We start from the raw sequence: 72,089 nt of genomic DNA on the forward strand, positions 1-72,089 counted from the left end.
TGATGAGAAATGAGGATTCCTCCATTTTGTGTATGCCTAGTAACATAAACAGCACCCAGTTACATTTAAATTTCTGGTAAACAGTGGTTTTTCAATATGAATGGGTTCCAATGCCTCATGGACTACACGTATAATAAAAATGGATCTTTAGTTTATCAGAAATTAAATTTTAACTGGCATCCTGTATGTTATTTAGCACTCCTAGGCTTCTGAGGTATAAACCTATTTTATAATATCTAATAAGTTGGTTAAAATATTGAATTCCATTGCTTAGAATTCACAATGGAGGCTCTGGAAGAATATGGGATATTTTAGAAAAACAGACTCTCCAAAAAACCATTAGGCTATTGGTATGTGTGGATGACTTATGTTCACTCTTCAGAAAGGTGCTAAAAGAGACAAATGTCAGTGCTACTAAAGAGAGAAGCTTCAATTTAAGCTGGCCTGTCTGAAAGAAGAACAGACATATACAGAGTTGTGGGCAAAGAGAAACTTGCTGCTTTTTTGCCAGAGATCTGACACTGCTAAGTGTCCATGATTTGAAACTGACAAAAGGGACTTCTCTGCCTTAGGGTGCAAGCCAAAAAAAATGAGAGTCAGAAATATTAGAATTTAGTTTGGCATCCAATGGGAAATAAAAAAAAGAAAACAGAAAATATCAGGGAGCCTAATACTTTATGCCCTCCCCAAAAAAACTTCAGTAGATGCTATGCTTGCCAAAGATAATAGCCTATAGCCACATTTTATAAGATGGCAGGCAGAGAACAGGAGTGACCAGTTTTATCTACTGTTTCTTATTGGTTAGAGTCAAATACCAGACTAACGCCACAGACTGAGGCCTATATATCTGTGGCTAAAAGACAGAGAGTCCAAAGGTGGGCTTCACATTAACGTTTCATAATTTAAAAGATTGCTGCTGCTGGACATTGATAAGATGGCTACCTGTCTCCGATTAAGTCTTTGGGCAGCAGTCTACGGTTTCAACAAAATTAGAGCAGTGGCATCAAGCTGGAAGGGGATGTACATCAACAATGAATGGGCAGGGTGCAGATCATCAGCCTTGGAAATGAAACAATAATGTGTCAATACTAAAGTATCCTGTCCAGTAGAATGCAGTATAGGACTTTAACCAGTGATCACTGTATAGTCCTTCAACTTGTAGCCCTTTCTAAACTAGAATGTTTATTGCGGCAGCTTTGTTTTTCTCTTCACTATTATATTTTCTATGAGGAGAAATGTTTAAATACTCAGGTATCTCAAAGGTTAAAGACTTCTAAACAGAAACATCTGGACATTTTTAACCTACAAATACTTCACATTTATATTCTGGAATCAGATATGACAGTGCATACAAATAAAGGCATGATAACTCCATCTTCAGTTACATATTGGTATTGGTACAGTTGCATGGGGTTAGAAATTCTTGGGTGTGTGTACATAAGTGAAGATAAATGTCTATGTATTAATACATCGGGCATGTATGTGAGCTGCTCTCAATGGATAAATGGTAGCATCCACTGTTTATGTATTTTCAGTATCTTCAGTTTATGTACACTGTTTATGTATTTTCAGTTTATGTATATTCAGTATAGTAATCAGAGAGAGGACATCGCATCCATCAGAGATTAGATCAGAAATAGCTTAGTTACTTGACTGACACCAAAACAGCAGTCTGTTTTCTTTGAAGCTGGTAGAGAAGTATTACTCTTATGTGACCTATGAAGCTGAAAGCCTGACTTCAGAGTTCTCAGCCAGCATACCTTCTGCCTTATGGGGATGTGAGAGAAAAAGAGAGAGATTAGGGAGAAGAGGGGAAAAATGAAAGAGAAAGCAACCAGAAAGCAGTTAATATATCTAAAGACCCTAAAGACTATCATTTTTATTATGGACTTTGCAACAACACAATTTTTGGTTGTAAAATTAATCTCATGGATGATATCCAATAATCTGTTTATGAATAAAGCAGAAAAAACTAAAATGTAATAGAATAATTATAAACATCAATGTGTGGTATATAGAAGAAAAATATTGTTTTATGACAATTTTATTTACGTGTATACATGATGGTTTTCCAATATTGTGATGCAAAATATATTTCTTACTTTGAGTAAGTTGTCAGAAAAAAAAAACATGTTGGAGTCCAGTGATGGAGACATCCTATCTCATGCTACCAATCCTTTTAATAGTGTAGGCTATCCCCAGATTCCCTCTACTATGTACCTTCCAGTTTTATGTTTCTGACTTTAATGTTATAGTACTTTATATACAATAATGCATTTAATCTTCACAACATCTCCATGAAGGAGGTACTGTTATTATCTCAACTGCAGCATTGAGAAAATTGAAGCATACACAGTTTAGGTAATTTGCCCGAGCTCACTCAGTTTGTAAATGCTAGAGTAAGTATTTACAATGTCTCTCCTATGTAAGTAAAACAATCTCTTGTTAGGTAGGGAAAAAAAAAAGGAATACATAACAAAAATCTATATTTTGTAGAAATATATAATGTAATGTTTTATAGAAAGAAAGCATTGCTGAAACTTGAAAAGACTAATATTAATTGTGGTGTCTTACAGTTGAGGTCATGTCTTATGGCTGAGATCTCCAGGCTGGTGCCCAGTGTTCATAGGAAAGTGCGATGCTATGATAATTGTTTATAAATTAGTGAGCATTCCTTGAATCCCTAAATTTCCCATTCAGATCTTTAGACTAAAGTGCTCATGGTTCACAGGGACATTGGTAACTCTTTCGTCTTGAAAGCAAATACATATGATTAGGTATTTAGTTCATTTTAGTTTCAAATTGTATCTATTGTATCTATCCAGAGATCCAAAGAACGTTTTTGGTAGTTAAGAAAAAATATTATTTATATTTTAAAAATGGAGTATTGAATTTAAGGTGGTATTACTGAGATAGAATACCTAATTAATCCATGAATACTTAAAGTTATTAATAATGGGATATGTGGATGAACCAGCCTTCTTCTAATTGATGATATAGGGAGCATATCTAATTTTGCCTAATTGCTTTGATCTATACATATAGTATAAGCAGTTCATGGATAATTTAGCTATTGTGCATAACTTTAGAGAAATGAAGAATAAAATTGCTCATACTAATTATTGTTTCTATAGATGACACCTTCTCTATGCTAGGCATCTTATATACCGCATTTCAGAACAATAATGAAACATAATAAACTGAGGCTTAGTGAGGTTAACAAAAGTGTCTGAGCTGCACAGTGTCATAGTTGAAAAATTAACATGTAGATCTACATATTCTTGAGTCCAAAACACATACTTTCTCAGCTACAGTCTTGGACATTTTGAGGTACAAGTTTGAGACATGAACAAAGGAGCACGATAAGAAGTGCAGACAGCATCCTTTGTTTTCAGAAGAAGTAAAAACAGACTTAAGTAGAAAAATATATTTCTGTGTCTATGTTAAGCTTGTGACAAAGAGATTAGTTATTAAAAGTAGTCAGTTTCACATATTAGTAAGACACCTTGGAGTACTGTGTGTATGTGTAACTGGGATAACTCTGTCAGACAAGGAGGGCTTATTAAGCATGATTGATTCTCTCTCTGTGGGAGACCAATGTGGGAGGTCATTAAAAAGCGACAAGCTCTACAGAATTTGGTGCTAAAATTTTGGAAGTCATTCATGTCTGGTTATCTTAATTAGCTATTACAGTCAGCAGTGCTTAAAATCTTTGTGAAACAGTTTTTGCCAAATTTAAAACACTTTTTATTAGCATGAAATTTTATTGGGAGAATTGAATAGACAAACACTGCAGGGAAGAAGTTAAAATTTTTCCTTAGGTTTACATTTATTTTAAAGATCATTATGTCAGAGTCAAGATCAGTATCATAAAATTAGGGTACAACACCCGTAAATAGATAAAGACTCAACTAACTAAAAGAAGAGCAAGCACGCCAAAATGTCTACATCCTTTTTTCGGAACAATTTTCTCTTTTTTACTGTGATCTTAATTTTTATTCACATTAAGTATACTACCCTTCATTCTCCTGTTTAAATGTCCTAGTAACTCTTAGCAACATCAAATTATGACAATGTCCAGAGTGCCTTCATAGCTTTAAGTATATTTTACTGCTCTTTGACTTGCAGGGCATAATAGAAAGCTAAAATTTAACTTTCTAGTCTTTTTTTGGTTCAGTAAATTCATTGCCTATGAGAAGTGAAAGAATAATAGGAGAAATAATTCTCCAATGACTTAGCATTATAGAGTCATCTTACCAGATCTTCTCATCTGTGGGGCTCAGCTAAGCAGGACAGGCCAAGGGAAATGTAAGGGGGGCATGGTTTCTTCAGTGACAGTGAAAAAACTTGTCATAACTGCTTGTGACAATGCTCATCGCCACCATAATAGAATTGCGAGATCAACCGGAAAATGTTTAAACATGATCATGCAGATAAGTTTCTAAAATAAAGGTTTGGAGTTTAAATAATCTATCCTGATAACTGTAGTAAAACTGTACCTCCCTGTACAAAAACCTAAACTTAATGACAAAGGTTATATGCCAATCAAAATCATTTGCTCCCCCCACATTGGAATAAAAGTCATTTCAAATCACTGTAACACATCTATCCTCTGAGAGAAAGAACAGTGCATTAGGCCAGGCATGTGGAAATACTGAATATAAAGTCTTGAGATCAGGGTTCTCTGGAAATAATTTATTTTTATTGTTCAAACCGATATGGGTAGTTGCATATCTCTTCACTTACTAGAGATATGCTAGATAAACTCCAACCATGTGTGTTTGAACTGACTGTTGTAAGATTCTATCTTCTAGCATTAAATCTGAAGAGAAACTAGGAGTAAACAAGTGGTTAATGGGAAAGTAATTGACTTTGTGTGAATGCACACTCCTTATTCCCAAAAAGTAAATAATAAACTGAAAGGGATATATTATAACATAAAAAAGGGGAAAATAGCCTTAAAAATTACATGACTAAAATATATACATCTGAAAACTTATTACAAGAAAGAATGCTGTGTTAGAAAATGTATGCTTTGCGATCAAATATGAGACAGAAACATGTATACGAGTGTATATATAAATCCATACCAGAGATGGCAAGAAAGTGAGGAAAATTTTCAGAAGATAAAAAGTGAAGAGAAAGCACAAATTCAAAGGGATGAATTAATTTAGTTGTACCTAAGCTTAGCTCCCAGAGTTTATACATTCCTTTATGACTTAGAACTTGACAGAGGATACAAACCTGAAGTCCTGTCTACTAGAAATAAAATTATCCATCCCATAGTGGTTGATACTGACAAAAAAGCCCATTTCAGTTTGACTTTGAATAGAAAAGGAAAAAAAGATCTCTCTCGACTATATTCAAACAGGTTAGGGACTAGAATTTACAACACACCTGCTTTAAGGAAAACTTAAGTGGATAATTTGGTATAAATAGACCTCAGTTATGTAATGTCTGTTTTCCTGTGAGAAACGAAAGCAAAATTTACCTTAAGTAGATCTCAACAAATTCCCTTAAAAGTGTTCATAAATTATGGACTCAAATTACAAATTGCAAAGCACATGAAGAAAGAAGCCACCATTAGAGAGACAGTAGAAACATTAAATAATCCCCCAAGATAGCAGGTATTGAATTTATCAGAAATACATGTTTGTTTTATGTAGTAAAAGAGGAATTCTTAATTTTATTTAAAAAATTTCTAAGATTTAAAAATCCCAGCTTGGAGTTAAGAGACATATTTAAAAATCATAAACCACATAAGGCAGGTATAGTTAAATTGATGAGACAAATTAAACATTAATGCAAAATGAATTACTACATAATGGTAAAATATTTCATTTAACAGGAATATATAGCCATCGTAAGTGAGAATGTGCCTGATAAAATACCTTGTAAGTAGATGGAATAAAAGTTAATAGAAATTCCAAGACATGAAAAAAAAAATTCAAAAGCATGTTGACAAATTTTAACACATATTTCCTTGGAATTGTCTGGTAAATCAGAATAAAAAGTCAGATCACTGAACATTTGAACAACACACAAAAATACTTAATCTAATGAGCGTATATAAACAATTCACTCAACAGCTGGAGGACACAGCTTGTTTTCTAGAATTCATGACATATTTAACATTAATCTTGTAATAAACAGTAAAGAAAATTTTAGTGATTAAAAAATGTGGTATTATACAGATTTCTCTCTAACCAAAGGTAATTTGGAAATAAATAAAAAAATAATTGAAACATTAATTTGGGAAATAAAATATGACATATTGAAGGAAAGCACAGGGAAAATAATAAATCATAATGGAAATGAGAATTTTTTTACATTTGACTGTTAGCAAAAATATCATATGTAAAAACTTGTGAAGCATATTTAATAGAAGAGTTTATTTTTAAATATTTATTTAGAAAAAAAGGAAGTCCGTGTTAAGTCTCCAACTTAAGCATTTAGAAAAGGATTGCAAGAATAAAGACATAACAGAGAATTTTTAAAAAATGCACAGGATCAACAAATGTAAATTCTTGTAATTCTAATAAAATCGACAAACCTCTGACAATATTGGTAAAGAAATACAATTAAGAACTGAAAAGAAATAAAACTGAGTGTATTAGAAGGAGTAAAAGTTAATGAGAAAATTACAAAATTTGTGTTAATAAGGAAAAGTTGCTTTAAATGGAAATTGTTCTAGGAAAATTGAAATTTCCATAATTAACTACGAAACAGATATCAGTAGTTTCACCTTATTAAATAATGAAGTCAATACTTAAACATTAACCAAAAAGTTATCATGCTCAAATAATTTTAATGATGAATTCTACCAAATATTCAAGAATCAAAAAATTCTAGTTCAAAAGCTTATTGGGAATACTAAACAAGAAGAATACCAAATCTCTTTAAATAATTTTGTTAATCTCTTGAAGATTTGAAACATACCTTAGGAATAAAATAAATTACAGGTTAATGCACTCAAATATAAATTTAAAAATGAATAATAATATTAGAAAATTAAATCTAACAGTGATTTAAATATATATTTCCTTCATAATTCAAAATTGGATAAATATTTTAAAATCCATTGATGTAATTCATTATATTCAAAGATTAAAGAAAAGCGATCATGTTTACTTCAATGGATTTAGAGACTCATTGAATTACATTAATGCCCCTTCATGATTAAATGTAAAAGAATCCTAAATAGAATGACACAAGTAGTTTTCTTAAACTGATAAAAACTTACAGGTAACATATTTAATAGTAAATTTCTAAAAACATTTTTTTTTTCAAAATCAGGAGCAGGTAAAGTAAGTCTACAATATTCCTTATATTTAACATTTAGCAAAAAAGCAAATTATAGCATATAAGCCCCAAATTAAAAGGCATAATTTTTGGCCAAAAGAAAAAAAAAAAGAAACAAAAGAGTTAGACTTGCAAAATGAGGACAAGTTTATTTACATAGAAAACCTAGGAGAATCAGTAGTCAAATAATGAGAATTGTATGATAGCAAGCTGTAATAGGATAGAAATAATATGATGTAATTAATAATTAAGCAAACAAAAAAATCTTCCCATTTAATTCTTGCACACAAAATGTATTCTCACCCACACCATGTTCAATCATGGCACAAGAAATTCTTTTGTCATGTGTGCTTTGATTCAGTGATCTAAGCTGACACAATATTGGGATATCCTGAATTTCCCCATCAGGTCACTAAATCCATTAACACAAGGTCGGCAGTTATGCCCACATATTAATATAAAACAAAGATCTTCATGAAATGTGACACGCTTATCTTGTATCCCATATTCCCAGAGTTTTGAGTTAAAATAATTGTGAAGTAATCTTTAAGCCTCTACTCATATGGCTGCAGTATTTTACATGCCTCCAAGTATCTCAAAGTTACATTTTGGTATTGATTGGATGAGAATAAAACGTGTCATGAGCTCACAATTGCCCTATCCTATAGCATTTTGTTCAATTTTTATCTCTCTTTCCTTCACAAAGCTTTTATAAGAAAAGAACAAAACAAAAAACTATAGTATATGTAAACATAATTTTGTATTATAGTGATCTAAACAGATGAAATAGAAGGATATATAAGATATATTCCTCAGATATTTCAGAAATACAAATATATCTATGATTGAATAAATGATTCCAGTACGAAGAAAATAGTAGTAGAGATAAAATATAATATTTAGAACAAGATAGATTGTGATATATGCCTCCTCACTACTGCTCTATCCCCCTAAAAAATTCTGTTACAAAGGCCAAATAAGCCAACATTTACTTCAGGCCAATATTCTAAAAAGCTTTAATGCAGACAAGGCATTAGAGCTGAGCCTAAGCCCGCAGGATGTCCAGCTTTCGACAGATAGGAATGAGAGGGGAAGTATTTCAGCAGTAAAGGAAGGATGGCAATGAAGATGGAAATTTCCTAAGGCTATATTAGTATTACTGACTAGTTCTGTGTGGCTCAGATATATGATTCATAAAAGGGAACAGTGAGATAAAGGACTAGTGTGGTGGTTTGAGGATAGGTTAGATCACAGAAGTCTTTAGTTATATTCATTAAAAAATGGGAAATCACTGTCATTTTGATTTTTCTGATGATTAGTGACCCTGCACATTATTTCATGTGCCAATTCGTCATGTATGTGTGTTTGAAGAATTGTCTATTCAAGTACTTAGCTCGTTTTTCAATTGGATTATTAGGTTGTCAGAGTTGCTTAAATATTTTGAAGGCTAACCCAGTGTCAGGTACATGGTTTGTAAATATTTTCTCCTACACAAAATATTTTCACTCTGTTCATTGTTTCCTGTTGTGCAGAAACTTTTTTTTAGTTTGATGTAGTCCTGCCTGTTTACTTTTGTTGTTGTTGCCTGTGCTCTTGCTCACATATCCATGATTCATGCAAAGAGCAATGCCAGGGAGCTTTTCCTCTGTTTTCTTCTAACAGTTTTGAGGCTTATGTTTAAGACTTCAACCCATTTTTTAGTTGAATCTTGTGTACGGTGTAAGATAAGGGGGCAATTTTATTCTGTAGATGGTGGATATCCAGTTTTCTTAGCACCATTTGGTGAAGAGACTACCCTTTCTCACTTGTGCAGTCCTTCCTTTGTCAAAGATCAGTTGACCTTAAATGAGTGGATTTGTTTTTAAACCCTCTGTTCTGTTCCCTTGGTCAATATTTCTGTTTTTATACCAGTAGCATACTGTTTTGATTATTGTAGCTTTATAATATATTTTGAAATCAGGAAGCATGATTCCTCCAGTTTTGTTCTTCTTCCTCAAGACTAATTTGGTTATTTGTGGTTCCTTATAAATTTCAGAATTATTTTTTCTCTTTCTATAAAATATGCCATTGTGATATTCATGGGGATTGCATTGACTCTCTACATTGCTTTGCATAGTGTGAACATTTTAGCAATATTAAGTCTTCTAATCTGTGAAAATAGATTCCTTTCCCTTTGTTTGTATTTTCTTTAATACATTCATCAAGGTTTTGCAATTTTCAGTATACGAGTTTTTCATCTGTTTAGTTAAGTTTGTTTGTTTATTTATCGGTACTATTATTTTTCCTAATTTGCTTTTCAGATTGGTCATTGTTAGTGTACAGTGATTTTTGTATGTTGAGTTAGTAACATGCAACTTTACTGAATTTTCAAATAAGTTCTAACAGTTTTATTTACGAGGTTAAGGTTTTCTATATATAGGATTATGTCATATGCAGACAGGGACTTTTTTTTCTTTCTTTCCAGTTTGGATACCCATTATTTATTTTTTCTTGCCTAATTGCTCTACTAGAACTCCAGTACTATGGTGACTAGAAATGGTGAGGGTGGGCATCCTTGTCTAGTTCCTGATCTTCGAAGAAAAGCTTTGTTTTTCACCATTTTGTATGATGTTAGCTATCAGTTTTTCATATGTGGACTTTATCACATTTGCTTCTTTCCTTATCCCTAATTGTTGAGAGCTTTATCATGAATTGGTATTGGATATTGTCAAAAGCTATTTTTTGCATTTATTGAGATGATCATGGGCTTTAAAAAAATTTTTTTATTGTGTTAATATGGCATATCACAATTGATTTTTGTATGTTGAACCATCTTTGCATCTCAGGGATAAATCCCACTTGGTTACAATATATAATCCTTTTAATGTGCTATTGGATTCAGCTAGCTAGTATTCTGTTAAAGATTTTTTTTTTCATGTGTATTCATGAGTGATATGGGCCGGTAGTTTTCTATTCTGTGGTGTGATGAGTAAGAGAGCCTCTCCCACACAAGTCAGAATGGCTATATTAAAAAAAAAAAAAAAAAAAAAAAAAGTCAAAGACAGCACGTGTTGATAAAGACGTAGAGAAAGCAGAACCATTGCATACTATTGGTGGGACTGCAAAAGGGTGCAGCTACTATGGAACACAGTATGTGGTTCCTCAAAAAAAAAATTAAATACGGAACTACCATATGATCCAGCAATTCAACTTCTGGGTATTTATCCAAAAGAATTAAAATCAGGATGAAAAAGAGATATTAGTACCCCTTTATTCATTGTGGCAGCACTATTCATAAGAGCCAAGATTAGAAACAACCTAACTGTCCACTGACATATGAACAAATAAAGAAAACATGGGATATATATGTAATACAATGCAACACTACTGAACCTTAAAAAAGGAAAAAAAATTTGCAATATGTGATAGCATGGAAGATATTTGAGGACATTATGCTAAGTGAACAAGCCAGTTATAAAAAGACAAATACTGCTGTGTTCCCCTGAAAATAAGACTTAGCTGGACAATCAGCTCTAATGTGTCTTTTGGAGCAAAAATTAATATAAGACCCAGTCTTATTTTACTGTAAGACCAGGTATAATATAATATAATATAATATAATATAATACCGGGTCTTATATTAATTTTTGCTCCAAAAGTCACATTAGAGCTGATTGTCTGGCTAGGTGTTATTTTCTGGGAAACACGGTATATAATTTCACTTATGTGAAGTATCTGAAATAGTCAAATTTATTGATTCAAACATTAGAATGGTGATTGCTGGGATCTGTGGGAAGGGGAAAATAGGAATTACTAATCAATGTGCATAAAATTTTAGTGTAGCAAAACGAGTAAGTCCTAGAGATCTGTACAACATAGGACCTGCATTCAACAATAATATATTATACACTTAAAAATTAACAGTGTAGATCGGATGTTAAGTGTTCTTACTATAATAAAAGAAAAAGAAAACAAAAAACAAACAACAAAAAAAAAAACAGGTGAAGTATATTACACGACCAACAAAAAATGGTAATCACTACTTTTCTACAACGTTCTGAGGCAAATAAAAACAAAAACGGGAGGTAGAATGTAAGCCAAGAAAAGAATAAAAGAAGTATGTGTTTATGAGAAACATGATTTGCAATTTAATTGTCTGAATTTAGTCACAGACTATGTATGTCTGGGGGAAAAAAATTCCATGAAAGCATGGAGGCACCATTTAAATAAATGGTGATTTAGTATCAATGAGCAGGAGTATTAATAGATATTAATAGGGGAGTATCAATAATATTGCTGATAATATCCATGTCACAGCTGGAACATTGAAAAAGAGCTTATCTTCAGTTTGAGATGCAAGGAGATAATCAGTGAAGAAAACATATAGGATTTGAACTCAAAACAGAGGTCAAAGCTAGGAACGCAGATCTAGAGACCATCTCAAAGAGGTGATTTCTGAACACATGTGAGTGGCTGACTATTCCAAGGTAAATATGCTGAAGAATCTTTGAAAAACAGAGCCCATAGTTTTTTTTAGAAGGTGTTTCACCAATACTAAAAGAAAATAAACCCATACATTAAACAACATTTACTGATTACTATATATAAGTCACTATGAGTGTGCTAATATATGGAGGTTAAAATAATTTACTCTCACATAATTTATAATCTAATAAATCATAGATTTGTAGGAGGAATTTAATCCATGCATTATTGAGTATTGACTTGTGTGGGGTATCTTTAGTGTTTTTCATAAATTATTTCCGGTCAAAATAATTAGTCTTGCAAACTATTTTATTGATATTTACGTATATAAGGGGGGAAAAGACATTGAAAATAACACAGGGACACTATTTATATTCAAATACCTGATTGAGTCACTCAAGAGCTTATGCTTTTTCCACTTCATTAAACTAGAGAAGTTGAGCAGGATAATGGTAAAGGAAATGTCTTTATGATTAAGAAGTCATTAGAAACCATAGCGAACTTGGTCATGTAAAATTTGGAGGACATAGACCTAACTATCAGTGCTTAATGAATTAGCCTGGAAAAGAGGAAGCCAGGAATGACATAATATTCTGAGAATTATGACTTAGGGAATATAGCCAAGAATACTATCTTCAGGGAAGAGGTAGTCTCATTGGAAGATTCTTAAAGAGTAAGTGTAACTAAAATAGTTTACCAGCAAAATGAAAGGAGAGAGAGAGAGAGAGAGAGAGAGAGAGAGAGAGAGAGAGAGAGAGAGAGAGAGAGAGAGAGAGAGAGAGAGAAAGGAAATGATTTGGAAAGAATGTTATCATTGATTCCTAAGATCCCTGAAAATAAATCAAAGGCATGAAATGAAGGATCTAGTTGAAGAGATATTACTTCTAATGACGCAAAAAAGAAAAAAAAATACATGCAAACCATTGTTTATGAACAGCATACAATGAAAGTAGCAAGCAGACACACTGATAAAATTATAGCAACAAAAAATAGCAATCCGTTAGAAAAAAGTCATTAAAATGCAGATTCTGGACTTGTGTTACCTCACCATTAAAAGTCAGAAAATCTTAGTAAGCATCGGATGTTTGAATATTATATTATTTTTTCTTAAAGCTGCATTGCATTTGTTACTGTGCGAAACCTACATTTCAGTCTCTGTCAATTATACCAGTATACAGGAGGTCTGATGGTTAAGTTTGCGAACTTGTTGCAACGATATTGCCATCCTTTTTTGATATCAGAGTGGTTATTCATTATGAATTTGTACCAACTGGACAAACAGTTAACCAAGTTTATTACTTGGAAGTGCTGAAAAGGCTGCATGAAAAAGTTAGACGACCTGAAATTTTCACCAACAATTCATGGCCCTTGCATCACAATGCACCAGCTCACACAGCACTGTCTGTGAGGGATTTTCAGGCCAGTAAATAAATAACTGCATTGGAACACTTTCCCTACTCTGATCTGTCCCCCAATGACTTCTTTCTTTACCCAAAGATAAGGGAAATATTGAAAGGAAGACACTTGGGTGGCATTCAGGACATCAAGGGTAATATGACAACAGCTCTGATGACCATTCCAGAAAAAGAGTTCCAAAATTGCTTAGAAGGGTGGACTAGGTGCTGACATTGGTGTGTAGCTTCCCAAGGGGAGTACTTCGAAGGTGCTTGTAATGATATTCAGCGATGAGCTATGCAGCACTTTTTCTAGGTTGCGATCGTGAACTTGTCATACCTCATATACATCCACGTTATGTGAGATATATTTACATAAATATAAATAATGCAGATAACTATATAATTATATGTATGTGATTGTGTAAGATATCTGTTACTTTTGGAAAAAGGACAATTACGTGTGTTTAATAAACATGAAATTGAAATCAGACTCGAGCGATATAGAAATCTTATCAGCATCAGTTTAATCAGTATTCCATAAACATAACATCAAACTTATATATACATATATACACTTTATATATGTATAATATGTAGAATATATATCTATCTATATCTATATCTATATCTATATCTATCTATCTATCTATCCATATATAATCTGTGTGTGTATAGTCCTTAGCTTATTCTGTACCAATTTTCTAGAATTCTTCAGGAATTCTACTCGGCTAAACTACCTATTCCATCTTTAAAAATATCTGCTTCATGAAACTTTATTTATACATCTATATTATATTGCTATAAATATACTCAGATATGTGTCATATATATACATACATATATATATATATATATATATATATATGTTTTCTGTATTTTATGTGTTATTTCCGTCCTGCATTTTTCTTCCAAATATGTTATAACATCCCAATCCACTGCAATAGTTTTCCTTTAAAAATGTAAACATCTTACATTAAACATGAGAACAATTTTAATTACCCAAAATATAATATTTCTTGAACTCTACATGTTTTTTCTAAATCAAGTTTCTATCTGGTACAATTTCTCTTTATGATGTAGATTTTAATTTAATATTAGTTGAAAGCCACTTTTTTGGCAACGTGTTCTCTCAGCTAAGTTGATGTGAAAACATTCTTAATTTGCCTTAATTTTTAAAAATGTAGTTGCTCAATAAATAATCTAGGTTGATAGTGTTAACTTTATCCCTTTAAAGAAACCATTCCCATAAACACTAAATATACTTTAACTCCCTTAATTTCTCCTAACTTTTTCTATGTGTGTTATCCAGTTTAATTGTATAAATATTCTACATTCTACTAGACATAGTCACAATGTTTTATAAAGTTAATAATAATGTATATTTACACCTTCCTTTGATTTTTTAATTATTTCTTTTATTTTTCTGCTTTCCCAGGATTACTTTCTTCTTAAAAAGTTCATCTAGGAGTGTAAGTTTACTGAGAATGAGTTCTCTCAGTTTTTATAATACAAAAGTACATTTACTTTGCCTTTATTTTTAAAGTAGAAGACATATAGAAGTATACCTTAGCAATTATTTTTCTTCACTTAAAATAACATGGTTATACATTATTTTACTATTTCAAATAACATATCTGAGTCAGTCTTAATGTTACTTCTTTGAAAATATATTTTCCTCTGGTTGATTTTCTGAAATTCTCATTTTCTTTGATTTTTAAGCATTTTTACTATGCTGTGCTTAGGTGACGTTTCTTTGTATTTATCCTCATGTAGGTTGTTCAGAGATTCTAAAATAAGTAGTATTATGTATGTAATCAGTTTAGAAGAAAATGACCAGTGCATTTTTTCAAATGTTGAACATTCTCACCGTTCCTCCTGGAATATCAAATACTTATGTTTGACCTTTTTATTATGCTCCATAATTCCCTTGAACTCTTTCTCGTAAGTTCTATCTTTATTTACTCTTTGTACTTACAGTTTAGTCTGGATATAGTCTATTGATCTATATTCCAATTTGCTGATATTTCTATAACTGGGATAGGTGAGCTGATAGTTCTACTGTTAATCAGGAGAAGGAAGATGAAACAAAGAACAGATTACATTGCAAGAGCTGAATTTAAAAAGAGAAAGAAGGAAAGAATGAGTTAGCTTTTGAGCATAGAGAGTTTAAAATCTCCACTCAATATTCACATGGAGGTGAATATTGAGAAACACTATAAATAAAGTTCAGCGTTAGAATTTGGTCCATATTTTCCAAATAGGTTTCTCCTACTCTGTGTAGCTCTAGCTTTGATCACTGGTCTTTTCACGCTCTGGTTTCCTCCAATTATTCTTGTTCTCGTCTCTCTAGACTATTAGTAAACCAGTATTGTCCCTCCATCTAAATTCTTGATTCCTGTTTCCACCTTGACCCTTAGCTCTCTCTGCTAGGAAAATGTTGTAACTTCAGTGGTTGTACTATGTGAACCATAGCTGTGGGTTAAATGCTGCAGCCTCCCAAAGTGCTTGGACAGCCCTTTCTCTGTCTTCCAGAAGAGAGAATGATAGAAACTTAAGGATAGAGTCCTGAGATAGAACCCTAAATGTTCATATTGTCAATATTGTGTTGTCAAGACATATAAAGACAAGTGATTAGGAGAAAGCCACAGTTCTCATTTGGCAAACTGATGAAGGAAAAACAGAGTGAGATGAGAGGAAGGAGATATAATCACAAGAGAAAACAAGAAAAGGCAAGGAAGGAAATAATGCTGAAGTTAAGGAAAAAACCTGAAGGGATTCCACATTTAAAGAGTCAGTAAATAACGAGAAGGCGTATATAAAGATGTAATGTCTCAGAATCGTAAGTGTACAAAGACTGCTTACAAAAAAAAAAATCCCTCACACACATGCATATACATATATTCTATCACTGTGATGACATACATTCATTAGAAGATAGACTCATTTTAAAAGTTAGTACCCTTCATTTCTATTAGATACCAGTATAATAGATATTATAAAATACAGTTGTTTGTTGATTTCTGGGAACCCCATTAAATTTAATAACTATAAGATCATAAGTTTGTTTATTATCTCTATTATTACATGTTAATGCCCCAAATATTGTCTGGCTATTAGAAGGCACTCAATACATGTTTGTAAATAAAGAAATGAATGTATGATACAAAATGGATCTCCAGTTCATGGCTACTGATTAAAACAAAGAAATGGGATGAAGAATACATATTGAATAGGAACAAAAAGAGTTCTCTGAAATCGGAGAGGATGAATGAAGCGTCTTCGCGTACCCTCTGCATTTGGGAAACATTAAAGTAGATGAAGGTCATAAGCGGTGGCAATTCCCATTAGGTAGCCTTGTCATAGTAGATAAAGTCAGATGTAAAGAAGAAAGGGTTTGGAAGTGGCCACAAGATGTGAGGCTACTTTCCTAATATTTTGAAACTGCTGTTCATCTAGTCAAGCATATTCACTCCATGCTTACTAAATGTCATACACTTTTTTAAGAGTTGTGACTGGAACAATATGAAAAGCAGATACGCCTCCTGGCCCAGGAAACCACAGTATAGGACGATGAAAGCTTGTAAACTTGATGCATTACGAAAGTCAAAATTTACAACCTGTTACTTAGATGGACTAAGTGCATAACTTCCTTTATTTTCTGTGTCTCCCTACATGTGGAGCAAAATTGCCCATCTTCGACTCTTCTAATTTAAAATCTTTTGCTTTCACTTTGTCTCTTTCAGATGATTATCATTTCAAGGTTTACATTCAGTCAAGTCTTGATTCCCCTCTACCCTTTCTCTTGAGGACGTTATGGATCATGCCGGTGGCACAGAGAAAGAGAGTGGTCTTCTCGTTATGCGGTTCTTGTTCTTGTACTGAACTCCAAACAGATGCACTTCATGCTTTCTAGTGACTGGCCAAAATGTACTGGCGTGAGCTGATATGTACCTACCTAGTCCTGACTGTGTGTGTGTGTGTGTGTGTGTATGTGTGTGTGTGAGAGAGAGAGAGAGAGAGAGAGAGAGAGAGAGAGAGATACTGAACTGTACCTTCTGTACCTAGTACTAAAAATATCTCTGGTTTCTAGTTTAGATGACGTTCTTGAGATCACCGGTTTCCATAGTTTTGTTGTTGTTGTTGTTGATGTTGTTGTTATTTTGTTGTTTTTTTTTCATATAACAGACACTGATATATCTGTTCTATCAGCATATCTTTAAACTGTAGACTGACTCCTGGAATTTACAGGTTGCTTTTTCTCCCCCAGGCTGGTGTGGGTAGGACTCAAAGTGTTGAATTCTGGACCACCTGCCTAAATACTTTCATGGCAGTCTTTTTTTCTAATCCAGAGTTTCAGCAGGACAGTAGTTGGCATGTTCAATCCTAAATGTCTCTAAGACACTGAACATTTTCGAAGGTTATGCTCTTGGAATCAAGAAACAAGAGCCCCTACTGTGAGATTTCCATGACCTTCCCTGGACATACCTGAAATATACCCACATCACCCCTGTGTGTGTGAGAATGTGTATGGTGAGTGTGGCGTGTGTGTGTTTGGACGGGGGATGATTTGGAATCTTCAAGACATTTATTCCTTGCCTCCTATTCCTTTCTCCCTTCTGTTCCATTCAGTATCAAAAGGACCTTCTACTTCTCATTTCTGTCTTATAAGATTTTATTCTTTCCTCATTCATTGTACCTGGTGTCTATCTGAGGACTAGTGGAAGGGATAAAAGTCTGTTTTACCCAGGAAGGAAAATATTTTTTAAAGTCCCTTGTACATCTTCAATAAAGAGTAGTAAGTATTCCTATTTTGGAAAGTAAAAAATAAGGGTTCCTATTATGGTGTCTTACTGTGAACTTAGTATAGTCAACATAATATAATAAATATGTGTGAAACTAGAATAAGAAAACAGAAAAAACAAACAAACAACTGACCAAACTGCTGATTAAATTAGTTTAGTTCCCTGTATGAAAAGTTGAAGGCTTATTTTTATATTCAGTAAATTAGTTTTCACTGATTCGATTTTATTAGTGAAATATTACATAACTTTTGAAGTATATATTACTAAGCATATTGGAACTGTATCTATGCATTGCATGACTGTTGAACTTTGTACAAAATAGAATTTATGAAATTCCCCTTGAACATATACACAATTATTTCTGCTATTTTTAGGTAGATAGAAAAAGTAAATTGGATGTCTATTAATTTTAAATTTTTCAATTTTATCCTGAAGCAGCAAGCAATTGAAATTAAATGTGCCATGACAATTAATTTAATATTGTGTCATTACGACAATAGTGAAAATAACTTCATGGACAAATAGTAATGGCAATGTCATATATATTTACATAAGGATTTTATTATAATAATTTATTGGTCAGCATATCTGTAATGGAAGTCTGTTAGCTCTTTTATATTTATTCAAGTGTTAAAAGCAAAAATATTCTAACATATGCTTTACTGGATAATATGCAAATCTTTCAAACATTAATGTTTGGGTATTTTTATTGCTCAAATTCAAACAGAAAGGTAAAAATTGAAAATAGAAGCATTGTACTTTACTTCTTAAACTTTCCTGTGAAGCAGTTATTTCACAACTAGATAGCAACTACCCTTTGCTCATTCATGTCCTGGTAATCTGGACATTTGGTCCTAACTCTTGGCTAGGGTAAGAAGAAATCTAGTCTAAACTAGTGATTTATAGTGGACTGTGTATAGTTGAAAATCTTTCCCTTGTGGCACCCAGGACAACCTTGCTTATTGGCAGCTCAATGTGGGATAACTGGTCAGAGAACCTACTTTGGCTACATCACTAAGGATATAAAACTCCAAATGGGAAATTTTGGTGGGGCACCTCCTCAAACCAATATTCTTTCCACATATATTTGTGATTCCTCTCCAGAGACAAAGTTAATTCTGTATAATTCAAGAATGGACATTGGAGAGCTGGTCCTGGAACTCTCTGTGGCCCTCAAAGCTTGTCTGTGTTTTTTTTTTTTTTGCTGTACTATTTCCTTGTCTTAACAAAGTTATGCATAAGTATGCTCAGTGAGGTCTTATGAATCATTGCATTATCCAGCTTATGCAATTCCTCTACCAAATGCACATTCATATCACTATTTCTTTTCAAGTCTCTTGACTCATCTCTGCAGTCCTGACAATATGCTTATATCTCAGTTTATCAAACTTAGACAATATCCATTAAAATATTTTGATGGAAAATGGTCTTACTTAAGGTACCCCCCAACTATCTCACATATTTTTCCTAGTTTTGTATTTCATAATTCATCAGCTTTAGACAATCTCATTATTGATAGAGCATAAGTGCTCCTACACTCTCATCTATTTCCAGATAATTGTATCTTCTAACTTTCAGCAATGATTGTTTTATTTCCTGTATGTTCTCAAAGTTTACAGCACTTAGATTTTGAACTGATGACTTTTTATGAGTTGTGTAAGGGTAAATAAAGTGAAATTTTCTCACGTCTTCTGGACATTGAAACTACAAACACATACTCTGAAATAAATTTAAGAATCTTTCATTTAAGATAGTCTCACAGGAGGCTATCAAAAAGTGTGATTATTTGTCTCTCAAGGAAATAAGAAAAGTTTTAATTGAGCTTTCCTTCTTTATTAGTATAAAAACTAGTATGACATTTTGTCCAGTCTCTGTTAGTTTCTTAGTGACTGTCCGCAAGCATATAATATGATTGCATACTCAATAATAAGTTTTGCTTTCTCTCTTCTATATTGGTATGGAGGATTCTTTCTGTTGGTAGGATTTTTTTATTTCCCTCACAGCTGTCTATAGGTTGATTCTAAAAATTAAAATCCAGTGCAGTGTGCTTACAAATTCATGATTATAGAAATCTTATCCACTGATTAAATTGATAGAAAAGGATAGATGGTATATACTGAAGTCATTAAATCTTTACAATTTGAATAAGAATATTACAGACATAGAGGAAAAATGGATTCTCTTTACATGGTACACATTTGCTTTTGAAAAATTATGTCACAAATTGCATTATAATTAGAACATGACCTTGTTTCATAGATTTTGTTTTACCTGGAGTATCTAATAACCTTTTTTTTCTCACTTTTATGAAAGGTATTTATAACTATTTCATTGATAAACACCCTGTGTGAGTGCCTTATGTAATGCCACATGTATAAATGAATCCTACTGCATGTTGTAGAATGTTGCATCGTGAAGGGGTTCAGAGTATGCCCTCCCAAAATATGCCACTTCGTTATGACAATTATTTTCAGTTAGAGGCAAATGAGAATCAACAGATGCAGAAAGAAGCCTTCCTGGAGATTTCTTTATCTCACTAAGAGCAAGAACTTCTGAGATACAAGGACTGCCATAAATCTCTCTAGTGGAATTTTTATGGCCACAAGGAAAAAAGAAGTTCAGTGGACTTGTACTAAGAAATCTTACTCCACTAGTGTCCCCGTATATTTACATCCCCACCTCTCACTGCCCCTAAAAGCCTAAACTCCTTTTCCCTTTGCCTTGTCACTTCCTTATGTATTATTTTTTAAAGATGTTACATAAGCTCAAGTTCTAACTAATCCTTTGAGTTCCTCATCACTGAGGTAGTTCTCCCTTGTGATGTGTGCTGTATGTGTTAACAAACTCTGATTGTTCTTCTTTTATTAATGCCATGTGTCACTATAATTTGCAAAGCCCCAGCCAGAGAACAGAGGAAAGTGGAGGAAAAAAGTTAAGTTTTTCTTTCTCTGTGCTCCTCAAATAACATAACATGTTGATAAAAAACAAACAAACAAACAAACTGACTTTATTGCTCACCAGAATAAAGGAGAACATTCCTGTAGAGCTTGGACAGTATCTTGGAGTGAGGAGGCAAGGTCAGAATTTATTAAGAAGCAGAAGTTTGGTTAAAGGCAAGTCTTGCAATGTTGGTTGGCATGATTAGGATTGGGTAAAATTCATGATACAATAGTCCTGGATTGGTAGAAAAGCAGGATGAGGATTTTGATGCATGGAATTCACAGAATCCTAGAACACAAACTGTTTGTTGATGCTTTGCATTAAAGATCTGAGGGGATTTTCAGGAAGTTTCACAATGAACCATCAAAGCATCAGCCTGGGCTTAGAGACTCCTGGAAAAATATGTGATGTTAATGAATACAGTGAAATAGCAAAGTCATGTTACTGTAGTGTTAGATTAGAATTTCTAGGGCAGGGGCCTTGAACCACATTCTAAGTATTCCCTAAATGATTTTAGGTTTACTGGGAAAATACATGCATACATACAGTCTTTCATAATAGGCTTTTGTTCTGAACATGAAGGCAATGGGACATTTAGTTTTGTAGAAATGCTGTTTCCAGGAGTGAGCCTAACAGTACAGCCGTGATCGCAATGGTGACTAACAGAATCAACCTACAGTTAGTAAAATGCAGATGATAGATTTATCTTGGGCCTGATTAAAACTTTTCTAGGATTTCTAGTCCTTTCCAGGCAGCTCATTACCCTTTTTTTTTTTTTTTTTAAAGCATTGCTCTAGAAGTCAATGCTTCACTGCCAAGGACTCTTTACAACATGTTGGTGAGTTCAAAGTCAGGGAAGAATGATTGGCAAACATTTCATCATTAGCATAACCTGTAGTTAATACCCTTCTCTGTTCCCAACTTTTAGCTTCTCTAGTCTGTGACTGGGGCAGAGAGTGCTACTGCAGGCTTTTCTTATGTGTTCATTGTACCATAACTCCCTCCACTCTCTTTGATGTAGCTGTAACTTTCCATCTGCCTCTCATTTTCCAAACATGTGTCAAAATCTCTGTAACAACAATTATTCTCTTTCCTTCTATCTCCATGCAGGATGCGACTCTATTTTTTTTTTTTTTTTTTGCCCTTAAGGAATCATCAGAGGGAGAGGAGAGAAATACACTTGATATATCGATACAAATATCAATGTCATTCACATTACCTTCTTTTCAGTTGTTCAAGTACAGCACTATGAATAAAATGTGTTATGACAGAATAAAATAAAACTGAACTTAGACTGCGTTTATCCAAATATCTATATGAATTTATATACGTGTATGCCTGTTTTTGAAGATCGGGATTAAAGTTTCTTTGTTAAGAATTTAAAAAGGAAATTTGAAAAATTGTAATCTATCGTCCTCCAATTTGTAGCTTCAGTGTTTTTCTTTCCACTCATTTTAATGAAAATATACCATATAGCTGGATTGAATTCACTTTATCACTATCTCCTTACTGCTCAGGGATTACTCCTCTTGTGATTTTGCCTCGTGAATAATTTTCAAAAATGGAGCTCTCATATTTAGACAGCTTTCTTGCAGCACAACACCCCATAGCCTGCACTGCCGGTTATTCTGGATGCCTGTCTTGCACATCAGTTTGTGCATATCAAAGACAGAATTTCACATTCATCTCTAATGCCCCAAATACTCATATATTGCATACTCAGAATCATTATAAAGATGTAGAGAGTTTCCATGTTAGAAAAGCTTTTTTACTAGGGTTTTGTTTGTTTGTTTTGTTTCTTTTTTTATTGTATCAATTTTGGTGGGACTAAATTTAGGGCATGCTATATCATTGGGACAATATAACTAGGAGAACTATAGTACTTGGAAAAAAATAGGTTAGTTTCATTTTGAATCAGAATAATAAAAAGCATCTGTTTGCTTATCTATGGTTTAAACATGTTTTCGAAATGTTAACTCCTGATATATCAGTGAAAAGTTAAAATAAATATCTGGAATGCTGGGAAGAATATCTGATGATCTTCACCATCCCAGTGAGAGCAACTCCTGCCCTCCCGAGGTAGAAGCAGAAGCTGCAAACTTCATGTTTACTCACTACTAGAAGAAGGTATATTGAGATAATACTTGGGTGGAAATTCTATAATTAAAAAAAAAAAATCAGTGCTGTGAGTGATGTCAGTGAAAATGGTATAATAACTCTAAGGGCCCAACTCTCCACATAAGCATTGAAAACAAAAGCAAGTACCGTCAGAATCAATTTTGTCATAATTCTGAAAAACAGAGAGAGGTTTACAAGCAACCAAGCAAATGCTGAACCGACAAAAAGGCAACTTTAAAATGGTAGGAATGTGTTTTGGCATTTCCGCTTGCCCTTGTCACACTGCCCTTCCCAGCTCAGTGGCATTCTTGAAAATTGTAGCCCACATCCCTCCTGTGGCGCCCTTAGCCCTTCCCCCACTTTGCCTATAAGAAGCCTTCCATTTTGTACAGCTCTTCAGAAAGCCTTTCTACTTGCTAAATGGGATGCTGCCTGATTTTTGCATCGTTCACTAAAGGCAATTAAAAGATCAGATTCAGGATAGTCAGGAGATGCTAAGGTGAGGTCTCCATCGGTAGCAAAACATATTAGCCATTTTGATTTAGAAAGGAGATCTCTACTTAATAAATTGACTGGGCTGTATCACATAGCAAAATAGAATGCTTATCAGTGAAATGTCCCAGTTGTTTGTACTGGTCAAGATAGAAATACTCTCAGAACTTTATTAGATACCCTCACTATGGAAACTTTTTATGTTCATTCTGAGGGATCTGCTGGCCTATGAGAATGGAGTTTCAGGTAGAAAGTGTAGCTACAGTAGCAACTAGAATTTATAAAGATTTCTCATTCATTTTCATTGTATTTTCCCCTTGATTTTTAATAGTTTACCAGAGACCCTTTGAGTCCCATCAACTCTGGTAGGGGCCCCATGTAAACCCCTCCCGGAGTTGATGGGATATGGGGACACTCAAACCAAAGAATCTGTATAGGACTTTTGAGGACAATCTTTTTCCAATGTCCCAGTTGATTACAAATGAGACATCAATCTTTGGGCCAGCATTTTGATGGTAGACCCCTAGGATGGCTCAATACCAGAGTCGCAGGTGTTATTTCAGGTCTCTGGCTTTGAACCCCTTGGAGCTGGTAGGCCAACAGATTGTAGGAGTTTTGTTTGTGGTCTTGCTGTAATGTCCTTTCAAATAACTCAGCTATGGTGAGAAGCTACTTCAGACTGGTGGCCTTCCATCCTGTTTTTTGCATTTTTATTGATCTACTAATCTCAAGAGATAATATGTTTACAAATAGGGCAACTAAAGCAGGTTGGGTGACGCCATTTATTGTATAAAGTCTGTCACAGACTCATCTTTCCTTTGTTTGCACATTTGAATAATAGACCAATCAGGGTGGGGAGGAAATACTCTAGGAATGGCTTGCAAAAGGTCAGTTGCTAGTTTGAGAGCTTTATCCGCTAAAGGATCTTGAATGTCATCCTCCGGTTTAGCCATGTTCCTTCCTGCATCCATTTTTGGGCTTCACCAGGCCCTACCAACATGTGCACAAGATGATGAAGAGCTGGCATCCTCGGGTCATAGGTCCCAATAATGACTCTAAATTGTTCAGAAAACTTTTGGGGATCCCCCCTAGTTAAGGAAATTTTTTAACTATGGTCCTTAGTTTTATCTTTGACAAGGAGTGAAAGACAGTTGAGGAGGCTCCTCTGCAACCTCAGGTAGTTTTATTTCAAAACGTAACTGTTTTTACTGTCTCTCTAGAGTGGAAAGACTGTTCAGACAGAGACTTAGTAAAATGTGAGTACTCAGGTAAATAAAGAGAGAGGGGAGCAGTAGGAATCATGTCCATCTTTTCGTCTTTTGTTTTAAGTACCTCTTGTGTTTTTAATGTTTCATGAGCTTTTTGTAACTAGACTTTTAATGAAGCTATTTCAGGATTTTGAAGCCTTTTGGAAGCATCTGCATACCAGTGAAAATAGGTATTTCGTTCTGTGTAATTCGGGAACACTTATTTGCAAGTGCACTTCTTAAATTAATAATGTTGTCTAATTGGAACATTCCCCATAATGGCCATTGTAATTCTAGGTTGTTTTTAGTAACATTTTGCCATTTTTGTGAATATTTACAGTGTCTGGAATTATAGTTCTTAGACATAAAATAAGCAAGTATACTGGAAGGTTGCACACTTGACTCTTCAGAAATTAAGATCCCATTTCTTTTAGCTAGCCTTTATCTACACAAGACAAACAAACACGTGTATCTGAATACTCCAGCAGTTACCAGTTACAGCTGCCTGGCTCACAGGAAGGCTCTGTTCACACCACTGACCATTCCCAGTGCTGAACCTGGAAGTGGGTGGAAATGCCTGAACCAGCAGACATCCAACAGGGACAGCACACAGATTCAAAACAAATGGGGAACTGTAGCTATGGTCAGTGCTTCCCAATTTGGAATCTGTGAAAGGATTGCAAAGGGATTAGGAACTGCAGGCTAAACCATTAGGAGTTCCCAGTGTGGAATCTGGGAAGAGAATCAAGGGCTGGGGTTAACCAATCAAATGGAAAATTGTCTGCACTTCCAGCAGCTGCCAGTGTAGAACTAGTGAATCCAGGCAAATGGGGAACTGGCTGGAAAACCAATCAAATCAAGAGTTTGACAGAGAGAGCCAAGCTCTGAACTGAGAGGCATTTACCCATAGTACTTGGAAACAGCAAGAAAGGCAGTGAACTGAAAATGAGGTTTGCACGTACCATGCCTATGTTTCTCATTGTCCCCAGTGCCATCAGAAGCTTGCTTCGGATTCCACGGTAGTCACCAAGTCTGTTAAAAAAAAAAAAAAAAAGAAAGAAAGAAAAAAAGAAAAAAAAAATTCAACGCAGTAAATTGAAAAGATTTAATTGAATGATTTATGAATCGGTCAATATTCCTTCTAGCAAGTAGAAAGGAGCTTCAAGAAGCTGTACAAAATGGAGGTTTTATAGGCAGAAAGGAAAAGGGATAAGAGAAGACCAAATTACCTCACGTTCCTTTGGGTGATGGCAAGGCTATGTGGAAAATTACCTTATTGACGCTGACTAGAAAATTCCAAACTGACAGGATAAGACTACACTTTTGGGGAAGGTTGTAACTGCAATTAGGTTAGGTAAAGTTCTGGTTTGGTGACATGGGCTAAGCTCCATTTTGTGCCTGTTGTTTCTCTTAACAATATGAAAAACCTTTCTCCACTCCATAGGAGAGTCTGAAAATAATATAAGCTGAAAGGTGATAAACCTTCACTGCAAAATCCATTGGTCTTGGAAACATTCTGGAAGAAGTTAAGGAACAACAACATATGTTAATAAATTAATGGTCCCTTCAAATTTTAAACTTCTATCACTAAATCAAATGATTGCCTGTAAATAGAAATGTTTAGACACATGGTTTCAACTAATATTACATGCATCTCCTACGTGGGAATTGATTTTACTGAGTCTTCGTTGTTCCAAGATTTGTGCCTGAGAAGCAGCAAGCCCAAAGAACACAACAGGTGGTTGAGTGTGAGACACAGGTTTATTGAGATTTACTGACTGGGGAGAGTCCCTGGTGGCTTCCAGCTGGAGAGGTAGTGATGTGCACGCAGGCAGAGAACAAGCAGTGTTATGTAGATAGAGCAAAGCAAAGAGCATTTCATGAGAGAAATCATCTGGCAGGCCCTGCAGACCTGCTCCCATGTACACAGCATCCCAAGAAGTCTGGAGACCTTGACTGCCGGCCAGCATATAGAACTGGCTGTCCAGTAAGCAGGGCTCCCATGGAGTCAGGAGACCTTGACTGCCTGCCAGCTCATCTGCCTAGGGGCCAGGTGCCTACAGGAAGGTAGCAAGATATTTTTATACTGCTATGACGTGTTTTAATAATATTTATCTGGTAGTTCTCCCCACTTTAAATTATCCCTTATATCAAAGCCTCAAGGTAAAGAGACACCATCAGAATAAAGCGGGAATAAGGGAAAAAGTATTCCATGCATGAATGTATTCAGACTTATTCAATATGAAACTTTTTAAAAAGTATATGTATGAAAAAATAAATACCTGCTTTTTACTTTAAGTGGATAATTCATTTAGAAAACATATCATGATAAATTTAATACAATTTTTTCATAAGAAATAAAATGCCTGCTTCCAAAATTTTTTTCAACAATTCAAATTAATATTAAAGTCATTGGATGTTCACATGTACTGGGACACTCTGACCATATTACATATTTTTCTGTATTGATTGTTTGCACAGAAGGTACTTTGTTTTTTCTTTCCAACATTTTTTGTTTTTCTTACTAGATATTTTGCTGAATTGACCAGGATTATTATAGTTAAATAGCAAATAACTCAAATTAATGAGGAAATTCAAATGACTGTTCTGAGTAAATATCTGAGATTTATTTAATCAATAATTATATGTTTTTACACTGTTTTTCTATTTTTCTTTGGTTTTCTTTTCTTTCCCCGTCCCCCCACCCTTGGGAATTCATTTAACCATCATCCATTGAAAGCTAGCCTGTGATTCAGTACTGCTCTCATTATTCATGGAAACAGAAGCAAAGAAAACTAAAGAAGCTTTTGTTCTTAAGCAGTCAAAACAAGATTTGCCAACAATAGTCACAAAGCAGTGTATTCAGTAATAATTAGAGATTTGAAGGCTCTCTGTGAAACTTGTTCTTCAGAAACCCTTAATCCTTCCAGTTTCTTCTTCCTTGTGTATTCTATAGCTCTGACTTCTGTCAGGAGACATGTAGTATCTGTGCCTATAGGAAATTTCTAAGCTAAGTATATACCAGGGGTGCCAAAAAAAAAATGTACACATTTTAAGAGATATTATCTATGTATTACTTTTCGAAGTTGAATTGAATTATGGTAGCAATGTGTAGTACTATGACATTCACTCAAAAGATTGTGTAAATCAAATGAATGCTAGTGTCATTCATTGTATTACAATTCTAATACAGTTTTTCCTTTCTTAAAATGTGTATACATTTTTTTTGGTACCCTCTGTATATGCAACACAAGTTTTCTCTCCAAGACTCAACACCTATATATTGCAAATAAACCTCCTTTATGCTGTAATACATAAGCACATAGTAAATTAAATTTTATTGAACTCCTGTTAGGACAAGAATATACAATTAAATGGTATAATGTATTTAAAGTATATGAAATTGTTTTATATTCTTTTCTGTGGTAGTAGTATTAGTAGGATAATGTTTTATTAAGTAAAACCAAAATATGTGTATGACTTGCTGTGACCTTACTTTATAATGTTAAACTTAAAGGTGACCTTCCAGAGTATAATTACCAACTTCCATAAGTAGTTTAAGGGCCTGTTGTAAGTTAACATCATTATTTAAAATATTTAAACATCTGTGTGATGATAAACAAATTGCATTGAGATGATATTAATAGATCAACAGCAAGCATAAGGACCCTTTTTGGCCAAGTCCGGCATCTAAGACGGTCCTTTGTTTAGCATAGGTCTGTATGGCAGAAGACAACAGAAAACAAAGGAAGATATTTTTTAAATCCTTCTAATAATCATATATTTTCTCAAGTGTCTAAAATTCTCCTCTCCTTTTCTTTCATTCGTGAATAATTTTATCAACCAGGAAGTCCTTGTTTGATCTAAAATTTAATCAAATCTGTGAAAAATAAGGCTAGTCAGTGTGAAATTTGGCAGGGACTGTTATCTGAACTATTTCTTGAATTAACCTCTGTCGTGTAATAGAGACTATAAGACTCTTGGGAGTGACAGTAAAGTGACAGAAGAACACCTGGTTATTGGCATTTCATCCCTTGTAATAGATGCCCAAACAGGTCCCCAGACAACTGCAGAAATTACTAGGGTGTGTTAGACCATGACAGTTTATAAATTATTACCAGGCATAATCTGAAAACGGGTTTCTAAGCTTTACTATCGTCTCTAAAGGAAAAAATACTATTTGCCTTTTGGGAGGAAAACTTAGCTAAGTGTTCCAAAGAAAACACATTAAAATATATACCTAAGATAAGTATAATGAAAACAGATAGCAAAATCAGACAACAAAATAAAACAGGAATATTCAAATGTAACATAGATATAATAAATTTAATGTATATCAAATAATAAAAAATATAGATACTTGCATTCTTTATGCACAAGGAAGTAATCCAGCTGTAAGTTACTATATAAAATATAAAAATTTAAACAGAAAATAAAAACAATGGTATAATATTGGCATTGGGATTAATACCACATTTTAATTAATCCTACATTTAATTGCATACAATGCAAAGTATAAATTGAACTTTCATATATTCTTTCTAAACTAATTCTGGGATGATCTTCACAATGCCATTGGTAGTAGAGTCAAATTTAGGAAAGATAAATCTTATTGACTTAATTTTTTGCTAAAAAAAAAATCTAAATGGGTATGTAACCAAACATTTCCAAATATAAACTAATTAATATATAATTATATGAAATGTGTACTGTTATAGAATATAGAATATAGAATATAGAATATAATATAATACACATATACTACATAATGTATTCCTATCTATAGTATTGTCAATATTGGCAGGTTTCTATTATGAAGATACTTTTATTTCCTATTGTTCTTTTGTCTTTGAGTGATTATAGAAAATAAATAAATGCACAAATAACATGAGCTATTGTCTGGAATGATGTTAGACTACTTTGTTGACTACTGGTGGTAAATCCAACATTATATATACCTTTATTTATTTGTTTGTTTGTTTGTTTGTTTGTTCCTTCTGGAGAGTTGCCTGTCTAGATGTGGCTATTTCAGTTTAGCTTAGTTTCAATTTGGTTTGGTTTTCTCCTCAAAGATGGTTAATAATTCCTTATGCAGTGACATCTATCCAGGATGTATCCAGGATGTAACATGAATCTCACAGAAAGCAGACTTCCTTGAGGAGAATACTAATACCTACTGTTGCCTCTTACTCCATTGGATGTTTTCATTTCTTCCTTCTAATTCTTTCATCTTAGTTACAGAAATTCCTTATTTTATGCTTTGTGAATTTAATAATGAATTCAAAATTTAATAACTTCAGAACATTTCTACAAATGAGTAACGGATCAGTTCAACTATCCAAATGATCCCCCATATGATTCTCATATGAAGCATAATAACTAATTATGCTTAGTTATTCTAAGCATAAACCTTATAAAGAAACAATACATTTGAGTGTATTAATATGTTGACATGGTACATAATTGTCATGTGCGGAACAATAAGACGATCCAAATGGCAATAAAAAATTGTGAAGTCCGCTTGCAGTGTCACAGTTTTAATTTTTTTTTTTAAGAAGACATGCTACAATAGATTAATTTATGGCCCCAGACACATATGATAATGGAAATCTCTCGCGATATCTTAGTATAAATTTAATGAGCGCCTCCTAGTACCTCCTTTGAAACTGTCTCTAGATATCCTATAATAAACACATGGTCACATATTTATGAGGTAGACTTTATTGATTAATAGAAATAAATTATAAACCATATGTAATTTGGCTGTTATTATTTACTCATATTAATATGGATTTCAGTTTAATAATAGAAATTACTTGTTTATCCTAACGGTTTTCTAATGATAATTGTTATATTCTAAATATATTAAGAATTTTAATAATTACATTTTTATTTGATGATTGACTACTTTCCTTCCCTTAATTTCATTAGATTTCAAAACAATGAAATATGATTTACATCTGAAGTATTTACCTTCACTTTCTTTTAGCTACTTAATTTCTTATATTTTTATCTCACTAAAAAAAAAAAAAAAATCCCCATATCACTGTTACTGTTCCTAACTTTTTGGCTTATTCTCATAAATTTATGTTTTCATGTTGAATATAAAAACTATAATCTCCCACAAAATAAAATGAGGATTATGGTGAAATAATAAACTTATTATAGAGAATAGTATAGGCTAGATTGAAAAACCTGTAATTTATATCCAAAGTAATCAATAAAAACAGAAATTAAAATTAATATATATTTATGTTTAATATTAGAGAATGCATATGCTGAGGTCTGACAATTAAGTTCGTGAACTAATCCTAAAAATGTTACATACCTCATTGTTGAATATCACTACAGTCACCGCTGAAGTACTTCCCTTGGGAAGCTATGCACTGACACCAGCACTACTAGTCCACCCTTCAAAGTAATTTTGGGACTCTCTCTGGAACATCAGAGCCGTCATTGTATTACCCTTGATCCTGGATGTCATCAAAATGTCTTCCTTTCAATATTTTCTTTATCTTTGGGTAATGAAAGAAGTCATTGGGGGCCGGATCAGGTGAGTACGGAGGGTGTTCCAATACAGTTATTTGTTTACTGACTAAAATCTCCCTCACAGATAATAACCCTGTGAGCTGGTGCATTGTCATGATGCAACAGCCATGAATTCTTGGCAAAAGTTCAGGTTGTTTTTGTCTAACTTTTATATGCAGGCTTTTCAGCAATTCCAAATAGTAAACTTGGTTAACTGTTTGTCCAGTTGGTAGAAATTCATAGTGAATAATCCCTCTGGTATCATAAAAGGTTATGAACATTGTTTTGACTTTTGAATTAAACTGACGGTACTTTTTTGGTTGTGGAGAATTGGCTCAGTTCCATTGTGCTCTTTGATGCTTTGTTTCAGAGTCGTTGGTACACCTATGTTTCATCACCAGTGATAACATTGCCCAAAACATCATCTGCCTGTCCAAAAGGACTTGGCAAACCCACTCTCTTTTGTTTTGTTCATCGGTGAACTCCTTTGAGACCATTTTTGCACACACCATTATCATTTCAAGATTTTCAGTTAAGATTTCCCTGTTTCTCTATTGATGAATACCTGCCAAGATTTTTAGTTAAGATTGTCCTAAGTGTTTCTCTATCGATGGTTACTTGGTCTGCTATGCTTCTCACAGTCAGCCGATGATTATAACGCACAATTCAACAAATTTTTGCAATGTTTGCATCAGTTCTTCTCATTACTGCCCACCCTGACCTCTCTCCATCAGTGACGTGTTCTCTCCCTCAGAAAAATGTTTATTCCATTTGTACACGGCTGGTTGCTTCGTGGCATTATCCCCATAAACCTGGACAGACATATCCCTAATTTCACTTCCACTCTTGCCAAGTTGAACAAGAAATTTAATCTTTGTCCATTGCTCTAATTCAAGCTCAGACATTCTCGTGATGGCACACAAAAACACACACCAATAATCAACGCCACTCAACAAGACACTGCCACACATTGACACAAACACAGCTGTGAGATTCTGATATACCAAGGTTATGAAACCTCACAGAGCTCTTTGTACAGTGCTGCCAATGTAAACACACGGTGGAAAGTTCGTGATCTTAATTGTCCGACCTCCTATACTTATTAGAATGCATATATAAAAAATAACTCCCCACATCATCTCACAACATGTCAATCAGTAAAAATGTGCACTTGGAAATATGTCTTTATTAGCAAAGGAAATCACTATGAAGTATTGTCTGAATCATCCTGTGAAAAAATCTTTCCCTTCCACTGGTCTTGTGACATAGGGTTATGGGTTTAGTTTTCAAAAAATGCATAGCCCAGAAAAATCACTGGATGAAAAGTAAACTAGAAAGAAGGGAGGCAAATTCTCTTTAGAGTTCCAGGTAGGGTTAATATAAAAATGGAGGAAAAGACATATTCAAAGAGTACCTAAGAATCTTCTAAAACTAGCAGTTTAAATTGAAAGAATCCCTTTGAAGACTTTGAAATGACAATGTAGGATGTAAAATCACAACAAAGAGAATAAATTAAAATTTGTATATCAATGATTACATATCACTATTAGAGTTTTTTCCTCGTTTTTTTTGTTTTGTTTTTTTCTGCATTGCTTTCATTGATAGAATCCTAAATTGCATGAGATATATTTGGCTACACTGAGTAAATATGAAAATTAAGCGTATCACTTGAAGTTAAGTATGGTGATACTAAATATAATCAAATTGCATGTAAGCAGAAGTGTTGTCTATAATTTTTGGATAGTGGCATCAGAAAGACAGTTGATTTTTTTTTTTTTTTTTTTTTTTTTTTTTTTTTTTTTTTACTACTCTTACTTCATTGTGCCATCTGGAATAGCAGCCATGTTTAATCCTGAGGTTTAAGGCTCTGTCTAGTGAGAAACATGAGTAGTGTGAATCTGATAATTTTTTCAGGTAGAATGGATACGCTGGTCATGACTACTATTTGGATGTCAATTTTGTACAAGAGAATAAAAATCTATCTCATCAAGCTACTACTATTTTGGACTTGATTCTGGTTTTCTCTCAATATCAAACTTAATTTTAATTACCACTTGTATGTTCTTTACTGAAATCAGAATGCTCAAAAAAGAAATATACAATAAAATATAAAATGGTGATCTCTATTAAGTTTGGCAAGACATTTATTAAAACTAGTAATCAATATGATGATTAAGTTCAGAGCATTAGGTGATATGGTAGAAAAGATTTGAATGTTGTTTCATGTAAAATCCTTCTTCTTACTTGTAACAGGGGTTAGTAATGATAGAATATCTCAAGATACACCTAGTCCAGCAATTCTGAAAGTGTGGTCCAATTACCCCTACCAAGAAGCCATACAATGTTGAAAAACCTAAATGTTTTATGACCTCAAATTTTAGCTTTAAAAAATGATGAGTTCAAATTATCAGTCTTAGCAAGATATAAATATTGTTAATCAAGTTCTGGTAACATGCTGGAAAGATACATTAAGGATCTTGCTTTTCCAAAACATCCATTATTGTAGGTGTTCTCAAGGGAGCCACTATAACATTGAGAGGATCTTGAAAGAGTGTAAAAGCTAGTAGACAAATACCATAATGTTTAGACTTAAAAATCATGTTAGATATTGAATAATTATTGCTTCTTGAATATGGGATTCACAGAAGCAAAGTAATAATTATCTTATGACATTTGTGACAGAGTTGGGACTACCAAAGATAAAGAAGTCCACAATTCAAGAGCTTATGACCTGTTTATCTGCAAACTAAATATTGGTCTCTTAAAATGCCACTTTCATGTTATGGTTTATAATGGTTTTCTGATAATTTAGAAAATTTAATGAAACAGTAAATTTCCTAAAGAAATATAATTTCTCAGAATTTACTGAAACAATAATAGAAAATTTAAGCTCATCTAAAATAATGAAAATTAATTAACATATTTACTCCCGTTTCCATACCCCACATATACATAACATTTTCTGCACCTAGAGAGTTTTGCACATTATTTAAAACAAAACACTTAGATATTTTCAAAGTAATACAAGTTCTTCTGGTGAACAGTAAATTATAAAATATGTCTTCAATTTATTTAAGAGCTGTAATGTTAATGTATATAAAAAATGAGTAAGAAAGGAGCACTTGAGCAAATAATATAAATATTGTAAATAAATTTTAACACATCAGACTCAGTTTTGTATATAAACATACTTGCAAAGGAATTAAATTTAGCACAGGAAAGCAAGGCCAGCTTCACATTTGAAATTGCTTAATATATTGCATATTGATATATTTAAGGTTAAGCTTAAGAGCTCTAGAAATTTGATAGTATATTTGATAGTATTCAGTATTCTTCCATGAAAGAATTTCTTGTCACTCTAAGACTAGAAAGGAACTTTCTTAGTCTACTAAATAGCATCTACCAGAGAATCTAAAACTTGAATTATAAGTAAAGGAGAAAAGATAGAAGGATTTCATTAAAACTCAGGGAAAGCTTATGATTTCCACTCATGTTTATAAACTATCGTTCGTTTTGCACGTGTGCACAAAGATATTTTAGAATATTTGTAGTAAAGTCTTGTCTAATAGTCAATAGTAAAGTCTCGTCTAATATATATGTCATGAAAGTACATAAGCATGCATAGGAATAATTGAAACTAAATGTAGTAGTTACTCCTAGGGAGGGAAAGTTAAGATAAATGCACTCACAGAAGTGGAGGGTGGTACCCAAACTCTCCTGGTAATGTTTTTATTATTTAAGCTGTATTCTTGGTTCGTGATTATTCATTATGCCATTTTTTACTTCTTTTTGTACGTCCTAAATAAATACTGCATAATTTTAAAAATAAAGAGTGAACACTGTTTTCATAGACTTTACTTCTATGATGTTATTTCAAAGTCTAGCAAGGTAATGGAAACATATATATATGGAAATCCACAGAAATAATACAGAAACTGGGTATGTCCCACAATAACCAAATAGGAAAAATTATTTTAAAAGGTGTAGAAGAACTATATGGAAAAACGAATGTATGTTTTTTGAAGTTGTATATGGACATAAGGCTGAAGAACATATGCTTTAAATATATGAAAAAAGTTTTAATATACAATTTGTATGTTTAGAATCTTTTCAGTTATCCAGATTATTTGTAAAACTTTGAAGAACAGAATGTTGCTCTAGAGATTTTACTTAATAGTCATCAAATGAAAGGCTAAAAAAGCTAAAATTTGCATTTATAAGAACACAGGGCTCATGTTTATGCTTTGGAGATCTATAGCATGAAACACATGCTCCATTGCTGCTAAGTTTTGAAGCAAAAGTTTCCACTCTCAGTTAACCTAAAATTCTTTTATTTTTATGTTAACTTATATTTTATTCAAATTAAACTATCATAGTACTGATAAGAGATCCAACATTGTATAGAATCCTTTTGGATAGTAACTAAAAAAGAAATAAAGAACCTTCTATGAATTATTTTCCCAAAGAGTTTAGGGAAGAATGTATTCTGAACTTAGGGAAGAATGTATTCTGAACTCCGCAATTTGGGTCAGAGTCATTGTAGAAGTCCTTGAACATAAAAAGAAGTTTTCAATGCACCAATTTTAATGTTTTCTTCCTAACAATTTGGCTTGGGTTCATAGCTTACTTATAGGGATTCACAGATATTTAAGCATCCAAATCTGCAAAATTACATTTTGTACACATTGCCCACTAAGAAAGTTTGTCCTCTTCAATCTGGCTTGTTCATCTGTGGTCTGACAGATGGATTCTACCCACAGGCAGAGAAAATCTTACTTTAAAAATAAAAATTAATTAAATCAATTTTAAAATCTCACATCAAGTTGCCAAGCATTTTTATTGAATACAATTATATTAGATTACTGATAGCACTGTTTTAATTTCCATTTTTATCTGTCACTGAAGGCACTTTTAATTTTTTTTTTCTTTTCAAGCTAATGCAGGTGTCATTTATCAAAATTTGGTAGAGCAGTCAGATTGCAATAAAATGATGTGCAGACATTGACTCCTTACAAATATGTATCTTCCCCGTCTTCTTGGCTAATCAGATGCCTGATCTTGTTTAAAGCAACAATGAACCGAGCCACCAATAATAGATGGTGATTGAACAGCCAATAATTAGAATTGTGTTCCCCCTATTCTCTTGTAACCAATGGTGGCTGTTGTACACTGTTCTGGAACGTCATTTGTTTTATTATCCCCAATTTATAGGTTAGGAAACAGAGACAAATAAGGAAAGGCACTAGCTCACAAAACTAATAACTGAGCCAGGATTCAAACCAATTTCATTCCATTTTCCAAGTCTGTTTTTTTCTACTTTGTTGTACTCTCCTCATGAATTGTCTTCTTTAAGGAATCTTATACATCTTTGAAAACCAATATCACTTATTATTAGCTAGATCATGTTCTGATGCACCCAGAGCAGAGTTCCTGCCCATACCCCAAATCCTCTGTCTGTGTGTAGAGGGGGTGCAATGCAATGCTTTACAGTTACTTCTAACTAAAGAATTTGTAGTATTTATATTAAACCATGTAACAGAATGTATAAAACATTCAAACAGCTCAATTCAAAATATTCAGAAAATACATTCAGGTTCTGCTATCAAAAGAGGCAGTTTTTAGTGTCTTATGGACCAAAGTTATCTAAGACATAGAGCCTATCCTGAAAAAGTTTATCAAAAAGGGGAGAAAAACCACTATTGTTGCCACGCAGCAGCCTACCTGTCTGTCTCCTTGTACCTGCCCCTAAAGAAAGGAGAGTCTGTGAGAGGGATCCTTTCAGGGACTTTGTGCTTGCACCTTATGTCTCCCTGTTTGCCCCCAAAAAGATGGCTGGTCAGCCAATGATGGGTACGGCTTCCCATGGGGGATGGCAACCTAAGCCGGGTGGAGCCAAGGGGGGACCAGCAGGAGAGTCCACGGGGTTCATAGAGGTGGGCACAGACTCCCACCTTCCCCCGGCTAAGGAGAGCCTCTGCCTCTGTGGCTGCATTCCTTCCCACAATCTACAGGGGAAGAGATTCAATGGTGTGCTCTCCATCTATTTGTATGCATATAGTGTCCCTTGGGGAAGTACTTACATCCTGACACTTATGGTTCTGCTGCGTTCAGGCAAGGGTGATTGACTTGAATCAGTTTCCTATTATAATATATGGGATTCACAGATCTTGAGATTGACAAGCTTTATCTCCTTTACTTGCCCACCTAACTAATAAAAGCTATGTGTAGGCCCGATTTGGGGCTCAGTCCTTGAGGCTACAGTCCTTTGGCCCCTCTTGCACTTTATTCTTGGCTACTGTCTTTCTTAACCCTGTGCCACCCTCCTTGTTCTCCACTCTCCACAAACCCTTGTTGCGCGGGACGCGACACACTATGTACAAGATAATTATATTTTTCAAAGTAATGTTATTAATTTCCTGTTATATGTTGATTAAATCTAGAAAACAATTTGTATTACATCAAAATTAGATAATGCTATTTTTCAATTAAAATGTTTTCCTTAAGGCATTTATATATAACTATTCAAACTATTAAAAGTACAAATAAATATTTATACAAATATACTCTTGAGTTTCCTTTCATCTATAAACCTGAAAAAACATAGTAGCAATTTTCAAATGTGTTTAGTTTAAAGGTACAATTTAGTGAGCAGAGAGTGGAATATCTACATTTTTTTACTTCCGGCCTATCTTATTCTACTTGGGTTGCCATAAGTACCACAGGTTGAGTGGCTTAAACAAGAAACATTGATTTTCCCACAGTTCTGAGGTGTAGAAATCAGAGGTAAGGATGCTATTCTGGTGTTGTTTTGACGGGGGCTCTCTTCCCGGCATGAAGGTGCTCACCTTCTCACTGTGTCCTCACATGGTGGAGAGAAAGAACGAGCTTACCCATGTCTCTTTTGTTAAGGGTATTAACCCATCACGAAAGCCCTACCCCATGAGCTCTCTCAACCCTAATTACATTACATCTCAGAGGCCCCATCTCCAAATATGATCAGTCAGTAACACTGCCTAATAGTTTAAACAAAACTCATTAGTATTAATGGAAAGAATAGTGTCACTTTTGAAATGATATCTGATTCAATTTTAGTATTACTATGTAGTAGTTAATACATAACGTGTGTGTGTACACGCATGTGCTTATATGCATGATTCATGAAGTAGACCTATCTATAGTTCATCACTAAGATTGCAGGTATTCATATTACACACCCATAGTGGGAAATCCATTTTATCAAAATGCTGGCCCCTTGTCAATGTTTACACACATGACACTTAAAGGAACTACCAACTGAAGTGAGAGAAGCATCTCAAAACAGAGGTGCTTCTTCCTTTTTTTCGTTGTTATTAGGAGCATTATGTTTTTCATTTGTTTTCTTTGATCTTTTTTTCTATTTTTAAAATATGGTGTTTTATTATTAGTCCAAAGAAGGACCATATTGACAAGAAATATTATAATAGCTAAATATTTTAGTGTACAATAACACCATTGAATTTTGTTAGTTAAATTACACTTTGATAAGTGTTTTCTTTTTTTTTCCCTTTCAGCTATGGTAATAATTGTGAAAAGGAAATAGTTAAGCGCTGATAATACTGACGCTATCAGGTAGTTATTCCTGCTTTTAGCAAATCCATGTATTTTTTTTCAAAAAAGAAAACTTTGATATGATCAGAGATTATTAAAGGAAAAAATTAAAGTTGAGTTAGAGAAGAAAAAACTTTAGAAAGACTAGTAAAGGAAATCAAAAGGAAAGAAATCTGATAAGTTCAAGCTTGCTTATTCCCTTAAATTATACTTACTTTTCTCATTTAAGCTTCCTGTTATTCCTTTTGAAGGCATATTGTGGGAGATAGAAAAGAAGTAATAAATGTTTTCCGACTGATTAATTTGCAAAGTTCAAGTATACAAAACAAACCATTTGTGTAAAAAAGTGAAAGAGAGATTATATACTAGAAATAATGTAAACCTTGTATGTGGAAAATTTTAAGAAAGATGTAAATATTGAGCTTTTGAAGTCCTGAATTATATGTATTACTTAAATAGAATAATTTATGGAATTAATCACATTTAATTTAAAGAAATGTCTTCTAAGTTTTCTTGTCTTACAAAATGTGGCATTTGATGCATTATTAGTTTGATATAAGTATTGGCATGGTATATGTAAAACCGTTCACATAACGTATTTTAATCTTTGAAGAATACTTCCAAGTATTTTTCAATGATATACAATCTTATGTCTTTTTGTTTTGTTTTGTAAATAATAGGAATGTTTTGCTTGTTTGTTACTAGATGGCAGGAAAAGGTTTAAGTAAGATTCTGTAAAATTAATCTGTCCATATCTGATTCTCAAATGCTGACTGAGATAAGCCTGTCTACAATAATATACTTCAGCCAGATGCAAATTAAGGAATATGGCTACGTACTTGTTTTAAACATCCTTCCAGACTTTCTTTGACTTTCACTTTTAAGACTTGGGATTGTATTGGGCACACCTAGAGAATCTAGGATAATCTCCCTATCTCAAGGTCAACTGATTAGCAAACTTAATCACCCTTGCCATGTAACATAAGATACAGATTCTGGGGGAAAGGATGTGGACATCTTCAGGGGGCGATTAAAGTAATTTAGAAGTTAGAATTTTCAAGATTTGTAATTAGGTCAAGACAGGGTACAAAAATATGTAAATACGTAAATTACTCTGTTAGGCCAAATAACTGATTGCATTTTCTTCAAGATAGATATAGATTTATGACAGACACATTCTTACCCATTAATAAGAAATTAACCATCTGGAACAGAGTCCTTTCAAACACTTATGTCACTTATAATCATGTGTAATAATTGGTATATTGGAACATACTAAAAGACAGATTGAGTGGATAATTAGATGAATTATATGACTGTAACAGAAGCAAGGTTAAACATTGCTTTAAATTTTTAAATTATAGTTATTGAAGACAAATGTATATCTAGAAAATGTAAAAAGTAAGAGTTCAATGTCTTTTTTTTAATTTAGAAAAGTGTATATCCTATTAAAATTCCTCACTATGAATTTTCAATAAGAAGCTTTTTAAAATTCTGAATATGTAAAAGCTGTTTAATTTTGCCATCTGTTTTCAAAGTGATTAAGTATAAATTAATTGTGGGAAATAATTTTCAGAATGCATTGAATGCCAAGATATTCTAAATGTTGCAGTGGGAGAATTTAGTTTATTTTCCAAAATAATAAAGTAGACCATTCTAAAAAGTGAAATGATAATACACAGTTTACTACTTTAATATAATTTTTATTTATTTTTTCTTTTCTTCTAAGAACTTTTGGTAATTTGTATCCAGCATTTTACCTAAATTCCTTATACTCTTAATAGCTTCTTGCTTAAGTGAGGATTCACTTTCAACTCTTGCCAACTTACACATTTGCGACCTTTTAGGAATATATGTTAACATTTAAATAGTAAATTCTAATTCTTTCAAAACTGGGAGAAAAGAGAAAAATAATGTTGCTATATTAAGTTACAACACAACAGTGATTCAGATTTGCAGGTGGGTATTTTTAAAGAAACATAAGTAGCTGAAGGAGATAACAGAAGTTCTTCAAATGAAGACATGAACCAAAACTGAACAACAAAAACTTTAACTAAAAATTAAGTAACTTCATAATGCTAGGAACTGTTCTAAGTGGTTTAACACAACAAATAAGTTTCCAATTCTCATAGAACATAAATTCTAGTGTGTGAAAATAGGCAATAAATAATATCTTGATAAATATGTAAACAATTTTAATGTATTTTTAAATAAGTCAGAGAGTTCACATTAGATTAGATGGTTTACAAAAGTTGCTCTAGGAAGTTGAGACATCAACTGACCTGTAAATGACAAGAAGGAATCAAACACAAGGATCCGAAATACTGGTAATATCCTCCCTCCAAGTTATTTTCCTCTCTTACAAGAGTCTCCAGTCTTTGATCATAAGGCTCATAAATTAATGCTCAATTTCCTTAATATTTCTCTCTTAATGCATATCTTTTTGTTGCTGTAACATTGGGCATCTAATTTTCTTATTTTTTGTGTATTATGAATGTTTAATTACAAATTATAAATTTCCCAACTCTTTAGAATATTGTCAAATATTTCTCTCTTCTAGTTTTTTTCTGAGTTTTTAATTTTTTGCTATCCATTTTCTTTCTAAATTTCCAGAACTCTTATACACTGAGTGTGCCAAAAAATGTATACAAGTGGACGCTTTAGTCAGCAATGCTCAAGCAGTAATTCACCGTAATCAGAAGTGTCTGGACGCTTATGGTAACCACTTTGAACACCTCTTGTAATTGCAGAAGTCAAACGTGACTTGTATTCATTTTTTGTTGTCGGTATATATTGATTATTACAAATTTAATACAACAGTTTTTCTTTTCTTAAAGTATGTATACATTTTTTGGCACCTACTGTATATATTTTTTGTTCTTATTGTCTGGTTATTTTCTCAATTTTGCACTATCCTCTTAAATTTCAGAAGATATACAATTTCTTTGAAGTATTATTTAGTTCATTACTGTAATTCATATACATCTCTGTGTGTATTTACATATCTGGGCTTTTCACTTTTAAATTTTGAATTGGAGTCTTTCCTCAAATGTATTATGATCAATGTATGAATACTGGTAAGAAACTGAAGAGCTGATTTAAAGGTTTCTATTAAATGGGAATATTGATTGCTCCCTGAGGACATCATTGCAGAATAATTAATTGGGCTTTTTAGTAGGGTTCCCCTAATGGTCTCTGCTATGAGTAAAGCCAAAATTTTAAGTTCTTTATGATCCTCTTTTGTACTGTTTGGACAGTATGAGCTGACTTTACATGTTCCGGAACTGAGCCACAGAAGGAGGCTATGGATTTCAGTTTTCATTAGTCAGCTTTTCAAATAATACATGTTTTCAGTAGAACAGTGTAACCACCCAGCCTCTCCTTTGACTGTTTACTCCTGAGACCAGAAACAATGGAGTCCAGTTTCTAAAAAGAAATGGAATTATAGCTCTGTGAGAGGTTTATGGAAAGAAGATGGCACATTGCAAGGTTTTGAAAGGTGTCTTGGGGAACTTTGGAGAACAAGCTATTCAAGCTGGTCATTGAACTCTTCCCCCCTCTGTTGAGTGTTTCACCCTCGGCATTACACGTATGACATTGGAGAGAACACTCACTTCTGGGTTCTTTCACAGCTCTACACTAGTCCCAATGTCTGTTCCCCCCTCATATCTGCATCTCTTTTATCAGATAATTCCCTCAACTTCCACAGTGATAAATTTTAAGTTATTTGAGGTCTGACAATTAAGTTCACAAACTTATTGCAACGATGTTGCTAACCTTTTTTGATATCAATGGGAAGATTCATTATGAATTTGGACAAACTGGACAAACAGTTAACCAAGTTAACTATTTGGAAGTGCTGAAAAGGCTGTGTGAAAAGGTTCGATGACCTGAACTTCTTGCCAACAATTCATGGCTCTTCCATCATGACAATGCAACAGCTCACACAGCACTGTGTGTAAGGGAGTTTTTAGCCAGTAAACAAATAAATGTATTGGAACATCCTCCCTGCTCACCTGACCTGGTCCCCAATGACTTCTTTCTTTACCCGAAGATAAAGTAAATATTAAAAAGATTACATTTTGATGACATTCAGGACATCAAGGGTAATACAATGACAGCTCTGATGGCCATTCCAGAAAAAGAGTTCCAAAATTGCTTTTAAGGGTGGACTAGGCACTGGTATCACTGCATAGCTTCCCAAGGGGAGTACTTCGAAGGTGACCATAGTGGTATTCAGCAATGATGTATGTAGCACTTTTTCTAGGATGAGTTCACAAAATTGTCTAACCTCTTGTACAACAAAAACTATCTGAATGTGCTACCTTCAGATCTCCAAGTTTGTCTACATCCACACTCTTTTCTTTGAATTTAATATAATGAAGACATGGTCCCTCCTCCTTCCTGGGCAAGGAGGGCAATGCACTCAGGCCCCTTCCACCTTCTTAAAACCCTAGTATTATTTAATACTCTCTTTTACCTTTAGAATTTTCTAACCTCATATTTGATATCACAACAACTCAGTCTCACCATAACTTAAAATGAAAACTCCCTTGATCCTATAACTCCTTCTATGTATTATCTCATCTGTGTTTCATAATTTTATTTTCTCAAAACTATAATCTAAATTCAGTCTTTGATTTTTCACCTCGGAAATGAACCTTGACCACAGAACTTCTCACCGTGGTTGTAGTCGTCACCATTCGTTAGCCTTCTTCCTGTAATGCCATTAGTTCAGTAGATATCTTTGGATTATCTTTCATTCTCATTTTCTAAGAACTTGATGCAGTAGGACATGTACTTGTCAGCTGAGATGGAGTCAGCTGAGCCATCAGGTGTTAGAATAGCTCATTAAGACATCAAGCCAGAATTAAAGGAACAGTCAAGCCTCTTACCATTAACTACAATAGTATAAGCAAGAGGTATAACATCACTATCTCCTCCCTGTTTCATTTTTTTATTAGTTTCGGTTGTATAAAACAACGTAATAGTTACACATTTATACCCCTCACAAAGTGATAACTACTCCTCTGACATTGTATATAGCTGTAACAATTCCATTGACTCTATTCCTTATGCTGTACTCCACATCTTGTGACTACATATATATGTAGACTACATATACATATAGTGACATACATATATATGTAGTGCATACATTTTTTCAAATATATATGTGTGTGTGTGTGTATATATATATATATATGTATAAAATAATAGTTGACATTCATTGTTATTCAGCTTCAACTTCAGGTGTACAGTGCAGTGATCAGGCATCTACATCATCCCTGAGGTGGTCTCCCTAATAAGACAAATGCCCATCTGATACCCTACATAATCTTTACATTATTGATTATATTCCCCAAACTGTCTTTCATATCCCCGTGGCAATCTTGTGGTTATGGATCGTGCTTTCTAATCCCCTCAACTTCTCCCTTATCCCCATTCCCCTCCCAACTAGCAACCTTCAGTTTTCCCTCTATATCTCTGAGATTGTTTCTGATTAACTTGCTCATTTATTCTATTCTTTAGATTCCACATATAAGTGAGATCACATGGTATTTGTCTTTCTCTGTCTGACTTATTTCACTTAGCATAATGTTCTCTAGGTCCATCCACATTGTTGCAAATGGTAAGATTGCATTCTTCTTTATGGACAATAATACCCCATTGTATAAATGTACCACAGTTTCTTAATCCATTCACTAATCATGGGAGTTTCAGTTGTTTCCATGTCTTGGTTATTGTGAATAGTGCTGCAATAAACATAGGGGTGCATATATTTTTTCAAATTAGTGTTTTGAGATTATCTGGATAGATACCTAAGAGTGGAATTGCTGAGCCATAAAACTCCTAGAAGAAAATTTAGGAAGTAAATTTGTAGACATTACACTAAGTAATATTTTTACTGACATATCCCTTCGTGCAAGGGAGGTAAGAGTAAAAATAAACATATGGGATTATATCAAATTAAAAAGTTTTTTTCACAGCAAAGGAAACCATCAATAAAACAAAAAGGCATCACCCTGAATGGGAGAAGATATTTGTCAATGATACATCTAATAATGTGTTAATATCCAAAATTTATTTAAAAAACTCATTCAACTCAACACCAAAAACACAAACAACCCAATTGAAAAATGGGCAGAGGACCTGAAGAGACATTTTTCTAAGGAGGACATACAGATGGTCAACAGACATATGAAAAAATGCTCAGTCTCATTAATCATTAGAGAAATGCAAATAAAAACCACAAGGAGATATCACCTCACTTCGGTCAGAATGGCTATCATCAATAAATCAACAAACAACAAGAGCTGGCAAGGATGTGGAGAAAAGGGATCCCTCCTGCACTGCTGGTGGGATTGCAGATTGCTGTAGCCACAATGGAAATCATTATGGAGATATCTCACTGTTTCATTTTTGACCCTAAGGAACGACATGTTGAGGCAATCAGCACAGACATGGGGATCATCTTACTGCCAAGGGAACCCCAAACAGAAGGTTCCTGCAATTTCATAAAACAAGGGGAATATTGGAGAAGGCAGTGGGAAGAGCTAGGAGTTGAGTACTAAATACTGAGTCAGAGTGGAGGAAAAGTGTCTTCAAGGACTTTGCCTTCTCCTAATAAGGCAGTTTTAGCAGAAGAACCTGAGGAAGACCTCTGCTGAAAGCCTCCAAAGTAAAGATTGAAGGCGGTGGGCTAGGAAGTTAGCTGTGTAGTGTATGAACATGGCTGGCCAGGGGTCCTGAATCCTTGATCACCACTACGTTCAGAGACTGCAGTGCCCTAGCTGAGGATGAAGTTTGTTGTATGGAGGGCAGCTTTCACTGCCAGGCCTTCCAGGGAAAGTCTTTGTAATTGTATATGGTCATGCCTAAAAATTCTCACATACTTTTTAAACCAGGAGCAGGCTCCTGAGTCCTTATTTGTGAAACATTAGCTTCTCGTGGTTTCCATTCTTATAGCATCCTCTTGGGACGCTGTTGTATACCTTTTTTTTGTTGTTATTATTTTTATTATTTTATTTTTTATATTTTTTATTAGTTTCAGGTGTACAAAACAATGTAATAGACATTTATCATTTATATCCCTCACACAATGACAACCTCAATTTACCCCTCTGACATTGCATACAGCCAATACATTTCCACTGTTGCTATTCCTAATGCTGTATTCCATTTCTTGTAATTATATATATAATTGTAGTTGACATTCATTACTGTTCAGCTTTAGCTTCAGGTGTACAGTGCAGTGATCAGGAAAAGAGTGATATTTGACTTCTTTGTTTCAAATACCAGTCCCACTTTTTAAATGTGACAATGATGGAGAAAGACAGCTGACCAACATTTATGAAGTGAGGGAGTGTTCTTTGGTGTGGTTTATTTCCTTATATGTTGCAACATTAATTTCTTACATTTTAGTAGACCTTAACTTTTTAAATAATTTTTATATAAAATATCTAATTTGATTTCTACACTGTGCCTCCTCATATCCATGGTTCCACAAACTTCTTCAGACAAGTAGAATTACGTGTGCAGTATTGCTGGAAGCCACAGGAGGTATTTAAAATATTTCATTTTCTCCTGTGGCTTCCAGCAATTATTAAGTAAGCAGTACTATATTCTTACCAGAGAACATCCATATTAATTATATTATTGAGCCATGTAAAAACTTATTAAATTACATAGATATGTAAAAATTATGATACAGCATTTTTGTGACTAGCCGTGATAGCAGCCTAGTTACTAAAAGTGCTACATTAAAAATTCCTGTGTTTTGAAAACCAGTCAAATTATTTCCTCTCTATATTATACTCTTACTAGAAAAACATGCATTGGTAGCTGAAAAAAAAGTCTAGTGGATTTACTTGGAGAACATACTGTTCTTATAAAATGTTGGAACAAAATCTGTAGGACGAAAAAATCATATAAAGGATATTCTGTATTACAGAAAATGTAATTTTCTATACGCTATGAAATGTAAATTCAGTTTTCAGTTGTTCTTTCCAGTTAAAGTTTATTTTGTTCACAAATTTAAAATACGGATTTTTTAAAAATAACTTGGTTTCACAAATTTGTCAAATTGTCTTTAAAGCAGGTCCTATTTTAAAATGGGCATTTTCATTACGTAGTGTAAAATAATTACCAACAGACGTGTACACACACACACATACCCCTAATCTAGTCTTTTAACACATTATGACAGTTTCCATTCTGTCATTGATTAGTGTAAATAAATTCTGACTGAACACATCTCTTAAACATGTAAACTTTACTTACTTCATTTAAGTTATGTACACATAAAATGTGCATAGAAATGATAATAAAATAATCTATTTGTATACAACAAACTTTGAGCTTAAAGGATTCCAAACACTTTCATAAACACAATTTTATTTGTTTTAATGCAGAGGTGAAATATTATCTCAAAGTGGGAAGTAGAGGGAAGATGAGTCAATGTAATTTCCAGATGTATTTCAAGCATATTCTTTTATATTCTTATTTAATTTATGTCAATAATTTTTCTAATGAAAATAGAATTAGTGTATGTTATCGAATCTAAGTGCATTGTAACAGAATAAAATGGGATAAAATTTTATAAAACATATTGGACTTAAATTGCTGAACACTGTTGGAAATGAAGTTATTTAGAAAAAATAAGGTATTTACATATAATATTTTTGGGGTGAACATATGACATGCTTCAACATTAGAATTAAAAGAGAAATAACTTCTATATTTAGTTTTATTTTCTAAGGAAATATAATTATTTACGTAGATTAACAATGACAAATGAGGATATTTAAAATCATCTCAGATTTATTTTTTTTATGATGTTTACATACTAAGGGATAAAATGATGAATTAGTAGTCTGTCATTTAAACTTTCTTTTTGAACCTTAAAAACACCAGGAACTAAAGTTGAAAAACTAAAATTTTAAAGCAGCTTGATAGTAGGTTACTAGTCATCAAATGTTACATTGTGCTTTATTACATTTATTTGGCTACCCATCAATCAAAGACATTTATATAAGGATGTAATAGTGTCACTTTTAATAACATTCTTGACAGGGACAGTTTTTATACGTTTACCTGACATCCAATTTTGGTACTGATTTTTCAGACTTCCATGAGAGGAATTTCATATTTCATATATTACAGCAATCACTACAGTAAATGCTCTAGTTAAAAGTTACCCCTATGTAGACTTTTTTTTTTTTGGGTGGGGGCCATAGTCTTATAAGCACTATTGTTTTGTCACTTGTGTTTTTGTACACATACAATTTGATAAGGCTGCATATAAAGAATGATGGCCACACAATAGACAAGTAGAACATTAACAAGCAAAATAAGTTTGAATAATAGAATCCTCATATTGGTAAAGAAATTAAATGTCCAGAAAATCTGAGTTAAATCCACTAAAACTAAGATATTGCTAGAAAACCTATTAGTAAATAATAGTTTGTTATCCCTCTTAAATGGGAATTGTGCCTCTTTGATTTCTTCCTTTTACATTCCCAATCACAATTTATCTTTCTGGTTTCTTTACAATTTCAGTATATATATATATATATCTATATATATATATATATATATATATATATATATAGATATATATATATATATAGATATATAGATATATATAGATATATAGATATATATCCGTAAACTCTTCCTGTGAAGTATGTATTATGAATCCTGTAGATATACATACATGCTAGTTTTCTGAGGTAATTTTGTTGCAACATATTTCGCACACTGGGATATTTCAATGTAAATTAAATTATTTTGTATGCTACTTAATGAAATTATATTTCAATATGAGCTAAAATGGCAAATAGAGACCCCCACAATGTCTTCTGCTGTGAGTCATGTAGAAGATTCAAAAAGCAATTATATGATTGGCTATAGAAAACTAACTTTGTTTTGTATGAAATATATCATATCTGAAAAAAATAAACAAAGACTAAAATTAAACCATAGAACATAAGGTCATACTAGAATTACCTGGCAAGTTCTAATAACATTTATAACATATGAACATATCCAATTGTTACCACTTTTGAAAATGGAAGTATAATAACAGTTTGTCTTTTTCTTCATCTGTCATGCTTTTTCTTTTATAGCCCAATGACCTAAATTAAATATCAATATGTATGTCTACATTTCTTCCTTCTCAACTATATTAAGCAATCAATCATTTAGATTAAGCATAGTAATAAAACTAAATAGCCTCTAATACCTAAGTACCTATATCTTCTTACTTGAAAATTTCACATATTCATTATAGACTTACATAAACAGAAAGGCATGAATTTGTGCCCCCCCTCCATATTAAACATATATATATTCTAAAGCAATCTATGCTATTTTTATATAGACTTAAAAAAAAAGTGAATTTCAGAAGAGGACTTATGATTTGCCACTGTAAGTTAGCAGTCTTAACTGGAATGCTTTCAGTATTATTGAATATGTTTCATTTGAACAGAATTTGGGATGTAACACAAGGTCATGGTCAAAACAGAAAGTCTGTATCATACGCTTCCAAATAGTCAAGTAGCTCATTATGAGAGTTATTTGGTGTGCAAGAACCTTGCCCAGGACCAAGTGTGTGATTTGTTAAGCATATGATATTGTTTTTTTCTATTGCTTGTGTTTGTGTGTATTTGTATCTAAAATGATTAGATAATAGTTTGTTATGTTAAGGAATCCCTTTGTCAAAAAATTCTAGTAATTTGGCATTTGATGATTTTCCTGGGGAAAGAGGCAAAAAAGAAAAGAAGTAGATTCATTTTTTAATTTGATTCCGGTCATTTTACAAATTATTGCATGTGTAATTTGGTTTTGATGGTTAGTTCCTTTGTGTTAAAAGACACTTCATGACAATAAACAAATTCACTTCACTCCCTGTAATTTTTCCCCCATCTTCTATGATACCTTCCCTAGTTCTCACCCTGATTTGATGATCACTTACTTCTCTGAGTAGCTATTCAATTTAGGTGTGAGTGTGTATCTTCTATGTGAGCTTTGTAGAAGGAACTTTCAGGGATAATACTTATTTCTGACTTAACATCCTTATTTACTCAATGGTTTAAAAAGTAAAAGAAAAAAATCATAAAGCTCTTTTATATCAGTTTGTAGAGAAGCATGTCCTACTCCACTACTAACATTTTACTCCTGTAGTCCCCTTATATGAGGGGTGTGCTAAAAAAGCCTGGCTGTGCCTTTAAATGTTAAAAAAGAAGATAGAGCTCCTGGATGGAGCCAGTTTGGGCAAGACAGATTGCTGAGGTTGTAGCATCTACTTGGGTTCAGGCTTTGTTTTTATTTACACTGATTCTGTATTGTCATCTTTTAAGTTTTGTTCATATTAAAAGTTATTCATGATTTTATCTTTTTTATCTTTTGTGGAAATAAGAAAGACCAACCAAATGAGAACATGGAAAGGCTATGTTTTCAGAACTGCGATTGCAACAGTGTCATCACCATTGTTTGCACTTTGGCAGAAATTCAAAGGCAGTCAGAAAAATGGGAAAACTTGATGGGGGCAAGGGGAGGCTTCAAGTTTGTCTTGGTTGGAGGCTGTTAGCCCAGGGAAGCTTCAGGTGAGCTAACCAAAAGTGGGATAAACTATGTGATTGGTTGGACATGTATTCATGGCTTTCTCTGGTTGGTGCTATGTCGGAAGCAGGGACAAATATTAGGGAAACTGAGAGGCATTGATCAGTTCCTGGCTATTTTAAGCTGATTGTTGTAGAGGTTATTGTTTGACTTGCTGAAATGTTTGTTAGAGATGATAAGTGGTCTGACTTCCTACAAATTTAACTTGTGAATAATACGTTGAGTTCCTGGGTTGGTTACTCTAGATAAAGCATAGATTCCTGGGCTTGTTGCTGCAGACTGTGATTCAAAGTTCTATCTTTATATATGGTCTGGCTATTATCTGTTTGTATATTCAGTCTCTCACTTCTCGTAGATAAAATGTTATTGCTTAAAAGGCTGTATTAGTTTTAGGTTGATGAGCAAAAGAGTTGTTATAAATAACTGGAACTTGTATAGCACAGGTTTAACAAAGAAAATATTATCTAAAATACACTTGGTAATTTTTTTCATTATTTTTATTACATATGATTTATCATGTATATTAGTTACCTCGTGAATATCTTTCTTCAAATTTCCCAATTATCCAGGACAAGCTTGCTTAAGAATAGAACTAACTTACTTTTATTGGATTTGTAAAATGTATTGACCTTAAATAAGAGAACATCTAGTTATATAGCTGATTATTTATGAAGGAAAGTAATATTCATTAATGGATAACCATATATATTTATTTTAGGTTGTTTTTAGTCTGCTATTTCTGATGGTGATATTAAAACTTCTCCAAATCTGGATAGAATAAAATGAGCCCATAGAAATAATTTTGCCATTTATTGAATTTCTTCTATATACCAGACAATTTACTGTTCTTTATGTATTTTTTAATGACGTTTTCTAAGGAGTAGTATAGTTATGTTTGTCAATTTACACGAGGAAATTGAGACCCAGGGAGTGTTTAAATTCTAATAGGTTATGCAGAGCGAATTGAAAATCTAGCTTTGTTTTGTCTACAAATTGTTTATCTACAAATTATATGTCTCCTAAAATGAGACTATAAATTAAATACTCCATCCAATATGAGAGCAACATAAATTATACTAATCTGGAATTAAGCTTGATCCTTTTATATATCACTGATCCACTAATGCCACAAGTACTAGATAATGTAGACTTATTCAGCCGATTGATTTTGACTTTGAAATAATACAAAAAAAATCAAATTAAGGAAACAAAAAGGGAAGCAGAAAAGATAAGAGCATGTCTATTTTTTGAAAACCCATTCGAATATTTTAATATAATTTAAATACATTTTTAAATAACAGATATTAGTAACAGCATAAATATGTAACAGGAAAGTATTCAGATAAAAGTTATGCATCCGCACGTTGAGTCATTATATATTAATTGAACATAGTTCATTAACTCTAACATTCAGTAGGAGTTGGGTTAAATAAACTCTATCAGTATTTTTGATAAACATGAGGAATGATTTTTAAGTTCACCTGCATAGCATATTTAAATATTGACTATATGTGTCAGTGTTAGCTTAAATGCTGTGACAATATTGTAACAAGATTTTCTGTGGCAAATACAATTTCAATATTTTCACTAAATATTCTAACTTAATTGAATCTTTTTTCAGAATTTTAGTGATTGAGAATTTGTAACTGTTTAGAGTACACACCTTGAATTGAATCATTGTTTTTGGCAGAAAGCCTTTGTCAGTAGTCCAAAACACAAATAGAGTCTGCTGGGCTCTTTGTGGCTTTCATCACTCTTGTATGGCAGATGAGTGCACAACAAAAAGCTCAGCCTGTTGGCCTGACAAATGGCATCCATTTCTACATAGGAACATTTCATTTCATCACCATCACTTTATAGAAAAATGCATATATTAACATTGCCATTTAAAATGTCTTCAAGTTTAGCATAATGATATACTCACATTTGCTGTGTTTTCATTTGGAGCTCAAAATAGATATGATTATTTTTTCTTAGATACCCTCATACAGAACATTATAAATAACATTGAAATTTTTCACAGAACCCTTCAGATCTATGGGAAAGTGCATTTTAACATTCAGCTTCTGTCACTGGATTCTACCGGTACAAACATTTAAATTCCATGTGCACTTTGATATTCCTCTGTCACATTCTACAATTAAAATTTAAAGCTTATCATACACCCTTTTAGACAATAACATAAAATACAATGGTTTAAAATTTTTCATTTAATATTACATCAATGGTCCACAATATGATTTACAGTTTTCGACCACTAGAATCCCTACTTCCTCCAGACTGCATTTAAGTTGGTCAAAATAACAACCCATCAATAGTTGAGTTAGTATTTATTTGGTTTCTGCTTTTTAAAGTGGGTTTACTACTTCAGATTATAATCTCTATTTAAAAATAAATGATTATATTGCAACACAACAATAAGAGAATGAGTCCCAAGAATATCTTGTAATTTCCTGTATTTTCCTGAGAACCAGAAGCCTGGTTTTGGTCTCTCATCAGCTTGTGCTATACAGTTCAGATGTTTGGAAGACACTCAGTTCACATACTCTTTTCAGAAAATGTTCCAGAAAAGATGATTATTAAAGTTCTGACAAGTAGCATGTTCTCTTCAAATTTATTTATTTATCCCCTTTACTTCCCGTTAGAATGAGTGTCTCAAAGAGAGTGTCCAAGTCCTAGACATATTTTTATTCCCTCTGTTTTAGGAACTTGAACAGAGTCCTTTAAGAATTAAATAGGCTTTGTTGAATATCTAGATAGCTGTTCTTTTGATATTTGGATTGATTGCGTTTGTAGGATAACATTCCATGACACCATCGTCACTTGATCTTTCTCCAATTTTAAGGCCTGTTTTTTCTCAGCATCTTCATAGTACCTTTTTGCCTATTATAATTCTAAATTCTGGTGTACTTCACAGTTCTGTCCTCAGTGATCTCTGCATTTAATTACTCCCCAAGTTATATTCCTAGCCCAATCCTATTTATAACACTCTCCTGGAAATAATACACACACACAGAAACACACACACACACACATATGTACATATTCATATATGTACATATTATTATGCATACCTATTGATATATGTACTTTATATATATACACAAGTATATTCATATATGTATATATTCTCTCTAATTGGGTTTTTAAGTATGTTATTGATTTATTCAATCATCTCTTCATTCAAATATAGTTATTGAGCACCTACCTCAAGACAGCTTGGCAATCACCACTCAATATTAACGTGGCCAAAAACTGAACTATTCTCCTGACCCAAAACAAATCTGTTTTTGTTGTTGTTGTTGTTGTTTTGTTTTGTCCATTTAACTAAAAAATTAAATCATTCATATGTTGAACACACAATTTTGAGATATGCTTAGTCCTGAATATCTCTGATTTTATCAGTTCTCATTCTCTCTGTGGCTAAAATCCTGTCTTAATCCCTAATCACTTCTCCTTTAGAAATTTTTTCTTTTTTAATTAAAGTTTATTGGGGTGACAATTGTTAGTAAAGTTACATAGCTTTCAGGTGTACAATTCTGTAATACATCAGAGAGAGAGAGAGAAAGAAAGAAAAGAAATTTCTTACTCTAGCCTCCAAACTGATATCACTACTTCCACTTTTGTGCTCCTCCAGTCTTCTTTACATAAAGCAAACATACAAAGATTTTAGAGTGCAAATATCAACTTTCCCATGATGGCCTACAATTTTGGCTTTGGAATTTTTTCTGACCACATACGTCTATACTTTCTACCTTATATACAATGCCCTTGCCAAAATGGCCTTCTTTTTGTCCCTCAGAAACACAAAGTGCTTTACTTTTCTGGAACACTTTAATTTGTGTGTGTGTGTTTGTGGGTGGGTAATTTTTGGTTTTTGTATTTGTTCGATTTCTGATTTGAAAGTCTCTCAAATGCGTTTACATGTCTGACTCTCTTAATGTAATTACCATCTCAAATGTCACTTCTTCAGGATGGACTTCTAATGATCCTAGGCAAAGGATTTACCCAGTTACTTATATGTTATGCATGACCATATTACATTATCTCTTTTTTTTGTTACTGCTATATGGAATTATTTGTTTGTTTACATTAAATTAGATATACCAGATTCCTTTCTGGCAAATTTAGGTCATAAAATATCCATCACCTTCTTCAGCCTCCTGTGTCATAGAAACAAGGAAGAGAATAACAGTTCTCTTATTTCCTATCAGGTCCCTTCGCCTCACCCGATGAGACTAGGCATTTTATAGTGACTTCAAAATTTAGTAACGAAGGATCAAGATTGTATAAGCACGTTATCCTGGGATTATGTGGAACCCACATCATAAATATTGAAACAGACATTTGTTAACAATCAAAGGCCCTTTGGGATTCTATGTGACAGTAGAATTCAGGGTGAATAGATGCCGACAAGCATGAGCCTAGAAAAATTATCACCATGGTACAAACTGGAAGGAAACACAAGTGGCATCCTGAATTGAGTTACCAAGAGAGACTCAGGAAAAAGTGTGGGAATGGCTAAGGTATATCTGAATTGATAATCCAAAAGAATCTAATATAGAAACACACTTGAGGTTCCAGAACAAAGTGTAAATTCATAATAGGCAAATAAATAATGAAATAATTAAATTAAAATACATGCCTGCTCCAACTAAGAACACGTGTACTCTGAAAAACAGCAGAGAATATTGAGTTTTGCTCTAGGAGATATTGAAGTACACTGATCAAACTGTGAGCAATTTCTAACAGAATAAGATTGAAATCAAATGTTCTTTAGCAAGCATGAAATATGTAAACGATCAACTTGGATTTTTTTCATCCTACTAGAATCAGTCTTACCCAAATGATAGAATTATAAATCAGGACATATCAGGTCATACTAATGGAAAACCACTTCTATTAATTTAAACTGTCAGTGAAAAAAATTTCCAAATGAATGGTATGCTAGACATTTTGTGTTAAATGTTTTCTTTGCTCACTAGGATTTAATTCATATGGAGGGTTTATTTCCCACATGCAATTGGTAATAGACAAATATATAGGACGCATGTCAAAAGGCATACATTTCAATGTTAGACAGAGTACTAAAATGCTATGCAATAGTGCTTGTAACAATGAGTAAAGATAGACTATGTATCAGGACGGTTTAAACAAAATTAGCAGGTGCACTAGATGAGAAAAAAAAGAAAGCAAAAATTAATTTGAAGGAGAGATAATTTATGTTTACTTTTAGTGTTCTATCTTTTGTTCTTCTTTTTTTCCTGAGGACATTTCAGACAAATGAAAGGCTTTGGATGAAGACGGAGCAAGTCGTTGTATGTCTTAGCTGAAGCCGAGTTTAAGGCAGACTATGAGGAGGAGTTAACAAGGGGGTATCTCAATAGGAACCTTGCTGTTACCTTAAATGAACAGTTCCGAACCTTGATCACACCGGAATTCACTTTCATAGGGGATATATTTAGTTGTCTCATCCAGAGAAATGATATCGCACCACTCATGATTAGTATAGCTTGAGCCCTAGTGGCCATTATGTTGCCACAGGTTTATGGTTTTCCCACAGTATTTTGACTTATGATACCCTTCCTCTTAATAGGGGTTCATTACTTGTACATTAAGGTAGTAACTTACTCCATCATATGGGGACTTCTATTAATCAGGAGCCTGTGTAGGTCCATCTGACATTGCTATTCTTTTTGACGGGATAGCTCAGGCAGAGCATTTTGTTAAATGTGCAAGCCCAATCTCTGTGGCTTAAGAGTCACATTCGAAGCTGTAGAAACGTTTTCGTTTTGATGCAAAATGACTCTTACGTGACATGTTTTAAGTCATTTAGTCTAGGTGATTAACTCTTGAATTTAACTAACTCAACACCATCTATTTATTTTTATTTTATAAGGGCTTTGCTTTGGGAAAAAAATCCAAAATTCAAAACTACACTCTATCCTAGTCTTACTATGTCTCTTGATAAAGTAGTGAGGAGACAAAAACAGAACACTCTCTGGATCTTGGCCTTTGGTTCATCATGCTGAATCTCTTTGCCATAGATGTCATTTTTATGAGAGAGAGAGAGAGAGAGAGAGAGAGAGAGAGAGAGAGAGAGAGAGAGAGAGGGAGAGAGAGGGGATTGTGATGATGATATTCATTATTTATGACAGGGGTGTCCAAACTTTCATCAACGTTTTTCACCAAGAGCCATATGCGGTAAAATACACAAACCGCCGGGCCACTCAACTCGAGGTGAAGTACGTATTGCCTCACCTGGTTTATTTAAGTAAACTAAATAAATTTTTGGAATTTGCTGCAGGCCAATTAAAAATGGATTGCGGGCCACAGTTGATCCCTGGGCTGCAGTTTGGACACCCCTGATTTATGAGTGTTTTAAGTTTTGAGATTTTACACACTTTTAATCCATTAAGGGTTTATAGAAACTATATTTCTATGTAACTTTATATGTTGTTTCAGAGTTCCACATTTCAAAAAGTATAGATCAATTCTGATGATATCCACTTGCTAAGGAATATTAATAGTAAAATTTTGGTGAAATAATACCACTGAGCAAATTCTACTTAGTGATTTGAGATTTAAGGAGACTTTATTTGAAGTTTGAATTTGCATAGTCAATTCAGGGAATAAAATGCCTCGTGTCAACATATGAAAAGTAAAATTATAATAAGGTGGCTTGGTTCAAGATATGTATTAACAATACATAAATGCATAAACCTAAGTCCTCACGCTAGACTAGATTTATAGAAGTTTCCACATGCTGGACAAGCAAATATAGATGAAAATCAGAAGACTCAGAGCAGCCACAGCTATAGGGAATTGGACAATTGATTTTTCTTGTGCCTTACTCAATTTAGTTTCCTAATTGAATACAACTATGCCATTTAAAAGTCTCTTTATTATTTTTTTCACATTTGAAAAATATAAATTGTATTATTTGTGTACCTTAAGGTGAAGAATGAATCTAATTGAAGAATCACTTCATTACAACACAACTATTGAAATGTTTATACACTGATATATTATTTTATAATTATACATTATGTTATATTAATATAATAGTTCTGCTTTCATTTGCACATTAACTAGATTATAGATGAAACATTAACACATACCAAAAGGAAGAGACAGAGGATAAGGCCAGGATTAGTAGTAAACAAATAGGATAAACGGGGCTCCCCATGGATAAAAGGCAAAGACACATACTGTAACATGTCTGTTACAAGATGTACCCTATAAGATAGTGAGTCCTTAGAATCACCATGGCTGTACAGCGCAACTGAGATGTCCACGTTAAGCTGGTCCCTTAAGGATTCTAAAGATAGTAGTTATATCTCTGTTAGAAAATACAACACACATAATGGTTTGAAAAAAAGAAAAACAAACCAACAACAACAACAAAAAAAACTCACACATTCATAATCTCACAGTTTCTGTAGGTCAACATTCCAGGTACAGCTTAACTAGGCTCTGTCCTTCAGTGTCTTCCCGGTGTGCAGTACAGTGGTTGGAGGAAACTGCAGTCTTATCAGAGGCTGGACTGGGGAAAGATCCACTTTCATGCTCCCTCAGGTTGTTGGCATTTTTCATTTCCTTATAGCTGCTGGATTGGGGCTTCATTTTCTGGCCACTCATGGTTCCTTGCAGTATTGGCTTCCGCAACATTGCTACGCACTTCATGGGAGTTTACTCCTTAAGAGCCAGCAACACAGAGATAGTCTCTGACATCAGGAAGGGCTAAGTGCCTCTGATTAATTCCTGCCCACTGAGGATAATTGCTCCTTTTATGTAACTCAAAAAAATGGACTTGGGATCTTAATTGCATCTGCAAATGCCCTTCATTTTACAAAGAGGCATGTTTCATAATTATAGAATGGTTATTTCATCATGAAGATATGTTTCCTAATTTTGTATATACTTAATAATGGACCTTTAAATATGCAAATCTAAAGCTTATAGAAATTAAAGGAGAAATAGTGATAGTTTGAGATTTCAGAACACTAAACCTAAGCAAAGCAGCATGGTTAGAAAGTTACTGGCAATCTTATACATTGCTGAGGGGAATGCAAAAATAATATAACCACTTTGAAAAGCAGTATAGAAAAAAAAAGCAGTATAGAAAAAGCTCCTATAAAAATAAGCACTTAGTGTTTTACCAAACAATCTGATTCCTAGGTATCAACCCAAGAGAAATGACAATCTGTCCACATAAATATTTCTATGTGAAATGTTCATAGCAGCATTATTCATGACAACCCCAAACTTGTAATAATGCAATGACCTTTAACTGGAAAATGGATAAACAAATCATGATAGGACTATGCACTGGAATACTACTAAACAATTAAAAGAAGCAAATCACTTATACATGTATCCACATAGATTAATTCAAAATAATTATATTAATGTAAAGAAGCCAGATGCAAAACAAACATAAACCAAACCAAACCCCTGCTTATATATGGTTCCATTTCAGTGACATTTTGCTAAAGTCACAACCATAAAGACAGGAGTCACATAGAGGTTGCCACTTACTAGAGGTGGCAGAGGGGTATGAATTGATGATTACAAGGAGCATAGAGAATGTTTTGGGCTGATAATCTATATATTTCAATTGTGATGGTGGTCACATGACTTTGTATGTATATTCATTGAAATGTTCCCTTAAAGTTCATTTTGCTCTGTAAATTTTATCTCAATAAATCTGGAAAAAAATAAAATAAAATACTGTGTACAGCGAATTTGTTTTCTCAATTCATTTTTCTATTATTTTTGAAATGTACCTTAGGGGCCCTTGCTTTAAGCATAACTGATCGATTAAACTGAGAAATATAGGAAAATTAGAGGGTAATTCTTTATCTTTATATGTACACCAATAAATAATTCATATGATAGCAAACCTCATGTATTCAACACATTTAAATATTTTTCTTATCATGAAATTATAATTTTTTTCAGTGTTTTGTTTAATGGGGCATTTCTCTAATGTTATATTAAATTTAGAGTACTAAAAAATAAAGAGTAATAGTGTTTCTAACATTTTCTACAGATACATTAACATTTTCACAAATTTATCAAGACATATTCCTTGCTATCAAGGTATACTATACGTAGTTCACCTTTAATGTTTTATAGATTGGGAAATTCAAAAAAGGTTAATAAGTCATTTTCAATAAAGCTTGGTATGAGTCTTTGGAGACTGAAACATCTATATCAATTCACCTTTTACATGTTTACATTCTGTTGGATCTCCAAATCTCAGCTTATCTAATATCTCTATGCCTTAGTTTCTTCGTGTATGTTTCAGGCATTGTAATCATATTACATACTTACTCAAAATCTTCCATTGTTAGCCATATAAAGACTAAACCCCTTAGCTCACAATTTTGAGCCATGCACAGTTAGACCTCAGCTCTCACTCTGAATCTAGTTCCTCTAGTGCCTACTTTAGCTACTCTTCTATTAACTACACTGATAGATGTTTATTTTATTTTTTAATTATTATTCATTATTTTATTACTGCCATTTCTTTTTCTCTTTTTCTACAAATTATTATTATTTTTTTCAGATCTGAGCAATGCTTTAAGGAATACTGAATTCCTATCTTCTTTGGCAACCCATGGGTTTGTGTTGTCATGTTCCTATGAAAAAGATTGGTGCTATAACCACAGGTAGAATTACCTTGAAGCCAATAATGAATGGGAACTCAATAAGTCCCAGTCATTTGCAGCAGAATCTTCCAAGTCCCTGTGAAGGGTCTTAGTAATGTATTCACATGGTGATAGGCTTTGTAAAAACTACACAAATTAGATATTATAAACAAAATTTTCTAACACTATCTCTTTTCAATTGAACTTCCACCCTTAATTTCTTTTATTATTTATTTATTTATTTATTTATTTATTTATTTATTTATTTATTTTTTACTCTTTTAGCATTGCTGTGAAGTAGTAGCCATGAGAATTTTGGGGATTAGGATAAGAGGGACTTGAGCTAGGAGTATACTTAATTCAGGCTTAGTGTGTTTTTGGTCACTTTCATGTTTAGTTAAATGATAACTGCTTGTCCAGGTGCTAGTACAGCTCTTGGTGTGGACCCCTCTGTCATTTGACATAAAGATTCATGGCCAGAAGTTTTATGAGGATGTGTCTTATGTGGGTAGTTCAGATGAAATAAGAAATGTTTTAAGTATGCAGAGCTAGAGGTCAATCTGTGGAAAATTCTTTCAAATCATTAATTTTATATATGAAGGAAACTCAATAGAGGTGTTCCTCAAACTTGGCTCAATCCCCAAATTTCAGATGTCATTACCAATAATGGATTGAAGAAAGAAATCTGTCAATTAAAAAAAAAATATATCAATCTTACCAATGCTAAGACAGAATGTTATTTCATTTTCTCTGTAGAAAATGCTATTGCAAAATCCTTGCCAAATTAAATATACATACATACATATATATATCAAGGACTATGTAGCCAAGAACATATAAAATATAAACTATATGTATATGTCAAATAGTTAACAAAAATAGAAAAATGTGTTTCTGTATGTTATGATTTTTTAAATGTGTAGTCCATTATGACTCCTTTATTCTCTCAAGAAAATTTTCCTGTTTTAATCTAATTTTATATTCTTAATTTTGTATTATTTTTTAAAGTGTGACTTCAAAATGTATAAACCATAGGTATCACAAAAGTCTGTCCCATCAAGTAGGTGACATCTTTGCATGTCTTTCTTTCTAGTCTAGGATTTAAGAGACAGAGATAAGTATATATTTAGATGCAAGTAATTAACCAAGGATCTATGTGCCAAAAACATGGTAGAATTTCCCACACATTTCTCATTCAGTTCTACAAGGAACATATTGTAATTCCATTTTAAAGATAAGGAAACTGAGGCTTAGTGAGTTGAATTGACTTGTTTCAATATCACAGATGATGAGTCACATGGAATAGAGAGTAGGGAAGCAAGTAATATATATATATATATATATATATATATATATATATATATGTAGGTAGGTAGGTATATATATATATATATATATAACATTTTGAGAACTCAATATGTATTGGATACTATCTGGATTCAGATCATATTTTCAAAATACTCTGTAGTAGAGGACACAGACATTTAACCAAATAAACACACTGAAATCACAATCACTCTAATAGAGCTCTCCAGAAGATATACTGGTGATAGAAAGACTAGAGTTTTAATTCGACTCAGGTGATCAAGTTAGGAAGTATGCCACAGTACTGGATTTGTTTGCATTAGTCTTGAAGAATGAGTAAAACTATACTAGGCGTAGAACCAGGAATCAGTGGACTCAATAAAAACAAATAAACAACCGAAAAACAAACAAACAAACAAAAAGGCAAAATTGTACTAAGTCATGTGGTAGTTTTCTAGAGTTTTTAGCACTTGAGCTATAAATGCAGAGGATAATGCTTCGAGGGTTAGTAGGGATGTAGAAGCAGAGATGAACAACTTTGAGGATAGTGGGCTAGGTATAGTCAAAGAAAATAGAAAGGGATTACAATTTTTGCCAGAAAAGTCAGAGTGTGCAATGGTGGACCATCACAGAAAATGATGTTACCATGTTTAAGTGCTCTTAGAAAAACATATGCAACCAGGCATGAGGAAGAAAAATTGTTCATATGGTTCATATGGTTAGGGATGGAAATTCGTAAGATGAAGTATAACCCTCAATGTGACTATATTTGGAGATAGGGCCTTTAAGGAGGTAATTAAGGTTAAATAAATCATAAAGACAGGGCCCTAACCCAGTAGGACTGGTGTTATCATAAGAGAGGAAGAGACACCAGGAGTGCCTGCACACAGAGGAAATGCCATGTGAGGACATAGCAGGAAGGTAGCTGTTTGCAAGCCAAGAAGAGAGGCCTCGCCAGAAACCAACCCCGCTGACACCTGGATCTTGGCCTTCCCGCCTCCAGAACAGAGAGAACAGAGAAATTTCTATTATTTGAGCCACTCAGTCTATTCTGTTATGGCAGCCCTGGCTGACTAATACACATGCATATTGTGATCATTATTTTTTCTTTCTCTGTACATCCTATAATTCTGTTTTTATAATTTTTAAGAGAAGGCCTTCTACCCCAACCTGATATGGCTTTTAGAGCTCTTTATATTTTATTGGCATCAAAAGTGGGATTGGGGCAGGAGGAACGAGGAGAGAGAATGGCAAAGGAAAAATCCCAGCTGAATATTTCCTTGTTTTAATGAAGACAAAGTAAATCTCTTGGAACCCACATTTATCTTACCAAGAAGGATTTTATAGAGACAACCCAAACTGAAAGAGAGCCAGAAGAGGTCACATGAGTTCTATGAACGCGAGGCCTTTGATTTATTTACTACTGGTGTCAGACAGGTAGTAGGCATGTAATAAATATATGTAGATAAATGAGTAAATAAGGTATCTTGCTTCCTGGACGTAGGTAGGTAGGTAGGTAGGTAGATAGGTGACTGATAGACAAATACGTGCATACATATATACATACATAATATCCTGATCAGCAAGAACAAGGACGAATGAAATTTATGTTGGTCATTAGGAGTATGCTACATGCATTTCCTTACTTCCATTTCATTTTAAACATTGCTGTATATGCCTATGGTTTTAATCATCATGTACGCCTAGGTATTCGTGGTGGAAGATAATGAGAAGACCGCCTATTGCCAATCTTTCTTTTTATGGGAGATAAGATCAAGGTATACAGAGATGATTTGTTCACAGAAACACAACTAGTTAAGGGCAGTCCTGGGAGAGGACTCACACTAGAATGAGCAGATCCCATATCATCTTGTAAAGAATAGGAAAAATGTGTATATCACTCTAATCCAAATGGCAATACACCGCTCATTTCTTCTCGTCTACTTAACTGGAAAATTGAATTTCCTTATCTTTAGCTTGCCAAGTGTCCTGATTCTCTCCCTAGCCTCCCAGTGCATCGCCGTGGTGTAGTCAGGTGAAAATGATGCTTCACATTTGCAGTCTTTTGGGGCTACATGATATATATCTTTTTCTTTCTTCCTTTATTTTTTTAGTATAGCTTTTGCTTTTTCAGTTTAGTTTTCAGCTGTCAACAGAGTTAAGGAAACCTTAAATATATCATTGATAATTGTTGGTTGACTTTGACTTGGTCCCCTCAGCCATAATATTTTTTTTGAAATATCTGAATAGAACTGTGATTTCTATATAATCCCACAGAAAATGTCACTAACTAGATTTATGATACTGTTCATTTCCTGTGTTATTACTTATGTCAAGCCTAGTGTAAAGATCTGTTGGGTGACTCCTGGGGAGTCAATTTCTAATTACAGTTTGGATTGTAGCAAAAGCATCAATTACAATCAGAAGAAAACATATGTTTTGAAAAAATATTGACAAATAAAATGTCATACTCTTAGGTGATTAACATAGTATAATGAGAACTTAAATAGTCATTTTATTTTACAATTATAAACTTACCAGGAGTATTGACATAGCTTTTAGACCCTCTCTCCAAACAAAGAAGATAAATGATCTTAATATGAGAATTTTGAGATATTCAATACTCTCTTTACTGAAGGCAGGAAAAATTTAAGTAAACTTTTCAGACTATTGTTAGTGCTGCCATTTGTGCATACAAATTGAGGCAAAAAATATTCACTGCTATATAATCCCCACCCTCCACGCTGCTCCCTGTATTATATTTCCGGTAAGCCCAGTGTTTAATATATAGAAAATGATGCCAAGTAGGATATGGCATTAAAGAGCCATTCAGTATTATTCCAACAGGATGAGTAATCTGAGAATTTAATGCACTGCAGGCCAGCAAAGGTAGCACATATGCCCCTTTTCTAATCAAATCAGGCGGCTACCAAACCCCAGTCTAATATATATGGCTTTCTGCCTAGAAAAAAAAATGTTTAGAAGGTAAGTCAATAAATTTCAGAGCATTTCTCGTAGAACTATATTCATATGTAGCCATCATAGAGAAGACACCCCCACATATGCAGGACTCTATATCAAACAGCATGGGAAAGAAAAAGCAAAACAAAGAATATACAGAGGGTGCCAAAAATGTGTACACATTTTAAGAAAGGTAAAAACGATTAGTATTGTAATACTCGATATATACCAATAACAAAAGATATTGAATACAAGTCACATTTGACTTCTACAATTACAAGAGGTGCTCAAAGTGGTTACCATCAGCATCCAGATACTTCTAATTACAGCAAACTACTGTTTGAGCAACGTTGACCAAAGTGTTCACTTGTATGCATTTTTTGGTACCAGCAGTACATACAGAGGGTGCCAAAAAAGTGTATACACATTTTAAGAAAAAAAAAAATGTGGGAAAAAATTTATGAAAAATATGTAACTGTTTTATATATTATATATATATATATATAGAAGAAAAGAGAAGGAAAAAATGATATACATATATGTATATATAGATATATGTATACATATATCTATATATTTATATTCATATAGATATATGTGTGTATATATATATCTATATATATATTTATATACATGTAGATATATACATATAATTTTTTTTCCTTCTTTGTTCTACCTGTAAAGTAATATTGTCGCCTGGTTCAGATTAGAGTACCTGGCAGAGGTATAGGAAGTATTCAACTTAAGTAAAGTGGAAATGAATAAGTAAATATTATGCCGGGAATTAGGAGTTGTACTTGATTTCATAAGGAAATTTAGCCTTTACAAAGGTGGAAAATAGATGTAACAGGAAATATGCACCCTTCCCTCGAGAAATATAAAGTCACATACTCTTTTATGTTTCTTTCAGAGAGGTTCGAGGAAAAATATCATTAAAGGCGTTAGTGAATTTGGTATTCTTTATTAGAGATAATGTGTGTGTGTGTGTGTGTGTGTGTGTGTGTGCGTGCGCGCACGCGCGCGCATAGTGTAGTGTCAATGAGCATGCAAGTGAGTATGGATGTTAAGTCAAACATGCTGAGACTAAGAGTGGAGAGATCAATTGAAAACTCTAAAGCATACAGCAGAAAACTGAAAGCATCAAGAAAAATATAATGTGGAGTCAATGTGAATGTACATACCTAGGAAAAAACTAAGTTTTGGTTTTGGCTCTAATATAATAATTCACTGTCATTATATTTATTAAAACCCATGCATTATTTTATGTACAGATGTGTTCATAAGCAATAAAAATAGAATATTAGAGGATGTGATTAACAGTTTTTAAAAAAGGAATAGCATTCCTGCGTATTTATTAGAAAATAATCCTAAATCATGAAACTATCCAAAGGATGTATATTTAAGAATACGTATACGTTTAGGGGGAAGTATTATTGTTTTAACCTATGTAAATTTTGTTAGATAATATTTTGAATGATGGCTCTAGAAGAAATATTTTACAATGACATCAGAGAAATTTCAACACACACAGTAAGTTTCTATTAAATTGTCTTTTGGTTGTATTTCAGCATGAAAGTAAAACAAAATCATAGAAATAATAAACTTTATATTTTAGAAGTTAGTGACATATAGACCTGTAGAGCCAAGGAGGCTAATTAATACATATTTCACTATCACTATTTCATTGTCACTACTTCTATCAGTTCTATTTCAAAGCTATGATAGAAAAAAATAAAAACTGTAATATTTTATAGATCTCCAGGAAAAACAGTCTTCTGTAACTTTGAGTTCGTTCTGTGCTCATGATATGTATCTTGATATCTAAGGTGGAGGAGAAGAAACAATAGGTACTGGATGGGCGAGTGTGGCTGGTTATTTTGCTTGGGCTGCCATAACAAAGTACCAAAAACTGGGTTACTTAAACAGCAAAAATTGTTTTTTTCACAATCCTGGACCTGAGAAGTCCAAGAGCAAGATGTTGGCAGGATTGCTTTCTTCTGAGGCCTCTCTCTTTAGCTTGCAGACGGTAATATTCTGTCTGTGTCTTCGTGTGTGTGTGTGTGTGTGTGTGTGTGTGTGTGTGTGTGTGTGGTTGTGTCCTAATCTCTTCTCATAAAGACATTAATCAACCCCAGTCTCATGGGATTAGTACCTACTCTAATTTCATTTAACCTTAATTAACATATTTTGCCAGGTATAGTGCACACCCCCAAACTTTCAGGGAAAGTTTTGGCCCAAACTTTCAGGGAAAAAATAAAATTTTCATTTTAGTTTTTTAGTTCAAATTTGTATTTGTTTACATTTAGGTACTTGTTTTTTGTATTATACAGGAATTTTAGCATTTTTAAATATATTATGGTTCAAGAAATTTTATGTAACAAATCATTACAAAACACAATGAGAGATACAAGATAAAGAAGTTTTATGTACCGGTAACAAATTTATGATATTTACACATCACAGAGGCCAAGAACTCTTTGTTGTTGAAAGTTTATCGTAAATTCAATAAAACCGATTATCATATTCCAGGGTATATTTTACATATAGATATTGTTATTGAGTTACAGTTTTAACTCATAAGCTTAAGTAAAAGAATTAAAAACATTTATACAGATACTGAATTAGTACTACCCATGTATAATGCGCATCTTTATTTTTCCCCTCACAAACTTGGGCAAAAAGTGTGCTTTATATACTGCAAAATACGGTACCTCTTTAGACACCATATCTTCGAATAAAGTCATGTTCTGAGGTATTGGAAGTTAGGGCTTCACCATATGAATTGGTAGGGGACACAGTTCAGTCCATTTGGGGAAGAGCTGTCAGGTACAATTTGCCAAGAAATGTCACAAAACAGAAAGGCTTACATAGATTCATTAGTGTATTATGCTTGTGAACTATCCTTTTGCCCTCAAACATCTTTGGTAAAGCCCACAAAAAAACACAAAGTGCTTGCTGGGATTGGGTTTCTTATTGGTGATTCATGTCATTTTATATTCAGATTGAAAGGTTGTTTAAAATGATCCAGCTCCTGAGTTTGCAGGAATATTGACATATGGGTTTAAACATGATTTTGGTAAAGAAATTGTGAGTTTCATGGTTTACTGACATCACGTTAAGAAGTCTTCAGTTGCACTTATTTTTTAATTCTTCCGCTCCTTGTGTACTTTTTCATCCTAATAATTTTATCCCTAAAAAACTTCTCTATACATTCTCTCCTGATATTAAAATAAGAAACAAAAAATATGCTATTAAAAGTATTAAAATACATTCACAATGTTTTAATTTGGAAAACATGCATGCCTTTAAGTGTCATATAGTAGGGCTTATTATATAGTAGATTATATGCAGAAATAGAAAAGTTATATTATCTATCCACATACATAAGCAAGAACAAAAATAAACTTATTACTTACCACCAAGATTTTTTATCATTAAATACTGGCTAATATGACCACACATAATACATAATTTGATAGGGTAACTGGATTAATAAAAATATATAAAATGAAATATCAAATTTCTAAAGAATAATTCTAACATAAATATTATAATTCATTCAGGAGTCCTCCTGAGACATTCAAGTTCACTATATTGATATGTAGGGGGTAAAAATAATGGCTGGCCTTAGCAGAATAACACTATGGTATTCTGCTGTATGCATTTATCTGTAATTAGTTATATGTAATTAAAAATTAGAATAGCAATATTTATTAAGATTGCCATAAAATCTTGGGGATTTTTTAACATTTATGCTATAGGAGAATTTGACTTATATGAAATAATTGCTCTCTGTACAATGGGACAATGATGAAATGTTTGAATGGATGAAAATGATAAGAGAATAATTTCTATTCATTAAATTGAATGTTGTAAAATTATTTTCCATGATTCTCGTACATTAACTGCTGAAGGATAAAAGAATATTAAATTTTGCATTTGTTCATTTTAACTGGACAACAGAATGAATATAAGGTATTTTATCTTCTGTAATCTAAATATGCTAACTTTATCTCATACTTGGCAAAGAAATGTAGATAGAAGGTAAATGCAATCAAGGGAAAATTCATCCTAAGAATCACTATTAAATCTGGAAGGGTTAACATTTAATAAAGTATCAATGAGACTTTTGTTGATTGTAAAAATTCATGTCATGTTAAAAACAAAAACAAACCAAATTCTCCTTTAATTTTTATTTTATATTTTAATTTTATTAAATTTATTCGTATGACATTTGTTAGGAAAATTATATGGGTTTCAAGTGTGCAATTCTATAATACATCATCTACATATTGCATTGTATGTTCACCACCCAGAATCAGTTCTCCTTCCATCACCATAATTTGACCACCCCCGTTACCCTTTTCTAGAACCTCTCCACCCCCCCTTCTGGTAACCAGTAAATTGTTGTCTGTGTCTATCAGTCTGTTATTGTTTGTTTTTTTTGTTCATTTGTTACTTTTAGTTTTATATCCCACATATGAATGAAGTCATATGCTTCTCGACTTTCTCTGTCTGACTTAATTCACTTTGCATGATAATCTCAAGATCCATCCATGTGATAACAAATAGCAGCATTTCATTTTTTTTCTTATGACTGAGTAATATTCCATTGTATATATGTAATACACCTTTATCCAATCATCTATCGATTTGGTTGTTTGTATGTCTTGGCCACTGTGAATAATGCTGCAGTGAATATAGCATGGATAAAGGTTTTCAGATTTTGGGGGTAGATACCTAGAAGAGGGATTGTTGGGTCATATGGTAATTTTCTTCTTAATTTTTTGAGGAATATCCATACCGTTTCCTGTAGTGGCTGTACCAATTTACATTCCCACCAGCATTGTATGAGTGCTCCATTTTCACAACCTCTCTAACACTTGTTATTACTTGTCTTGTTGATTATAGTCATTCTAACAGTGTGAGGTGATATCTCATTGTGGTTTTGATTTGCATATCCCTAATACCTAGTGTAGTTGAGCATTTTTTCATATTTGTTGGCCATTTCTTGGTCTTCTTGGGAGAAGTGCCTATTCAGTTCATCTGTCCATTTTTAAATGGATTCTTTGTTGTTGTTGTTGTTGTTGGGTTGCATGTATTCTTTACATATTAATATTTTGGATATTAGCCCATTATCAGAATTGTTGTTTGCAAATATTTTCTCCCTTCCGTTGGTTGCCTCTTTATTTTGTTGACAGTTTCTTTTGCTATGCAGGATATTTACAGTTTGATATTATCCCATTCATTTATTTTTGCTTTTACTTCCCTTGTCTTTGAGGTCAAATTCATAAAATCCTCTCTGAACCCAATGTCCATAAGTTTAGTACCTGTGCTTTCTTCTATGCAATTCATTTTTTCATGTTTTATGTTTAAGTTTTTCATAGATTTGGAGTTAATTTTTATATATGGTTGCAGATAGCAGCCTAACTTCATTCTTTTGCATGTGACTTTCCAATTTTCCCAGTATCATTTATTGAAGAGGCTTACTTTTCTCCATTGTAGTTTTTGATTCCTTTGTTGAAAAATATATATGTGGATTTGTTTCTGGGTTCTCAATTCTATTTCATTGGTCTATGTTTCTGTTTTTCCACCAATATTTGCTCTTTTGCTTTGTAGTGTAAATTGGAGTCAGGGAGTGACCTCCAGACTTGTTCTTTTTCCTTAGGATTGCTTTACCTCTTTGGGGTCTTTTGTGATTCTATTCAAATATTATGACTTTCTGTTCTATTTCTTTAAAAATTGCCATTGGGATTTTGATGATAATCGTATTAGATATGTATATTGCTTTAGGTAATATGGACATTTTAACTATGTTGATTATTCTAATCAATGAACATGAAATATCTTTCCATTTCTTTGTGTCTTTCTCAATTTCTTTTAATAATGATTTATAGTTTTCATGTGTAGGTCCTTCACATCCTTTGTTAAGTTCATTCCTTTTTAAGTAGAGATTTTAAATAGAACAAACACTGCCATTCAAAACGTACAAATTCATTAGAATAACACTAGATTCATGGCTATATTCACAGAAATTGCAATTCTTGTTTTAAATCTACAGATTGTGAATTTCATATTATGATAGAAACTTAGCTAAGGTGCATTTAATTTCACTGTCACAATAATTTATACCATTAGATGTACATGGCAGCAGGGGTGATAGATTTTTTTTGAAGTCATATAAATATAAGATATGACTCAAGATAAATATAAGTTTTAGAAATTGTTCATTTGAATTCCCCCCCTAAGAAGTAAAAAGTGAAAAACAGTTATTGTTAGGATAGGGTGAATTTCAAGAAATGATATGTGGACTAATTAACCCTTCTGATTTCAACAACTAGAAAACCAGACAAATCTGAAGCTAAAATTTTCCAGTGTTGGACAACATGTAGTTCAGGGCAATAATGTTCGAATAAAGCAACAAAACAAGGTGAGCCCTGTGAATTTCCCAACTTACTTCCTAGAAAGAGTTCACAGGCCTCTGCAAAGGGAGAGGGAACGTATATATTAAAATTCTTTCTGACTTGAGAAGACAGCGATCACAGATCAGAGAGCCCAAGATGACATGAAATTCTGGGGCAAAAACAAAGATGGGAGGCAGCTGAAGAGGAAGCTGAATTGCGAGAAGATCTAAGATTTGCAGAAGGATCACCTCAATAATACAGTTAACAAGTAAGAGTATAAAAACCAGTTGCTCTAAAAATGTGTGACCTTTATGAGGAAAAAATGTAAGACATTAAAGAAAAACCCAAATCAAATTCCTAGAAAAGAAATATAAAATATCATGAAAGAAAAAATATACTAAATGGGAATAATAGCAAATCAGATATTGCAGCAAAATGAGATCAGTGAATTATAGACACAGCTAGAGCAACTATTTAATATGAAACACAGATAAATAGAGAAAAAAAATAACAGAACATCTGTGACTTGTGGGAAATCTTATTCTGTTTAACATATGTGTAATAGGAATCTTAGAAAGAGAAAGAAGAGGAATAGAAAATATATATCAGAAGCCATAATGGCTGAAGATTTTCCACATATGATAAAAAAAAAAACTAAGTATGAAAAATATAAACCCATTTACAAAAAGGTCAGTCAACTCCAAGTAGAATAGCATAAAGAAAACCACACAAATTCTACCATCATGTAATTGTTGAAAACAAATGAATAATAAAGAGTCTTAAATGGAGCCAGGAAGAAATTTAAAAATACACAGTATTTGTGGCACAATCATAAGAATTACAGCAGACTCTATTAGGATCCAGAATCTTATGTGTAAGCCAGAAGACAGTGGAGGGAAAACAAGTGAGAGAGACACCATTAAAATACTGAAAGAAAAAAACAAACTATATTTAAAAAATGAAAATAAAGACTTTCAGAAGAAAATAAATCTGAAAAAATTCATCATTAGTATACATGCACTATAAAAATGTTGAAAAAAATATGTTCTTTAGGTAGAAGGGACATAGTTTGAAAGAAAAATATCAAAGAAGGATAAAATCCACCAGAAATGGCAAATATACGGGTAAATATGAAATCTTTTTTTTTTCATTTAAAATAAATTCTTTAAAAGGCAATTGATTGCTTAAAGCAAAATGAATAGTGTACTATGGGTATTATGTGTAGAATTAAATCGTAGGAAAACACTGAATCAAGGGTGAG

General features: G+C 33.1%; 1 long non-coding RNA gene across 1 annotated transcript; it reads right to left on the reverse strand.

Moving 5' to 3' along the window:
- Positions 1-21,036: 21,036 nt before the first annotated feature.
- On the reverse strand, positions 21,037-58,202 carry LOC117013370 (uncharacterized). The gene is made up of 3 exons (XR_004421324.1): positions 57,921-58,202; positions 25,725-25,794; positions 21,037-21,297 (listed from the first exon to the last, which is right to left on the reverse strand). It is a non-coding gene; the product is annotated as an uncharacterized LOC117013370 (long non-coding RNA).
- Between the last annotated feature and the right edge of the window lie 13,887 nt (positions 58,203-72,089).

Source organism: Rhinolophus ferrumequinum, chromosome 2 (genome assembly GCF_004115265.2).
Source record: "Rhinolophus ferrumequinum isolate MPI-CBG mRhiFer1 chromosome 2, mRhiFer1_v1.p, whole genome shotgun sequence".
NCBI lineage: Eukaryota > Metazoa > Chordata > Mammalia > Chiroptera > Rhinolophidae > Rhinolophus > Rhinolophus ferrumequinum.